This window comes from Aegilops tauschii, chromosome 6, assembly GCF_002575655.3.
Source record: "Aegilops tauschii subsp. strangulata cultivar AL8/78 chromosome 6, Aet v6.0, whole genome shotgun sequence".
In the NCBI taxonomy this organism is placed as follows: Eukaryota; Viridiplantae; Streptophyta; class Magnoliopsida; order Poales; family Poaceae; genus Aegilops; species Aegilops tauschii.
The window spans coordinates 97245714-97317802 of NC_053040.3; the positions used below are offsets into that span (position 1 = coordinate 97245714).

At 46.3% G+C, this 72089-nt stretch overlaps 1 protein-coding gene and 2 long non-coding RNA genes across 3 annotated transcripts; 2 read left to right on the forward strand and 1 right to left on the reverse strand.

Moving 5' to 3' along the window:
- The first annotated feature begins 14648 nt into the window (after positions 1 to 14648).
- On the forward strand, positions 14649 to 16131 carry LOC120966210 (uncharacterized). Its single transcript, XR_005759446.2, has 2 exons — positions 14649 to 15565; positions 15649 to 16131. It is a non-coding gene; the product is annotated as an uncharacterized lncRNA (long non-coding RNA).
- A 4615-nt stretch (positions 16132 to 20746) lies between these two features.
- On the forward strand, positions 20747 to 29499 carry LOC109743341 (DNA repair protein RAD5A). The gene is made up of 20 exons (XM_020302424.4): positions 20747 to 21422; positions 21515 to 21648; positions 21741 to 21876; positions 22271 to 22324; positions 22396 to 22542; positions 22630 to 22781; positions 22874 to 22958; positions 23069 to 23338; positions 23531 to 23677; positions 24301 to 24456; positions 24639 to 24706; positions 25647 to 25769; positions 25835 to 25934; positions 26066 to 26178; positions 26360 to 26635; positions 26741 to 26941; positions 27614 to 27707; positions 27827 to 27898; positions 28860 to 28958; positions 29068 to 29499. Exons 1-20 carry the CDS (start codon positions 20889 to 20891, stop codon positions 29188 to 29190), a joined length of 3084 nt encoding a protein of 1027 aa, XP_020158013.1. The 5' UTR covers positions 20747 to 20888; the 3' UTR covers positions 29191 to 29499.
- A 171-nt stretch (positions 29500 to 29670) lies between these two features.
- On the reverse strand, positions 29671 to 31473 carry LOC141025549 (uncharacterized). The gene is made up of 2 exons (XR_012187266.1): positions 31221 to 31473; positions 29671 to 31057 (listed from the first exon to the last, which is right to left on the reverse strand). It is a non-coding gene; the product is annotated as an uncharacterized lncRNA (long non-coding RNA).
- Between the last annotated feature and the right edge of the window lie 40616 nt (positions 31474 to 72089).

Below are 72089 nucleotides of genomic sequence, written 5' to 3' on the forward strand. Positions count from 1 at the left end.
GGTTGTCATGCTTGCAGCAACCTGGGACTTGTAATTGCCTTATGCTCAAAAAACTTCAACTAGTGTAGCCCCCAAGGGCGGTGTCATTATGCAATAATGAGCAGGGACTTTGTAGATATGATCATGTAGACTTGAACAGCAACGTGTATCCCCCAAGGGCCAGCTCAGCAATACAATACTGAGTTGGGACTTTATATATACTTCATTGAAAATAACATCATATGATGTAACCCCCACCATGGGGCTCGAACCCACATCCACAAGGTTAAGAGCCTTGTGCTCTACCAACTGAGCAGTGGACCCTTCAATATAATGGATTAAAGCTTGTGTACTTTGAATTGTTTGACAAGAGCAATTGGTAGCCCCCAAGGGCCGGCTCATTACGATGTGATGAGTTGGGTCTTCGATAACGCAAGTAAAAAATGACCTTGCATTAGCCCCCAAGTGCCATGGTGCATGCTGGCAGTGACATGGGACTTGGTAATATCAATCTGAATAATGTAGCCCCCAAGTGTCGGGTCGTAAGCTTGCAGCGACTCGGGACTATTACTTCAATTGTATAATAAATCATATCCGTTGACAAAATAATAGCCATTGCGCTGAAGCGACTTTGAAAACCTCAATCATAATACTGATTATTGATAACCATAATAAAAATCCAGCCATGTTGGCTATTAAAGATTGGAATAATATAATCCAACGGCTCTTGGCCAATAGCGACTTAATGCGCATCCATTGTCCTCCGGGATGCAACCCGGCGGCTTATAACCTTTGCAAAAAATCAGGAATTGATAACCCCATCCATGGCGGCTCATAGTCATGTCCAGTTTTTGAAAAGATCAATTTGGCGGCTCATAGCCTAAATAAATTCAATGTTGAACAATATAACCCGGAGCAGGATAACCCGGCAATACCTTCAGATGGCCAGATGATGGGTTTAAACGCAATGATTCATATGAGCAATAGCATTATTCTTATGTGTAAAGCTCTGCACGTTCTACACAAAGTTTAAACAACATATGCCATGTCGACTTAACGTCAAAAGCCAGGGCGGGCAACAACCCAAACATAATTAAGGCCATTCAAGCCTAAACATACTGGCGACTTAAAAGTCAAAAGCCAGGGCGGGTTATCAAACCTCGCATATTTATATAACCAGGAAAACATACCTGTAGAATTGGCTCATACTGCCGGCTTACATCGCCATATCCAATGAGGGCAATAATCCAATGATTTATAAGCTCATGATTCCAATGGCACAATCCAAAATATACTGGCGACTTAACATCTAAAGCCAGGGCAGGTTATCAAACCTCGCATATTCATCCAACAATTTTAAAAATATACCTGGAGAATTGGCTCAAATTGCCGGCTTACAGCGCCACATCCAGTGAGGGTAATAATCCAATGATTTATAAGCGCATAATCCCGATTACGCAATCCAAATGATACTGGCGACTTAAAGTCCATAGCGAGGGCCGGTTTAGAAAAACCTCATATAATCATAACAAAATAAATATCACACCTGTGATATTTGTTAACACCGCCGACTCATCATATGTCGTGCAGTAAGGGTTAGAACCCAAATATTGAGAGCACAACGCCCTATTCAATTTGTTTATACCGCCGGCTTACAAAGCCAAAGGTAGTAAGGGGTAACATCCCAAAGCTTAGAGCCAGAACTCCAAGCATATAATCATCATATTCTGGCGACTTAAAGTCCAAAGCCAGGCCAAGTTAATAAACTCCGGATAGATTCATATATGAACCATAAGGCAACATAGCCCTCATCGGTTTTCAAACATGTCACAAGAGATGAACCTCAAAAATATTCAAATCAAATATAAATCAAAAAACAAAACAAGGCTTTCACAGGCTGCCAAGCCTTCAAGTCAAGTGCTTTTCAAGGGCCGCACGGCCACTGAGTTAAACCTTCATTCAACCTTGTAAGTCGGGCCTCACATGACCAATCGCCGTTTTAACTTCGACAAGTTCAGGGTCTGTATAAGATTGACTGTCAAGAGTACGGTGAGTCATTCCAGGATTACCTGGGCGGAGTGGCAGACTTAAAAAAGGCAGGATAACCCGGATTGTTTGGTGAATACACCTGGCGTCCAAGCCTTATTACATGGGTCAACAAGGCTCTTGTTCATTAACAAAGAGCCCCAAGTAATGTTTCATTCCAAGCTTACAAGCCGGATCAACAAGGGTAGTCATAGCTATGCTCGATGAGCAGGAAGCCCCCAAGTATTTTGTAATCATGGCGTACAAGCCGGATCAAAAGGGTAGTCATAGCTATGCTCAATGAGCAGGAAGCCCCCAAGTGATCAATAATATGACAAGTCAATAAGGCAGGATACCCATGTTTGAACCGCGCATCATGGCAGCAAGCTCTCTTTCGCAGCCTTTAATTTTTCTGAGAACTCGAACTTGCGAGAGATTAATTCTTTTTGAGCCGTAATTTTTAAACCGGATATTGAGAGCTTCAAAGCTTTGTGTGAGACAGATTTCCCTTGAGCCGGATTTTAAACCGGATATTGAGATCTTCAATGCTTTGTGAGAGACAGATTTCTCTTGAACCGGATTTTAAACCGGAATCCTTCATTTTAAGCCGGTTATTTTTTGACGTCCTTTAAATTTTCACCAATAGGGAAGTAGCCTCCGGGGACGGGTTATTTTTCCCTCCAATGGCCCGGAGTTCTTGAATTCATTGAAACCGGCCAATTCTGCCGAGTCATGTCATTGTAGCCCCCGAGTCTCAAGATGACTCGAGGAGTTGACTTGAGATTCTTCATACTTGGCCGTGATATAAACCGGCATATAGTTGAACAACGGAACGCTGAAATTTATGTAAATCGGAGGTTTGAAGCGAATTGACAATCTTCGCAACACTCATTGCACACTTCCGGTATGAATTGTTCAATAAACCTCCGTGATATGACGGTCACTTTGCAGTAGACAATTTTGTCCTGCACCAAAAAACCTCACAAGGCAGAGTAATTGCTCTTTCAAAGAAAGCAATATGTAATATAAAAATATACCGGATGGATTTCACCTGATATGTCAGGCCAGTAATTATCTACCGCGGAGTTGATTATCACCACGGTGAAGCTGAAATCAATCACAGCCGAGTCGGCCGCAGGAGCAGACAGATGAGCCAGCCGCGGCATTGTAAGCCGACGCAGATAGGAGAGTTAATCACAAGCGCGGTAAGGCACGCGGACGGGCGAGTCAAGCACGTCATGTTGATGTAAACTGGGCCGTAAAGCGGCGGTTTGCACATATATTCATCGAGCATCATGGCACGGTCAGATGCTGGCGCATGATAATGGTAGCGCGAGCTATATATCCATGACACGGTCATCGCTCTCACAGTGAACAATTGCCGTGCATAAACAATATTGCAGACCAAGGCAAAGATAAACTGCTCCTTGAAAAAAAATGTGCTAACAAAACAAACTTGAATGGACATCACCTGATATGTTCAGATGACGGATGATCCGTTCAATGCGAAAAAGGCGGCTCAGGTAGACCGGCAACTTAATATAGCCCCCGGCGGCTCAATACGACAGAACGGCTCAATACGGCCCCGACGGCTCAACACGGAGGCGATGGCGACTTTGGGGTGAAGCCTTTTCAGAACTGTCTTCACTGCTTCAGATTTGTACTTGCAAAGCTAGCTAGCTTCTGAAGCTAACACTCAAGTAGCTTAATGGAGATGCCCCCTTTCCCCTCCCTCCCAAGCCGCTCGCGCGGGCGGCTCTGGAGGCGCCAACCCTAGCCCCGCGAGCGCCCCCTGTTGGGGAACGTAGCAGAAATTCAAAATTTTCCTACGTGTCACCAAGATCAATCTAGGAGATGCTAGCAACGAGAGGGGAGGAGTGCATCTACATACCCTTGTAGATCGCGAGCGGAAGCGTTCAAGAGAACGGGGTTGATGGAGTCGTACTCGTCGTGATCCAAATCACCGATGATCCTAGCGCCGAACGGACGGCACCTCCGCGTTCAACACACGTACGGAGCAGCGACGTCTCCTCCTTCTTGATCCAGCAAGGGGGGAGGAGAGGTTGATGGAGATCCAGCAGCACGACGGCATGGTGGTGGAAGTAGCGGGATCCCGGCAGGGCTTCGCCAAGCGCAAGCGGGGAGGAAGAGGTGTCACGGGAGGGAGGGAGGCGCCAGGGCTTGGGGTGCTGCTCCCATGCGCCTCCCCACTATATATAGGGGTGGAGGGGGCTGGTTTCTTTCCCTCCAAGTCCATTGGGGCGTTGGCAAAGGTGGGGGAAAGAAATCCCATCATTTCCCTTCCCCACCGATTGTTATCCCCCTTTTTTGGGGATCTTGATCTTATCCCTTCGGGATATGATCTTATTCCTTCTAAGGTGGGATCTTGGTGCGCCTTGACCAGGGGTGTGGGGCCTTGCCCCCACTACCCACGTTCATGTGGGTCCCCCCATGCAGGTGGGCCCCACTTCAGAACCTTCTAGAACCTTCCCGGTACAATACCGAAAAATCCCGAACATTTTCCGGTGGCCAAAATAGGACTTCCCATATATAAATCTTTACCTCCGGACCATTCCGGAACTCCTCGTGACGTCTGGGATCTCATCCGGGACTCCGAACAACTTTCGGTTAACCGCATACTAATATCTCTACAACCCTAGCGTCACCGAACCTTAAATGTGTAGACCCTACGGGTTCGGGAGACATGCAGACATGACCGAGACGACTCTCCGGTCAATAACCAACAGCGGGATCTGGATACCCATGTTGGCTCCCACATGTTCCACGATGATCTCATCGGATGAACCACGATGTCGAGGATTCAATCAATCCCGTATACAATTCCCTTTGTCAATCGGTACGTTACTTGCCCGAGATTCGATCGTCGGTATCCCAATACCTTGTTCAATCTCGTTACCGGCAAGTCACTTTACTCGTACCGTAATGCATGATCCCGTGACCAAACACTTGGTCACATTGAGCTCATTATGATGATGCATTACCGAGTGGGCCCAGAGATACCTCTCCGACATACGGAGTGACAAATCCCAGTCTTGATTCGTGCCAACCCAACAGACACTTTCGGAGATACCCGTAGTGCACCTTTATAGCCACCCAGTTACGTTGTGACGTTTGGCACACCCAAAGCACTCCTATGGTATCCGGGAGTTGCACAATCTCATGGTCTAAGGAAATGATACTTGACATTTGGAAAAGCTCTAGCAAACGAACTACACGATCTTCTGCTATGCTTAGGATTGGGTCTTGTCCATCACATCATTCTCCTAATGATGTGATCCCGTTATCAATGACATCCAATGTCCATGGTCAGGAAACCATAACCATCTATTGATCAACGAGCTAGTCAACTAGAGGCTTACTAGGGACATGTTGTGGTCTATGTATTCACACATGTATTACGGTTTCCAGTTAATACAATTATAGCATGAACAAGAGACAATTATCATGAACAAGGAAATACAATAATAACCATTTTTATTATTGCCTCTAGGGCATATTTCCAACAGTCTCCCACTTGCACTAGAGTCAATAATCTAGTTCACATCACCATGTGATTAACACTCAAAGTTCACATCGCCATGTGACTAATACCCAAGAGTTTACTAGAGTCAATAATCTAGTTCACATCACCATGTGATTAACACTCAATGAGTTATAGGGTTTGATCATGTTATGCTTACGAGAGAGGTTTTAGTCAACGGGTCTGCAACATTCAGATCCGTGTGTGCTTTACAAATCTCTATGTCATCTTGTAGATGCAGCTACCACGCGCTACTTGGAGCTATTCCAAATAACTGCTCTACTATACGAATCCGGTTCACTACTCAGAGTCATCCGGATTAGTGTCAAAGTTTGCATCGACGTAACCCTTTACGACGAACCCCCTTTCCACCTCCATAATCGAGAAAATTCCTTAGTCCACTAGATACTAAGGATAAGTTCAACCGCTGTCATGTGATCCCTTCCTGGATCACTGTTGTACCCCTTGACTAACTCATGGCAAGGCACACTTCAGGTGCGGTACACAGCATAGCATATTGTAGAGCCTACGTCTAAAGCATAGGGGACGACCTTCGTCCTTTCTCTTTCTTCTGCCGTGGTCAGGTCTTGAGTCTTACTCAATACTCACACCTTGTAACACAGCCAAGAACTCCTTCTTTGCTGATCTATTTTGAACTCCTTCAAAATCTTGTCACGGTATGTATTCATTTGAAAGTACTATTAAGCGTTTTTGATCTATCCTTATAGATCTTGATGCTCAATGTTCAAGTAGCTTAATCCAGGTTTTCCATTAAAAACACTTTTCAAATAACCCTGGATGCTTTCCAGAAATTCTACATCATTTCTGATCAACAATATGTTAACAACATATACTCATCAAAAATTCTATAGTGCTCCCACTCACTTCTTTGGAAATACAAGTTTCTCATGAACTTTGTATAAACCCAAAATATTTGATCATCTCATCAAAGCGTTCATTCCAACTCCGAGATGCTTACTCCAATCCTTAGAAGGATTGCTGGAGCTTTGCATACTTGTTAGCATCTTTCAGGATTGACAAAACCTTTTGGTTGTATCACATACAACCTTTCCTCAAGAAAATCGTCGAGGAAACAATGTTTTGACATCCTATCTGCAAGATTTCATAAATAATGCAGTAACTGCTAATATAATTCTAACAGACTCTTAGCATCGCTACGAGTGAGAAAGTCTCATCGCAGTCAACTCCCTGAACTTGCCAGAAAACATCTTAACGACAAGTCGAGCTTTCTTAATGGTGACACTTACCATCATTGTCTGTCTTCCCTTTAAAATCCATCTGTACCCAATAGCCTTACGACCATCAAGTAGTTCTTTCAAAGTCTATACTTTGTTTTCATACATGGATCCTCTCGCATTTTATGGCCTCGAGCCATTCGTCGGAATTCGGGCCCACCATCGCTTCTCCACAGCTCATAGGTTCATCGTTGTCCAACAACATGACTTCCAAGACAGAATTACGTACCACTCTGAAGTAGTACGCATCCTTGTCGTCCTATGAGGTTTGGTAGTGACTTGATCTGAAGTTTCATGATCACTATCATAAGCTTCCACTTCAATTGGTGTAGGTGCCACAGGAACAACTTCCTGTGCCCTGCTACACATTAGTTGAAGTGAAAGTTCAAGTCTCCACCATCCTCCCACTCAATTCTTTCGAGAGAAACTTTTCCTCGAGAAAGGACCCGTTTCTAGAAACAATCACTTTTGCTTCCAGATCTGAAATAGGAGGTATACCCAACTGTTTTGGGTATTCTATGAAGATGCATTTATCCGCTTTGGGTTCGAGCTTATCAGCCTGAAACTTTTTCACATAAGCATCGCAGCCCCAAACTTTTAAGAAACGACAGCTTAGGTTTCTCTAAACCATAGTTCATACGGTGTCGTCTCAACGGAATTGCGTGGTGCCCTATTTAAAGTGAATGCGGTTGTCTCTAATGCCTAACCCATAAACGATAGTGTAATTCGATAAGAGACATCATGGTATGCACCATATCCAATAGGGTGCAGTTATGATGTGCGGACACACCATCACACTATGGTGTTCCAGGCGGTATTAGTTGGGAAACAATTTCCACAATGTCTTAATTGTGTGCCAAACTCGTAACTCAGATATTCATCTCTATGATCATATCATAGACATTTTATCCTCTTGTCACGACGATCTTCAGCTTCACTCTGAAATTACTTGAACCTTTCAATAATTCAGACTTGTGTTTCATCAAGTAAATATTCTTAGCATCTACTCAAATCATCTGTGAAGCAAAAACATAACGATATCCACTGCATGCCTCAGCACTCATTGGACTGCACACATCAAAATGTATTGCTTCCAACAAGTTGCTTTCTTGTTCCATCTTACTGAAAACGAGGCCTTTCAGTCATCTTGCCCATGTGGTATGATTTGCATGTCTCAAGTGATTCAAAATCAAGTGAGTCCAAACGATCCATCTATATGGACTTTCTTCATGCATATATACTAATAGACATGGTTCGCATGTCTCAATCTTTTCAAAAACGAGTGAGTCCAAAGATCCATCAACATGGAGCTTCTTCATGCGTTTTATACCAATATGACTCAAGTGGCAGTGCCACAAGTATATGGTACTATCATTATTATCTTATATCTTTTGGCATGAACATGTGTATCACTATGATCGAGATTCAATAAACCATTCATTTTAGGTGCAAGACCATTGAAGGTATTATTCAAATAGACAGAGTAACCATTATTCTCCTTAAATGAATAGCCGTATTGCGATAAACATAATCCAATCATGTCTATGCTCAACGCAAACACCAAATAACAATTATTTAGGTTTAACACCAATCTCGATGGTAGAGGGAGCATGCGATGCTTGATCACATCAACCTTGGAAACACTTCCAACACATATCGTCATCTCACCTTTAGCTAGTCTCCGTTTATTCCGTAGCCTTTTATTTCGAGTTACCAACACTTAGCAACCGAACCGGTATCTAATACCCTGGTGCTACTAGGAGTACTAGTAAAGTACACATTAATATAATGTATATCCAATATACTTCTGTCGACCTTGCCTACCTTCTCATCTACCAAGTATCTAGGGTAGTTCTGCTTCAGTGACCGTTCCCTTCATTACAGAAGCACTTAGTTCGGGTTTGGGTTCAACCTTGGGTTTCTTCACTAGAGCAGCAACTGATTTGCCGTCTCATGAAGTATCCCTTCTTTCCCTTGCCCTTCTTGAAACTAGTGGTTTTACTAACCATCAACAATTGATGCTCCTACTTGATTTCTACTTTCGCGGTGTCAAACATCGCGAGTTGCTCAAGGATCATCATGTCTATCCCTGATATGTTATAGTTCATCACGAAGCTCTAATAGCTTGATGTCAGTGACTATGGAGAACCATCACTATCTCATCTGGAAGATTAACCCCCACTCGATTCAAGCGATTGTAGTACTCAGACAATCTGAGCACATGCTCAATGATTGAGCTTTTCTCCCTTAGTTTGCAGGCTTAAGAAACTTGTCAGAGGTCTCATACCTTTTGACGTGGGCACTAGTCTGAAATCCCAATTTCAGTCTTTGGAACATCTCATATGTTCTGCGACGTTTCAAAAACGTCTTTGGCGCCTCAATTCTAAACCGTTAGCATTACGTACTGAACTATCACGTAGTCATCAAAACGTGTATGTCAGATGTTCGCAACATCCACAGACGACGCTCGAGGTTCAGCACACAGAGCGGTGCATTAAGGACATAAGCCTTCTGCGCAGCAATGAGGATAATCCTCAGTTTACGGACCCAGTCCGCATAATTTCTACTATCAACTTTCAACTAAATTTTCTCTAGGAACATATCTTAAACAGTAGAACTAAAGCGTAAGCTACGACATAATTTGCAAAGACCTTTTGACTATGTTCATGATAATTAAGTTCATCTAATTATTTAATGAACTCCCACTTAGATAGACATCCCTTCATCTAAGTGATACATGATCCGAATCGACTAGGCCGTGTCCGATCATCACGTGAGACGGACTAGTCATCATCGGTGAACATCTCCATGTTGATCGTATCTACTATACGACTCATGTTCGACCTTTCGGTCTCTTGTGTTCCGAGGCCATGTCTGTACATGCTAGGCTCGTCAAGTCAACCTAAGTGTTTTGCTTGTGTTCCGAGGCCATGTCTGTACATGCTAGGCTCGTCAACACCCGTTGTATGCGAACGTTAGAATCTATCACACCCGATCATCACGTGGTGCTTCGAAACAATGAACCTTCGCAACGGTGCACAGTTAGGGGGAACACATCTCTTGAAATTTTAGTGAGGGATCATCTTATTTATGCTACCGTCGTTCTAAGCAAATAAGATGTAAACATGACAAACATCACATGCAAATCATAAAGTGACATGATATGGCCAATATCATCTTGCGCCTTTGATCTCCATCTTCGAGGCGCGGCATGATCACCTTCGTCACCGGCATGACACCATGATCTCCATCATCATGATCTCCATCATCGTGTCTTCATGAAGTTGTCTCGCCAACTATTACTTCTACTACTATGGCTAACGGTTAGCAATAAAGTAAAGTAATTACATGGCGTTTTCATTGACACGCAGGTCATACAATAAATTAAGACAACTCCTATGGCTCCTGCCGGTTGTCATACTCATCGACATGCAAGTCGTGATTCCTATTACAAGAACATGATCAATCTCATACATCACATATATAATTCATCACATCCTTTTGGCCATATCACATCACATAGCATACCCTGCAAAAACAAGTTAGACGTCTTCTAATTGTTGTTGCATGTTTTACGTGGCTGCTATGGGTTTCTAGCAAGAACGTTTCTTACCTACGCAAAAGCCACAACGGTGATATGCCAATTGCTATTTACCCTTCACAAGGACCCTTTTCATCGAATCTGATCCAACTAAAGTGGGAGAGACAGACACCCGCTAGCCACCTTATGCATCAAGTGCATGTCAGTCGGTGGAACCTGTCTCATGTAAGAGTACGTGTAATGTCGGTCCGGGCCGCTTCATCCCACAATGCCGCCGAATCAAGATAAGACTAGTAACGGCAAGCAAATTGAACAAATCATCGCCCACAACTACTTTGTGTTCTACTCGTGCATAGAATCTACGCATAGACCTGGCTCATGATGCCACTGTTGGGGAACGTAGAAGAAATTCAAAATTTTCCTACGTGTCACCAAGATCAATCTAGGAGATGCTAGCAACGAGAGGGGAGGAATGCATCTACATACCCTTGTAGATCGCGAGCGAAAGCGTTCAAGAGAACGGGGTTGATGGAGTCGTACTCGTCGTGATCCAAATCACCGATGATCCTAGCGCCGAACGGACGGCACCTCCGCGTTCAACACACGTACGGAGCAGCGACGTCTCCTCCTTCTTGATCCAGCAAGGGGGGAGGAAAAGTTGATGGAGATCCAGCAGCACGACGGCGTGGTGGTGGAAGTAGCGGGATCCCGGCAGGGCTTCGCCAAGCGCAAGCGGGGAGGAAGAGGTGTCACGAGAGGGAGGGAGGCGCCAGGGCTTGGGGTGCTGCTCCCATGCGCCTCCCCACTATATATAGGGGTGGAGGGGGCTGGTTTCTTGCCCTCCAAGTCCATTGGGGCGTTGGCAAAGGTGGGGGAAAGAAATCCCATCATTTCCCTTCCCCACCGATTGTTATCCCCCTTTTTTAGGGATCTTGATCTTATCCCTTCGGGATATGATCTTATTCCTTCTAAGGTGGGATCTTGGTGCGCCTTGACCAGGGGTGTGGGGCCTTGCCCCCACTACCCACGTTCATGTGGGTCCCCCCATGCAGGTGGGCCCCACTTCGGAACCTTCTAGAACCTTCCCGGTACAATACCGAAAAATCCCGAACATTTTCCGGTGGCCAAAATAGGACTTCCCATATATAAATCTTTACCTCCGGACCATTCCGGAACTCCTCGTGACGTCTGGGATCTCATCCGGGACTCCGAACAACTTTCGGTTAACCGCATACTAATATCTCTACAACCCTAGCGTCACCGAACCTTAAGTGTGTAGACCCTACGGGTTCGGGAGACATGCAGACATGACCGAGACGACTCTCCGGTCAATAACCAACAGCGGGATCTGGATACCCATGTTGGCTCCCACATGTTCCACGATGATCTCATCGGATGAACCACGATGTCGAGGATTCAATCAATCCCTTATACAATTCCCTTTGTCAATCGGTACGTTACTTGCCCGAGATTCGATCGTCGGTATCCCAATACCTTGTTCAATCTCGTTACCGGCAAGTCACTTTACTCGTACCGTAATGCATGATCCCGTGACCAAACACTTGGTCACATTGAGCTCATTATGATGATGCATTACCGAGTGGGCCCAGAGATACCTCTCCGACATACGGAGTGACAAATCCCAGTCTCGATTCGTGCCAACCCAACAGACACTTTCGGAGATACCCGTAGTGCACCTTTATAGCCACCCAGTTACGTTGTGACGTTTGGCACACCCAAAGCACTCCTATGGTATCCGGGAGTTGCACAATCTCATGGTCTAAGGAAATGATACTTGACATTTGGAAAAGCTCTAGCAAACGAACTACACGATCTTGTGCTATGCTTAGGATTGGGTCTTGTCCATCACATCATTCTCCTAATGATGTGATCCCGTTATCAATGACATCCAATGTCCATGGTCAGGAAACCATAACCATCTATTGATCAACGAGCTAGTCAACTAGAGGCTTACTAGGGACATATTGTGGTCTATGTATTCACAGATGTATTACGGTTTCCAGGTAATACAATTATAGCATGAACAACAGACAATTATCATGAACAAGGAAATACAATAATAACCATTTTTATTATTGCCTCTAGGGCATATTTCCAACACCCCCCCCCTCCTCATTCTCCTCGGGCCGCCACCGCCGCCAGCGGCGGGCGAAGTCTGCGAGCCCCGACGGGCCTCCCACGCGCGGGGGAGCGGCGTCATGCGGGCGGCGCGATGGGTTCTCTCCGGCGAGGTGGCGGGCGGCGAGGTGCGCGCGTCTTGCCCTTGCCGACGCCGGAGTGGTGCTGCAGGTGTTGCCGCGGGAGGGGGAGGAGACGGCACGGTTTGGTTCTGGGCTGGTGTGCCCAGGCCAGCAAGCAGCAGGGGAGGTCCGTGCGGTCCGTGGACGAAGCGTGGTTGTCCACCAGAGTGGCGTGACCAGCCACTGCTTGCGGCGCCGGCTGCTCCTGGCCATGGTGGAGCTGGATGGTGGTCTGGAGTTGTTCTTCCCCGGCCATGCGGGAGTTGGAAGATGGTGTGCATGCCCTCGGCCGTGCAGGGCTTCGGTGTTCTGCGATGTTACGTGCATGATGGCGAGGTGCTGCGGCGGCGGCGGTGTGATCCATTACAGCCAACTGGCCTCAATTCATCGTGATGGGTGGAGGTGGGCGATGTTACGGATGAAAATCTTGCCCGTCTTTGGTTGGTGCTGGCGACGACGGCGCATGCGGGTGTCGTTTCCCTCCTTGGAGGCGTCACTACGGTGTGTCGGCATCTCCCCCCTTCTCGTTTGGATTGTTGTCTCCGGGCGAAAGCCTAGGTCTTGGACCGGCGATGGCGGCGTTTCGGCACCGTTCCTCTGTTGGGAGCATCGCGCGTGGAGACTTGGCTTGAGGGCTTTGTGATGCGGTTCTCCGATGCGGGCCGCTGGTTCGAGTTGAGGTTCTTGGGCGCAATGTACATCAATGTCGATGAGTCCAAGACGGTGGCTTTCTCGGGACCAACCGAGTCCCGCCACCCTCTCGCCATCTCCTTTCGGCATTCAAGGGTGGATGGTGCGTCGACAAGGGATGTCCGGTTGAAGTTGTTGCTCTTCGAGGTGATCGGTGTTGGTCGAGACGCGGCTTTGATGCTCTGCTTAGGGCAGGCTCCTTTGCATTGTGTTTCTAATGTGTGCGGAGGCTTTTCTTCGGATTAGCTCGGGTGTGTTGTGTGTTCTACAACCGTTGTTCGCAGCGAGCTGTAGCTTCTTGTAATTGTCTTCTGCATTCTATAAAAATATGGTACGTCTTTGGCCTACTCTCGGAAAAAAATATGAACGTCGCATGTCTAGCCCACGTATATACGTACACGACTTTTTTGGTCGAGGGGCAGCCAACCTGTGCAGCACCTTGCCAGGGGACTCTTCAAAGAGATCAAAAATCTGCTCGGCTCGAAGTACGGCGGCGCGGGCGGCCGGCTTCAGGTGCGGCGCAACGACCGCAGCGGGTTACGGCAGCCGTGGCTCAGCACGGCTGCGTGTGAAGATAAGACGGGCCCCAGCGCGGTCAGAGTCGGCGACGCGGCGGGTTACAGCAGCAGCGGCTCAGCAAACAGAGGATTAGTCGAGCAAGCCAGTCCCGTAGCTGACAACAACGGGCGGGTCAAACCAGGCCAGGTAGAGCCGCTCACGCCAGGGCGGTTCAGCACAAACTCAGGCGACGACTCGAAGCGAAGGTGACCGCGGAGTCCGTGTCCTTCTCCGGGTCATCGTTGGCTTGACTTTTCCTCCTTGTCCTGATGGATCACTTTTTCTTTTCCTTGATAGGCACGAGCTGGACCCATGTATTATCTTTTCCTTCCATATTTCTTTGAATAAATCTCTTTATTTAAAATTTGAAAATTTGAAAATTCACTTCTTTATTTTATTAATTTAGGAAATTTCGAATTGATTTCTAATCTATTGTATTCTTTTTCAAGAATGCCAAATCTGCCGAATCGCTCATGTTATGATCTTCTACATCCTAGGTCTCCCCCCGGAACAAAAGGATCAAAACCTTCTGCACCCCACGCTGGATTTACAGCTTAACAAGAAAATCAGAAGAATCTTTCTCTCTATTCACTATCATTCCGCGTCTTAATTCTTCTTTATTCTTCTAATTGATTGCAATTAAACTCGGCTCAATCTTTTTTAGTCAAATTGGTAATTTTTCTTACATCTCCCCCCCCCAGAACTTCTAAAAGGTTCTCGAAAAAGGGGTAATTTTTTCTGGGCCTAATGAGTTATCTTGGAATTTAGAATCAAATAAAAAAGGTTGATTCCTTGTAGGCGAAGTATCAAGCGAAAACGCTGATTCAGTGAAAATCTGGAAACTCACCTCGTGAGTCATCAGATCAATAAAGAGCGGCATAGATCTTAGGTCGTATCCCACCAGCCACTTAAACACTAATTAGCAAATAACCCCTTCATTTACGCACCAGGTCCTTACGTTTCGACTACGATCGATTCGTCTTTCAATCTCGTCGGCGAGATGGAGACTTGCCCTACGCCGGCCACGACGGGCCGTCCGTCGACCGTGAACTACTCCCTCCGCCGGCCACGAAGAGCCCCACGCCAGCCACGATGCGTCCTCCGCCGGCCACGAGGGGCCCTCCGCTGGCCGTGAACTATCTCCCTCCGCCGGCCATGTTCCCTGTCGACGCATCGGTGCCGCCTCTCCAGGACCTCGCTCCTCCTCGTACTGTGCCATGCCTCAACCTCGTCTTAGCCCTGCACAGGTAAGCAACAGCTGCTTCGGTTACTGATTGTACTAATATGGCGTCGGTCTTATTGCCACAACATCGTCATATCCCTCCACCTGATGGTAGAACAAGCACTACCTGAATCATGTTAACCTGAATGTCATAGTTGTCTTTCTTCAGTTGTACTTTTGAAGTATCTGGTTTGGTCTTTCTTGTTTGCATCTTCGTCGGTGTACTGTAGCATGTACATCAGTTGCCGGCAGTAGAATATGTAAAACTGGACTTGTAAATCCTACTTGAGAGCAGTAGAGTAAATTACAAAAACAAAAAATATGGGATGAGTTCCCAAATTAAAAAGGGGATGGAGAAGGGAAGAGAAATAAGAATGGAGAGGGGAAGAAAAATGTGGGAGGACCCAAAAAGCCTCGCACCTGCAGGACATGTAACCAAGTTGGCTTCCATGACAGTCGTAGTTGCCCCCAAAAGAATCAACAATAATAAAGGTAGTTATCATACACACAAAATAGCTATATTATTTCATAATTTGTATGTTCATTCTGACTGTTTTTTTTATGTTTATCTGCAGGTTCCTTTATTTCGATTCGAGGCAACCGCATGTTTTTATTTTGGGCAGTACAAGATTGAAGTTGAAGCCTCAATATTTTCTTCTCTGAATTTTGTACTTCTGAGAATCATCTAGTTATGTAGCCTCAACCTTGTACTCCCTCCATTCCAAATTACTCGTCGTGGTTTTAGTTCAAATTTGGAACTAAAACCACGACGAGTAATTTGGAACGGAGGGAGTAGTTAATTAAGTCAATGCCGTACCTATCATATCGATTCTGGCCATACTTAGCATATCGATTCTGGATGTTACTATTGGTGATGAAACTTAAAATATTTAGTACTGATTGTACTACTATTATGTTGCCTCCAATTAATTGCTTCGGATACTCGACTAAGTTTGTTGTCTGCTGCATGATAGTAACTTGTTGTAGTCAGGTGGCATGATATCTTGCCGTCTCATTTGTTTTTGTCCTTTTGTTTAATTTCTGCCAATTGCATGAAAATTCATGCTTCTTGTCAAAAGTATTGGCAAGATGAACTTCTGTCCATAAGAGCTCTTGTCAAAAATTATTGGCAAAATGAACTGATTCACTCCATTAGTTAAGTATAAACAGTACCCAAAGTTCATATGGATAGTCAGTGATAACATTTGACAGCAACATCCATGGACAGATTACATAGACCGACTATATCAGTTCACATTCAATCAGATTACATCACAAAATTCTGTACATCAATATGGCATTCAGACAAATTCTGTATATCAGTTCACATTTTATCAGATTAGCTGCCGTGCTGTCCGCAACTAAGCTGCACACTGCTGTGACTCCTGCTCGCCCAACATACACCCTTGGACTGAATTATGTGTGAACTTTCATCCGACATACACTTGCTTGTATTCAGAAAAATTTGTCTTTACAAATTCTCAGATTACATCGTTGGAGCACCGTTCAGTCTAAATAAAGAGAATCAACAATGCTTTCACGTTGAGTGATAACACCTCACAAGATCAAAATTGCATTCAGAAATTTCATCTCTACATGACAAGCACGCACAACAAATCTGCTGTAAGGAGGCACTGTAGAATCAAGCTTCAAACGAGCAACATCACATTCCACCGCCTGCCCCGTCGGCAGCATGCCTTGCGGGAGCCTTCCTCGCACAGGAGAGCTTCGGCGAGGTGGACGCCTACATCAGCGCCGTTGGTAGCCCCGCCGGCTATCGCCGGATACCTCCGTAGCATCCGCCCGGCGGCGCCGCCATGGGGGACGGCTACGCAGTAGGTCGTCGCAGCGAGGGATGGATCCGTCGTCTGTCGTCGCGGTGGGGAACGGCTTGGTTCCGCTCTAGGTCGTCGCGGTAGGGGAGGCCCCGTCGTCGGCCGTCGCGGTGGTGGACGGCAGCAGCGCCATGGTCCTCGCGGTGGGGCGTGGGGAGGCGACAATGGATGAGGTGAGATCTGAGACTTCGTGTGTAGGACAGGGGGTTATATGAAAGATAGCCATAAGTGGCTGGTTACCAAACCCACCTCTCATCTGTGCCATCAATTAAAGATCCAACGGCTCGGGTCGCAAGTTTCCAGATTTTCACTGAATCAGCGTTTTCACTTGATACTTCGCCTTCCTTGTATGCATGTAGCAACCAGAATTGACAACAGGAAAACCGATTTGGCTTCACGTAATGGTCTCGGCGACTCTGTAATCTCGGCGAGTTTCTGTTGATCCCGCTGAAAACGCACAAGATGGCAATGTCAAGTCCCCGGGTCGTACGAAAATAACCTCTTCATGATCTTTAACTAAACACACGCGGACGCTGTTCCGCCGGCTCATGGCGTTCCTCGACGGAGATTCAGTCGGTTTCACCGACGTGCAACTTTGTGAAAAATCGATCTAGGTTTCGATTGGATTGTGTGCCGATCTTGTCAACTCAACAATTTTGCAGCGACGCACCCGACGTAACCTTAATCTCTTGAACTCTTCTTTGTCCAATTGATCACGAGCTTCTCGATCCCTGAGAGAGATCCCTCCAAGAACTCAACACCACCGTGCGCGAGCCCCATGGTGGGCGCCAACTGTCGTGAAATTGTCACGACAGATATCCTAGTGTGAGGACTTAGTCGTGAGGCCAACGTATCTATGTGGTAGCTTGAAAGGGATTGATCGGGATGAGAGACGCGAGGCGGATTAACACACAAGGGTTTAGACAGCTTCGGACCCCGGGCAACATCATCCGGTAATAGCCCTACATGCTGTTTGTGGCTAGGTCTCATTATGCTCATGAGGGAGTTGTTGTATAAGCCGACTCTCCTCTTTATTGTGTCTAGCCTTCAAGATTATCTCGCCTCTCCCTCTCGGGGTGCCCTGCCCCTTCTTATATAAGTTAGAGGGGCGGTTTACATGTGGAGTCCCAATAGGATTATGACTAGTCTATTTTCTATTACACGTCGGGTACCAGTCCGGGTCTTGATTCCTGGTAAGGGAAATATTCCTCATCCTTTCCTCTTAAACCGGCCCATCATAACATAAGCCGACTTTACCATAAGCCGCCTTCTAGGCCGTTGGGTCTTGTCGCTCTTGGGCCTTCTCCGTGAACCGCTTGTCCAGGCCTTTCTGATGAACCGGCCCGATCACGAACCATCAAGTCCAGGCGGGTTACTGATGAGGCGCCAAGTCCGGCCAGGTTATCAAATGAATCACCAAGTCCCGGTCGGGTCATACTTAAGCCGGGTCATACCACGGGGTATATCCCCGACAATAAGGAAGGGCACGAAGCATACCCTTTCTCCCCCGTGTGGAACGGGGGAGTTCTCCGCGAAAGCCTCGCCGTTCGCAGAAGTCAATCCGGGGCGGGTGGGTGCGAGATCTAATGCGTGTAAGTACCCTAGTGTCTCAAGGCTGCTCAACCTCATTCGGGAAATTGAGCAGCTCGCCCAGTCACCTGGAAGGGGGCCGCGAGAGCGCGAAGAGGAGCCTGGTGCGCTCGCCATCATTCGAGGTTTGTTGACTCTAGCTTTCCGATGATTTGGGAGCGAGGTGTGATAGTTTTCACGCCCTGTCCTGTTAAATAGGCATCTACCCCTGGCCCGTACGGGGCATTTTTGTAAAGGGTTTTTGAACCGATTGCCTCCCTCTGACGCATGGAAATCGAGGGGCGTCACTAATATTGAAGAAAGCGATGCGATGCGCCCCACAATACCCCGCTGACCGAAGTGTCGTGGGTGACTGAGCTACCATCAACCAAATATAGATGACGAAGGGAGCTCGCCCCTGAAGCCGAAGCCTCTGGAAGCATGGAACTGACAAAGATTACCGACCTCGGCATTAGGGGCTAGTTCGGGGGCTACTGAGGGTGTCCTGGATTAAGGGGTCCTCGGGCTGCCGGCCTATCTCTCATGGACCGGACTGATGGGGTGCTCTTGATTCATCGAAGGAAGGCCGAACTACATGCGACCCCGTGCTCCAGAAGGAACCCACCGAAGACTTGGCGTGTCCTCCAAGCCTTGGTAGCGTAGCCGACATGATTATCCCCCGATGGTAACCGATAACATGTAAGCCTGGGTATCCCTGGTGTCTATATAAACCAAAGGGTTAGTCCGTGAAGGGGAGGAACCATCATCATCATACCCACCTATGGTTTAGTTCATCTGATCTCGTGGTAGATCAACTTTGTAATTGTCATACTCACACATCAATACAATCAAATAGGACGTAGGGCTTTACCTCTTTGAGAGGGCCTGAACCTGGGTAAACATTGTCTCTACGTTCCCTGTTACCCATCGATCCAAATCCACAGCTCGGGATCCCCTACCTGAGATCTGTCGATTTTGACACCGACACCATCCACGACTGATACATCTCCCTTCCTTTTTCATCTGCGTGAGATGACGATGTGTCTACTGGTCTATGTTGATGACATTATTCTCATTAGCTCCTCCAATGCTGCTGCTGACCGTCTTTTGTCTGCCTTGAGTGGTGTTTTTGCGTGAAGGACTTGGGCACTTTGCATTACTTCCTTGGATTGGAAGTCTCTCGGTCCTCTGCTGGGTTGACCCTCACACAGCACAAGTACTCTCTGGACTTGTTGCGACGAGCAGGTATGCTTAAGTGCAAACATGCTATGACTCCTATGTCTGCCACTGATTGCTTGTCTGCTTTTGATGGGGATCCCCTCACTTTCGATGATGCCACTGAGTACCGCAATATTGTTGGTGGTCTGCAATACTTGACTATCACTCGCCTTGACATCTCCTATGCAGTCAATCGTGTCTGTTAGTATTTTCATGCTCCTCGGACTTCACATTGGTCAGCTGTGAAGCGTATTTTACGCTACATCTGTCTTACTGCCTCGTATGGTTTGCTTCTTCAGCCTGCACCATCTGGTGAGCTTTCGGCTTTCTCTGATGCAAATTGGGCCGGGAGTCCTGATGACAGGTGATCCACGGGGGGATATGCAGTCTTCTTTGGTCCCAATTTGATACCTAGAATGCTCGCAAACAAGCTACAGTGTCTCGCAGTAGTACTGAAGCTGAGTACAAGGCGGCTGCTAATGCCACAACTGAGGTCATACGGGCACAGTCCTTATTGAGAGGGTTGAGAGTCTCTCAAGCTCAGCCGCCGGTCCTTTGATGTGACAACATCGGTGTTACATACCTGTCGTCTAATTCAGTATTTCATGCCCGAACGAAGCACATAGAAGTTCTATCACTTTGTGAGGGAACGGGTTGCACATGAACTACTTCATACCAAGTTCATCTCCTCTAAAGATCAACTTGCTAACATTTTCACGAAGCTTCTACCACAGCCACAGTTTGTAGGTTGTAGGCGCAATATTAACTTGCTTTATATCTCAGGACACAATTAAAATCGAGGGAGGGTGTTAGACTATATAATACGTAGCTTCTGTACATGACTTGTATTCTGTATTGTACACCTTGGTGTACCTCCATGTATATGAGATAGCCACACACGGTTTAGGGGATCGAGCAGTTTTCCAACAACCACGTTTTACTACAAACGGATGTTATTGCGCTAATCATACGGTTCGGGGAGTGACCGATCTTTCACCAGGTCGGTCGACCGGGGCAGAGTAGCAACGTCGTGAAGCGCGGAGCCAAGGCCGTACTCAGCAGTGAGGGCAAAGGGGAAAAGGGTCGGCCAAGGCGGCAATTTGGCTCCCCCTTCCCGCTGAAGCTGTATAGGCGGCGCGAGGCGGGCCTCTTTCGCGGGAAAATTTCGCGAGCAAATCGGAGGTGCGAGGCTGATGGCGAAGAAGAGCGAGAGGGCGGAGCAGGTGGCGGCGGTGCGCGCGGTGCTCGGCGAGGAGACGCCGGAGATGGACATCATCCGCGCGCTCCACATGGCCGGCGACGACCCCACCAAGACCATCAACATCCTCCTCGACCTCCACTACAACCTGCCGCCGCCGCCGTCGCCGTCGCCGTCGCCCCCGCCCCAGCCCCCGCCGGTCCAACCCACCAAACCCCCCAACAAATCGATCCCGCCGCCCAAAACCCCTGCGCAGCCGAAGCCGGCGGCGGCGGCGGCCGGGAAACCTAGGCCTAAGTCCAACCCCGCGCCCGGCGGCGGCGGCGAGCACTGGTGGCTGGTGGGGAGCGCCGAGATGGCCGGCCTGTCCACCTGCAAGGGCAGGCGCATCGCCGCCGGGGAACCGGTCACCTTCTCGTTCCCCAACTCCGCGACCGCAGCCGCCTCGGGCAAGGGCCGCCCTGGTCGCTTTGCCCTCGCTTCCTGCACCTCGGAGATTATGCGCTTCTCAACCCCGACCCACGGGGAGGTACATTACTCCATCACTGCTGCTTTCCCCAATTCTCTGATGCTGAATCGCACCGCATCATGTATGGTGGTCTAACCATTTGTTGTTTCTAGGTCGGCCGCATCCCCAACGAGTGGGCGCGGTGTCTGCTACCCCTTCTCAAGGAGGGGAAGGTCAAAGTCGAGGCCCTGTGCAAATCCGCTCCTGAGGTTCTTAGCATCATGGACACCGTCCTCTTGTCTGCTAGGTATCTGGATTTTCGCCGATAAGAAACTCTCTACGGCACCCATTTATGCTGTTTCATGTACATTGCGTTTAGTGTGCTTGTGCATTTTGCAGTATATACATCAACAGCTCCATGTTCCGTGACCAAAAGCAGTCACTGCCCAAGGCAACGCGTGCTGCTATGGAGGACTCCACATTCCATCCACTCCCCGCACTTTTCAAAGTCATCGGGATTACCCCTTTTATGAAGGTGAGGGGTCTTCAGTTTGTTGCGCCCCTAAAGGATGTACTGATAAAAGATGAAAAAGTTATTCGCAAGATCATGATTACATTAAATGCTGTGCACGCTGGTATGATTGTTTGCAAGACAGTGTGATCTCTTGTTCATTCTAGCAAAAAAAGGATTGTAAAATGTCATCATTAGCACCTATGAGCTCTTGCTTTGATAAAAATATCATCAATGGATGATGAACAATAAAGTAGAACTGAGAAGTATGAAAGAGGTGTATTTTACTTCATAACCATGTAGTACATAATTGGAGAGATAAGGATGCAAATTGGGCAATTGTCTTACTTATGTGTTCTGCTCCAGAATCACATGCTCTAGTTCTGTTTTCATTTGCTTATATGTAAATAAACAACAGGCAGCATTTACTCCAGAAGATCTCTATTCCAGAAAGCGACCAATTGAAAGAAAGGTAAACTATTATTGGCTCATACTTTACACTACTGTTGTCATAATATATTGGGCTCACATCTGCCTGAACAGAGCAGTAACGGAGAGCCAGTTGCAAAGTTGACATCTGAGAAATTGAAATTATCTTCTAGCGGAAATGAAGATGATCATGCTGAAGGAACTGTTTCAGATTCAGATTTGGATGATATAATTGGAATCTCAGACAGTTCTGCATTGGAGGTAATTCAACAATCTTAGTTTTGTCATTTTCAGACATAAGTTGGTCTGTCCTGACTTCAGTAATGCTCCCTTTTATCCCTTATAAAGGAGAGGGATCCACCTGAGGCTCTGCAGTGTGATCTGCGCCCTTATCAGAAGCAGGCCCTTCATTGGATGCTGCAGCTTGAGAAAGGCAGTTGCTCCCAGGATGCAGCTACAACCCTTCACCCTTGTTGGGAGGCATATAAGCTTGATGACAAGTATGTCTGGCTTATATTTGCATCTGCTATTTCATTTTATTACGATTGTTCCAAATTTAATCAACATTTGTAATCCTACTCATTTATTTCAGGAGGGAATTTGTTCTGTACTTGAATGTATTTTCCGGGGATGCCACCACTGAATTTCCTAGTACATTACAGCTTTCTAGAGGAGGGGTAAGGGTTATATAAAATACTTTACTGATATATCCTTGCCATGCCTGTCGAAAATCCTAATTGTGCTTTTAATTTGTGATAATTTTATTCACTGATTTAGTATATTGCAGATTCTGGCAGATGCAATGGGACTAGGGAAGACTATCATGACGATAAGTCTTCTTCTTTCTGATTCTAGCAAAGGGCGCGTCACAACTCAGCATAGTACTCAGATCTCTGGAGAAGCTAGTGGGCTGGGTGAAACTCCTATTCAGTCCCTTGATTCCGTGAAGAATCTAGCTAGCCCTTTTTCTTTTAGCAAGATCAGGAAACTTAAGGCCCCACTGATTGGAGGTGGAAATCTAGTTATCTGCCCGATGACACTACTGAGTCAGTGGAAGGTATATTTGTAACAGTGGCACCACGTACTATTTTCTATGTTGTACTATCTGTTTCAATTATGCAGATTTTTTTTTTGTGAAAACTTGAAAGATAAGCAGTGTTAGCATATTGTATTTGTTTTGTTAGTTCATTTTTAGATGCAATGCTAGTACTAAGGTTTTTAATACTGTAAACTGATATCTGAATTACAGGCAGAGATTGAAGCTCATACAAAACCGAATTCTTTGAATATATATGTTCATTATGGCCAAAGCAGACCAAAGGAAGCAAGCTTTATTGGTCAGAATGATATTGTCCTGACCACCTATGGAGTCGTGGCATCAGAATTTTCAACCGAGGTGACTCTTATAACTTGTAGGATACTTGTGTCTTTCAGCGCATTACTACTGCTATTCGTTGTGAATTGCAAGATGGAGCCTGTCCATGTGGTAGACTGCTTGCTTGAATAATTGTCCCATTGTGGCTCCTTGCTGGAATTCGGCATCTATTGCTATTTAGTATTTATCACACATGTCCTGTTTTGTAAATAATACATGAACACTGACTAATATTGCCTTTCCTAAGTTCCTGCTGTGGACACTGACTGTAGGGTAAGTGGGTAACTGTACAGTTTTGGTTCTCATCTTGGTTTTGTTTTGTTTATTTTTTGTCTTTTGCCTTGGTTTCGAGCTGTAAGACTGGCATCACGTGGATCTTTCTCTAGTACAAAATGACGTGCACTTATGTGCTTGTTTGAGGAAACACATGACCGAGTGCATATGGTTTAGTCGTTATGGCTTTGCGTTGTTAATGTAATGTGGCTTGGTAGAAGAATTGGTTATGAATAATGTGCAAACCACACGGATTAAACTGACATGCAAATGAGAGATATTTACTGCCGCCAGCTCATCTCTATTGTTGTTTTATCTTTTGTCTCATTGTGCAATCTATTCTTGACTGAACTACGGATACCTGCTTCTAGAGTTCTACAGAAAATGGTGGCCTCTACTCTGTTCACTGGTTTAGAATTGTGCTTGATGAGGCGCACATGATAAAGTCATCTAAAAGCTTAATATCCCAAGCTGCTGCTGCTCTTACTGCTGATCGGCGCTGGTGTCTTACTGGTACACCAATTCAGGTGAGCTTAGCTGCTTAGGTGAAGATCTAATGGTACATTGTTATTACTCATTGAATCGAACATGCTGGCCCTGCTAAAAAAAGTATGTTTGGCGAGATAAATTTTAAGGTCTCCATCCCTAGTTTCCTGCATGGATTTATACAGTTATGCTTTTAGTTTTATGTGCTCTACTTTAACTGCAGAACAACTTGGAGGATCTATACAGCCTTTTTAGGTTTCTGAAGGTTGAACCATGGAGAAACTGGGCCCTGTAAGTTTTATTATCAATTTGCTTTCATTTGCCAGTCTTTGTTCTATTTGGTGTACTTGTGCAGATCTGGTAAAAATTACTACTCCCTCATTAAACAAATATAAGACGTTTTAGATCACTACTGATCTAAAACGTCTTATATTTGTTTACAGAGGGAGTACCATTTTAGAAACCATACAAAACTGGAAATCATGTGACCAAATAGAAGTTGATTGGACTGTTCTAGAATGGAAAAGTTGATTGGACTGTTGCAGAATGGAAATAAAGGCTTCTGTCATTTTTACAGTTCAGGTTCCCTGTTAATCACATCACATCAATTTATATGTTGTCTACATGATTAATTTGTTTCATAATGTCTTCATCCAAGTTTAGTTGTGAGAATGATATCTCTGCAAGATGCAACGCCACAGTATTTATATTTGTTACCGCCTCCACTCTCTTTTTTCTGTTGTTTCAATCGTTGATTCTGTCTTCTTTCTAAAAATAAAACAGGACACACTGCCAAATGTGTGTTTTATCCATTTCTTCCTCTCATAACATCTTATTTAAGAATAGTTAAGAATATTAAAAATATGTTGATACAGACACAATTAATCTTTTTTTTCCAGGAAGCTATGGAAGTACTTGTGATGAAAAAATAATGAGAATGTCATTCCCATGTTGACAGATCGAAATAATTTTGTGCATATTACCGGTCATAGCTTTGCAGTTTAACTGCATAAATATCAAAATTGACCTCTATTTAGGATGTAGGACTGGAGGTAGTAACATGGCTATGCACTTCACTATCGTTCCGCTCATCTGGCTCTCCTATATTTATGGAAATAAAATATGTGAAACCATGATGTATCAGAGTTTACTATATTACCTTGCGGTGCAACAAATTCAAAAGGTTATTGCTATCCTCTATGCTAACTTTTGTTTCCCCTATGTTATTTAGGTGGAATAAACTTGTACAAAAACCATTTGAAGAAGGTGACGAAAGAGGCTTAAAGCTAGTGCAGACCATTTTAAAGCCAGTAATGTTGAGGAGAACTAAACATAGCACAGACAAGGAGGGCAGGTACACTCAAATTTTGGTATGGAGCATTTTAAGGCGCATTAACTTACACCCTTATTTTCTTGCAGACCAATCCTTACTCTACCCCCGGCGAATATTGAAGTGAAATATTGTGATCTATCAGAGTCTGAGAAGGACTTCTATGAAGCTCTGTTTCGACGATCTAAGGTAGTGTGCTGTCAGTTTAATAAGGATCATGCACATGCAGTGAGGCAAATTCACAGCTTATGCTGGTAAAATTTGATCAAGAAACATGTTTGTGCAGACGGACAGACTGATAAAATGCGCTGTTTTTATAGGTGAAATTTGATCAGTTTGTGGAGCAAGGGAAGGTCCTGCACAATTATGCTTCAATTCTGGAGTTGCTTTTGCGCCTTAGGCAATGTTGTGACCATCCATTTCTTGTTATGAGGTTAGTTTTGAAACCATAACCCTGTTATTAATTTTTCTAGTTTGGCCTGACAAATTAGGACCCATCAGGTCCCACGTGCAGAGCAATAGTTTCATCTAACATTCAGCATATGCATTCTCATTTTATTTATTTATTTATTTACCATTGGTCCTTTTTCATGACGGAGCTTTATTTTTATCAGTCGTGGAGATACACAGGAGTTTGCAGACCTCAATAAGCTTGCAAAGCGTTTCCTGCATGGTGGTAATAGTAATGTTAATGGGGATTCTTCTTCCCTTCCCTCTAAGGCTTACATTGAAGAGGTTGTCCAAGAACTGCAGAAAGGTGAGGGGGAATGCCCTATTTGCCTGGAAGCCTTTGAGGATGCTGTGTTAACTCCCTGTGCTCATCGATTATGCCGAGAGTGTATTTTATCTAGTTGGCAGAGTCCATCAGCAGGTCTTTGTCCTGTTTGTAGGTACTCTATTGTTGACTCTTCATTTGTCTCTCCGACATGTTTAATTTTCCTGTACATACATGCTTCCTATTTGTCATTCTTATCAATTTGATTGTACTGTTACAGAAAGTCGATGACCAAGCAAGATCTTATTACTGCTCCAACTAACAGTCGCTTCCAAGTTGATGTTGAGAAGAACTGGGTTGAATCTTCGAAGATATCTTTTCTTCTACAGGAATTAGAATCTCTTCGCAGTTCAGGCGCCAAGAGTATCGTGTTTAGTCAGTGGACTGCATTTCTAGATCTCCTGGAAATTCCACTTTCCAGGTAAGTTTTTTTTCTCAATTTTTCTTGTACTTGAACTTTTCATATTTTGAACACAAAAAGATACACATACCTTTTGCATGTTAAAAAAAGGAAATATTCAGTCATAACTCGTAAGGAATTGGCTTGGTGTTATTTTACTTGGAGATTATGAAGTTTGTGCAGGCCAACAGCACGGCGTTTGTCTGCTGATGTATATTATTTAAAGATCTTATTTCAATTATCTATCTGGGCTTGACAACCTAGTTTCGCTGTAGTTATGCACATTGCACTTTCCTGCTTTAAAGACTCATCTTAGTATGAACTATAACCATTTTTTGTACAAAATACTCTGCTTCTGTGCTGTTAGTGCACAATGTGCAGAGCTATGGAATTTGGCCCTTCGATGTTGTAATTTGGATTACAAATTGTTGGGTTGGTGAGCGGTTTCAACCAAGTACAGGAAAGGGTCAGAGATTTTCCTGAACTAACCAATCATAGGCAGCAGTTGTATGGCATGTTTTTAAATTTTCCTTCCTGGTCTGCATTACAGTACTGCATGCAGTTGCAGAGTACTTAGCTATAGTCCTTTGGAAGAATTCATTGGTTAATGTGTTCAAGATTTTGGCAGTTTATTAATTTCCTTTTTCTTTGTAGGATTTATTCCTTAATTATCTTTGAGCTTTTTCATGGCAGGCATGGCATCTCATTTACCAGACTGGATGGGACCTTAAATCTTCAGCAGAGAGAGAGAGTAATCCGTGAGTTTTCTGAGGACAAACGAATTCTGGTATGTTTTTTTTTCTGTTTCTTTATCTCACTCCTTTTTATTTAAGTTTATCTCCATGAATTGAAATGCCTGTTATATCAATAGAAAATGTTAAGGCATTGTGCATTTGATTTATGCAGGTTTTACTTATGTCTCTGAAGGCTGGTGGTGTTGGAATAAACCTCACCGCTGCCTCTAACGCGTTTGTCATGGTATATTTCATCAAAATTTTGTCTTAAGTTTATAGATGAAAATATTTCACTAGATGGCTTTGTTCAGTAGTTTTCTATGGCATCCTTCAGACCTTCACTGGGAGGTTAAATTTTTGGATTTCCTTCAGGCTCTAATCGTCTCTATTTTTTGGACACCTATCCTCACTGTTGATATTTGTTAAGTGTTCTCCTTTGGAATGCCTTTTTTTTGTAGAAGTTGATGAATCTTGAATGAAAGGCTGCCATTTATGATTAGTGAGTATGGGAATATTTTGTGGAGCAATCACACTAATATGGAGCGTTAATTCTGTGTGATCCATTTTCTAGTACTGTTGCCTCTTAGTGGGTCATAGGCTATCAGTGACTTACGAGGTTAATGCGGAATGTGCACTTCAAACAAATAAGGAAGCAAATAATAATACCATTGAAGCTTGCCAATCAATTCCTTTTTCTGTTTTCCACCTTAGCCACTGCTCTGGAAAAATGGTGTCACTTTTTTCTTGAGACTCGGTACAGATTCGTAGATGTTATGATACACAGTCACTAATGTCAAGGAGTATTAATATAGGTCTAGGTCTCTTTATGTAGTTCAGTAGTTGTATTAGTCTAGATTTCCTTAACTGCATTCGAAACCTTCATGTATAAGAGAGATGAATGACTTTGTAAGTGCTGATATGACCAAGCTTACCCTCTCGATCAATGGATGGTCATGACTGAACACTCCTGGTGGTTGGGATAGTGTACTTACATTGAACTACTTTTTACTTAGTTAGCATAGGTAGAAATATGTCGATTATACTTCTCAGCAGTCAGGTGGTGAATCTCCTTAATTATATGGATTTGCACATAGCCTGGGTGGGACCCTAATTACTGTTATTTTTATGCTGCAGTGACTTGCTGATCTAGGCATTTTTGCCCTATTTCCTTTTGTGCCATCTGAATATGTCCTTTTTTCCTTTAGGACCCTTGGTGGAATCCTGCTGTTGAAGAACAAGCTGTCATGCGCATCCATCGAATTGGTCAAACGAAGAGTGTTTCCATCAAAAGGTTCATTGTCAAGGTAATTCTCAATGGGGCTTGTTGGGAATACAAAGCCAGCTGGCAGCATAGCGTGAAATAATTGATCATCACACATTCAAACTGTTACTGAACTTTCTGTCATGGCACAGGGTACTGTTGAGGAACGAATGGAAGCTGTGCAGGCCCGTAAGCAGCGGATGATTTCCGGAGCGTTGACGGACCAAGAATTCCGCACAGCACGTCTAGAAGAACTGAAGATGCTCTTCTCTTGAGAAACACGGTAGTTGCTCATGAGCATTCGATACTCACAGGCCTCGGCTTTTGCATCCGTAGCTAACAAACAACTCTCATACGGAGACAACTCGCCATTCTTTTTGCCCAGAAGCGAAAAGAGTATGCTCAGAACGACGGGTAAGAAATCCCTATATTGCCGCACATGTCGCTTCTTTCTTTGGGGTTTAATTGTTGTTGTAGACATATTTTTTGAGGGCTTTTTGTAGACATAATTTTGTATATATTTGAACATGGACATCAGAAGCTTGAGAGTTGGCAGAAAGAAAATTCTACTACATCCTTGTTTATAGCAACTGTGTAAAAGACCATAGCCTTTTCGATTTGCTCTCCTTTCGTGAAAATAATGTTTCCAATGACCCTGGTGTGCTTCAACTGTTAACCCGTGTTTTTAAAACTAGACGATTCCCCGCGCGTTGCTGCGGGACATATTGCATAAATTTAGTGTTTTACTCAGTAAATTAATTCTTGTAAAAGAATTAGAAAAACAATGAACAAATGTCTTTTATTTGACAAAAATAATATATAGGCTACCAGCTCCGCTTCTTTTGCAAGGGAAGAAAACTTCGAAGCTGCAGCTAAAAGATCACCACAAAGCTATAGCGCACCGGCCTCACCTCGTGTAGATACTCATGCACCGTCAACTTTGTCATGTTCCTCACCGCCGCCGGGGAAGGTTTCTTCTTGGGTACTGGTGTTGGCGGTTAACATGGTAGACGCTCTTGTTGCATGTATAGCAGTGGCGATCAACAGGGCCGAGCTGGAGAAAATCAACTCTGGTACATAATTTTAACAATAGTGCAAACATATTTAGTTCAATCCCTCTGACGGTAAGGTACTTCAAAATTCTTTGCATGTAAGATTCAGAAAAACAAACGACACATCACCATATGACAACAAATGAGGGACGATCAAGTTCTTCCTGAGTTAATACACTCACAATTATTGATGCCACTTGTAAGGGAAAGTTGACGGTAGTAGAATAATTCATCCTACCTCTAATCCTGCATAGCACATGCAAAGTAACCAGATGTGACATCAAATTATGAAGTGAAAATAATAAATGTAACCTGGGATTAAACCTTCTGCTATTTTCTTCTCGATGGTTACGGAAATTCAAAAGTGCGAGGTTGGACTTCTTGTGATGTTGCTTTTCGTTTGGGAAGATATGTGTCCATTTGTGATCAACGATGTACCTGTAGTTGGCAGAGGGATTCTCCACTTCACGAAAAGTTTGTGAAAGGAATTAGGAAAAAATGTATGAATATAAACACCTTCAGAAAAACAACTTTTTAACTAATCATAATATGATTAGGGTGTGTTCTTTGTGATGTCTTTTGACAATGATTGTGGGTGGAGCTGACCAGGTCGGCGCTGCACGGATGCTTGACCGCTCTAGGATTGAGTGCAGGCTGCAGCGTCCGTGCTTTGGCCATGTGCTCTTACTGTCACCTAGGTTATAGAGAGCTGAAGCATCCACGCAAACATGTGCCACTTTGTGAGAAATCAGACGAATTTTGTGGTTACGAACGTGCTAATCTTGTACTACCAATTATAGCCTGACAAGCATCCAGTTCTGCCACCGAGACCCTCATTCTCAAATTAGCCTAGCAAGCCTTCAGTCCCATAGAGTCGAGACCTGCCTTGCCCATCAGCGATCAGACCTGCTGTCCACTATCACAGCCTACGAGGTTGTGTTTTTCTTTCACAATTTTACACCTGATGCACTGTCATTGGTACTACCTGCTGCTCACACTATAGAGATGGTAATCCGTACAAAGATTTTCTTCCGACCCTGATGCCTGTGCATCCCGGTAACTTCAGGTAGCTCCGCCTCCGGCGACCAATCTGTTGTTGGTTGATTTGTACCAAGCGAATCAGCAAAGATGTCAATCGCTAAACTCACTAATAGAAATAGGACAATTCAAAAAATACTAACAGAAATAGGGTAGAAGGTGAGCTTAATTTTGAATCCACGAGAGCAAAAGGAAAGGCCAAATTGGCCTCCTACCAATTTCCACACAGGCGATGCAAGAAGAGGGCACCACGGATGACATAGCATGGCTGCTCTCCCATGATCTGCAACTTCTCCGCGATCGTAGGTCGATGGCGCGGCGCGGTGCGCCGGTAGTTCGTGGTGACCTAACCTAGCGGCAATGCGCAGGCGGGCGGCAGAAGGAGGTGGGGGCAGAGGCGCAGTGCACCGTGATGCAGTCGAGGGCTTGAGCAGAGAAAGATGGGAGAGAGATATGGATGGATGGATCGGGAGAGGAGAGGAGAGGAGACAGGGAATTAAGGGGTGAACCCAATGGCCACATGCGGCCCCTTGTGCGATTTTATGACTGGGATTAAACCGCGCCCATGGAAGAAGGAAACTGTTTAGACTGGCTCATCCCTCGGTTATGGAAACGGAAGAGAATCACACAGAGAAATCTGTTGATTTTTTTCCTTGGTGTGGAGACGTGAATTTCTGTCCCTGGGAGCCGGATCCGAGGAAAGTGGAGCAAACGCTATTCGGCTACCCCAGTACCCCGTGACTAATCAGAAACGACCACATGATTTTAATTATGGTAGCCTGGAGGATTATGAGTGCAGAATAAAAATAGCATGCATGCAAAATCAAAAGGATTAGCAAATGGAGGGTCAGTGCTGATGTGTCCATAGAAGCATGGTTGCTGATGTGGATAGGCTGCATGCTTAGTTAAATAGGTTAGTGGGGATGAACTATTATAGTATTATAGATAATACATAATCATTGTAAAGTACTTGTGTAAAAAATTCACTCCATAGAGATTGCCCACTTTCATGCATGAAGTATTCGAAAGTGATCATGATAAATTGATAAGGGGAAAATATAAGAAGATTGGTGTTGTGAGTGAAAATAGTAATGCTGTGCGAGTACTGGTTGTTTACAAGGCAGTTTAATTGTATTAGACCTTCTACATTTGCACTACCTTTGTTTTAACAATATATGAATATAGCATTTGATGCTCTTTTTAACCCGGTTACCACAAACATACGTTCAAGTTATCACAAGAATAAATACATAACAATTACATGGTTGTTTGACCATGTAAAATGCACATTGGCAAAGAATAGTGGATGATAAATCGTCAGAAATTGCTCTTGGCCAAGTAAATCACATTAACATTCAAGCCTTTTGCACTGGCATTTTTTTCTCTCCCATCTTATCTAGATGCAGTACCTGCAAGGCCGGCTGCAACCACATCAGCTTGCTCCTTGAGCCGGCCTGACAAGGGTGTTCTTAACTCTGGAATATGTTCACCTGCCATGCATGAGCATAGCATCTGCATCTGCATGGATGTCCATGATCTTTTCCCTCCTGTACTTCTTGCTCTTAGCTCTGTGGTTTCTTCCTGCGTCCTCTTTATTTTCTGCCTCTTTCCTTTCTCTCTGGTTCATTGTTCAGACTAGTTTGCTGATCCGGGTTTGCATGGCTCAGGCTAAGCCAAATGCCCTTTCGAGGACCGATGGCTGGTAGCATGTTACAAGTCTGGAATGTGTTGTTTTACCACGAATGGATTGGCACCGCATGCATCTGCATCTTCATCTTGATTAGTCTGAACAATGAGCAGGCAAAGCAGATGGACGGCAGATATCTGCGCCTTTGACCTATGTCTATGTAAGATATTGCTACATGGACCGGAGGACGACATAAATCATATATATGCTCTAATAGGCATTTTATGTAGGAAAACATAGAATGTAGCAGATGTTGCCAACTCCAATCACATGCACTCTGGAACAGGGACAGGCCCTACAAAACAGATATTCTGATATTTCCACAGTGCAAAAAGATCTCACACCATAAAACAACAATGAGAACACCTGCTAGGCTGCTAGCTGCTAAGCACCCCCCAAAAAAATCAAATCGCTGTGAAGCGACAAATTGGCTGCATCAGAGAAAGAGAAGTAACTGGCTAAGCAGAGCCCAGCCCTGAAATGATGAATCTTCGAGCGTTCTTCTTCATCAACAACACCTCTGGTTCGGGCACCGACACGGTCTCCCCTCTCCAGACATATATCCATAATACCACTTTTCTTCTACATATATTGTGAGTTGTCAGCATCGCGCGCATCCTACGGGAACGAGTGAAGAGGGAAAATATACGGCAAGAGGCAGTGAAACCGAGAGGTACACTCACTTGCACTTTGCACGGCCCTTTGTCTCCACCCATCGTGTGCGGCGTGCATTATCCTGGAGCAAATGGTGGATGGTCGATGAGCCCAAGCGTCCCCATTCCTCACCATCCATCTAGAGAGAGATTGTGTATGTGTGTGTGAGGGAGATAGAGACAGAGTGAGAGAGGGACTGCACAAGGTGACAGAATTGGGAGATCGGGAGAGATGATAAGATGGCTGCAGGGGAAGGCCATGGGCTTGCCGATGACGGTGACGGAGGAAACATTTCGACTGTTCAATATATCTACTCTGGTGTCTCAACGTTTCGCACTGCTGCTTTTGCTTGTTTGGTTGATGTGGTTTGCAGGATACCACCACATCAGTAGATCTCCTGTAGGGTTTTTTGGGTGCTTCTTTGACAGCAATTTGAATATATTGTTCTACACGGGTCCATCAAGAGATATGTTGGGCTATCTAGGGATGGCAACCGGAGGGCTATTTTCAGTGTGGGCTCTTGTTTGCTCCCGTCCGGAAATGAATATTTCTTGTTTAAGTCTTGGTATTTTGTTCAGCTATCAAGAAACATTCTGTCACACAACTCTTTCTCGGTCGGAAGTCTTCGCCATACAGGGCTCCAAAGAGAGCGGGTTTTCACCACAACGATCCCAGTGGGGGCCTAACGAGTGTCTAAATGTTAGTGGTGCCGAGTTTATCTCGTAGGTTGATGCTACGAGATCGGTCCACTGCCTACTTCGACATAAGCGTAGTATCGGTCCTATATTACTTCACTGCTGTCGATATGTTTTTTTTATTTTTTTATTTTGTCAGACTGTTGGTTTTTGGCCTTGTGCATCTTAGCCATGCAGAGGTCGGGTGTTGCTCATCATGCTTTGTATCGCTTGATGCTATATTTTGAGTTAATAAAAGTGTCCTTTATCAGAAAAAAAAATCCCGTAGGTTGACGCAGTACTGTCAAAACAAGTACTCCCTCGTACAAAGTTGCACTAAATCAACGACACTTATTTTAGAATAGAGGAAGTACACTCGTTGCCCCAAAAAAAGAAAAAGAAAACTTGTTGTGATCCAGGCTGGAAAGGGAGGCTGATGCCCATCGCGGGCAGGTGCGTGCTAGTTCGATGTGTACTCTCAGCCATGCCCACTTTTGCCATCACAGTACTGCGGGCACCGAAGAAGTTCTGTAAGGAAGTTGACAAGGCCAAGAGGCGGTTCCTTTTGGCGCAAGACAAGGAGGTCACCGGTGGAAAGTGCAAGGTTGGCTGGCAGGCGGTCACCGCGCCGGAGCGCGCCGGGGGTCTGGGCATCCATGACCTGCCAAAGTTCGCTCGAGCCCTGCCGCTCCGATGGCTCTGGCTTGCCTGGACGGAGCCAACCCGCCCTTGGGTCGGCACAAGCACCCCTTGCGACGCTACCGATCGTGCCCTGTTCGCTGCTTGCACGGCGGTCACCATCGGCGACGGCACAACGGCGTCCTTCTGGTCCTCCTCGTGGCTTGGCGGTAGGCAGGTATGTCTGGCATACCCGACGGTGTTCGCCCAATCCATCCGCAAAAACATATCAGTCCGGGAGGCTCTGCACCAGGACAGATGGATCCTGGATCTCCGTCATGGTGACCATGAAAACATCATGCACCTGGTGCTGCAACTTGTTAGGGAGATGAGAAGCGCCGGAATCATTCTTGAAGAGGGGAGGGCAGACAAAATCAGATGGACCCTGTGCAGCTCTGGCAAGTACACCGCGCGCTTTGCCTACAAAGCTCAGTTTGAAGACTGCCCGACGCTCAATTTCAAAACATCCATCTGGAAGGTCTGGGCTCCGGGCAAGATGAAAATGCTTCTATGGCTGCTGCATTTGGATAGGCTTTGGTGTAATGACAGACTCCAGAGATGCGGCTAGGACAACAACTACTTCTGTCAGTTGTGTGTACGGAACCTTGAGACCTCGTCACACCTCTTCTGGGAGTGCACATTCGCCATTCAGGTTTGGAACAAAGTGGCAACCTGGGTTGGCTGCAACGCACTGGCACACATCAACTGGAGCACAGGCTAAACAACGACCGAGCGCGTCCACATGATCATCGATGGAGCAGCCCCAGGTTCAAGGAAGGGAATCCGATCGATACTCTCCTTGGTTGTCTGGCACATTTGGCTAGAGCGCGACGCGAGCACCTTCAGGGGGAAGATCCCAAGCGTGAACAACATCATTGAAGCCTGCCGCCGGGACATTGAGCAATGGAGGATTGTCGGAGCCAAATGCATCCAGCACCCCTTCGGGGACGTGCCATGAAATATCGCGATAATGTTGATTCGCTAGCTTAGGAGCCCGCTAAGCTGGCAGTGTATTTTTCTCTTACAATCCATTGATCGCTTGATCAGCCACTGTTTTTCCGCTCTCTCCTGGTTATGAAATGAAAGCCAGAAAATGGCCACTTAAAAAAACAAAAAACAAAAACATGGTCCTGAGATTCAGGTAAAACCCATGTGAAGTGTAACACAAGGAGATATAGCCGAGTAGAGGTTTTAGTACATTGCATATTGTGTGCAGCGCGTGTAGCACAGGGGTCTAGGTTGCAGGTACACAACCTCTCGGTAGCCGGGCTACAGTTTTTTTTTCGAAACGGAGGCAAAAGATTTGCCTCATTCATTAAATAAGAGAGAAGTGTTTTAGAGTGTTACAAATGATCCGTATGCCCGGCATGGCAACTACTCGCGCACAAGAATACACCCCAGTTTTTTTGCTCCCGCGAGAACCCAAAGCTTGACGTCGTTGATGATAGCATGGAGAAGGACCGGAGGCGGTGCGCTCTTGTGTCGGAAGACCCGAGCATTACGCTCGTTCCAGATCGTCCAAGAGACTAGCATTGTAAGTGAGGCCAAGGCTCGTCGGTTTGGGTTTTGCAAGCAGGTTCGCTTTTCCCACCATTCCAAAACGGATCCATCCAAATGCCAAGAGGAGGTGTCCATGTGCGCTAGACCAAATTCAAGGATGACCGAGTTCCATAGCCTTATGGTGTAGCGGCATTTGTAGAAGAGGTGTGCACCCGTCTCGCCAACACGTTTGCAAAGCGGGCAAAGTCCACAGTTTTGCCAACCGCGCCGCTCCAATCTGTCGGCTGTCCAAATCCGGTCTTGGATAGCCAACCAAGCAAAAAACTTGATCTTAGGAGGGGCCCAAGCCTTCCAGATCATAAAGTCCATGGGCGAAAGTGTCAGTCCAAGAAACTGAGCCTTGTAGGCGGTGGCCGCGGAGTAGGACCCGTCGTTGGCGTGTTTCCAAATAATGTCATCGTCAGTTTGTTGATCCAAGTGTAGGTCATGCACAAGCATCCATAACGTGAAGAATTGGAGGATGTGGGCACCGGAGACGATGGTGTTGCGACCGATCTTAAGAATCCAAGCATCTCCATGGAGGGCCTCACGCACCTTCCAGTTCTTGCGTGTGGAGGCCTCATAAATCAAAGGGGCAATGTCCTTCGGTTTCCGCCCAAGAAGCCATGGGGAATCCCAAAAAGGTGTTTTGGCACCGTTGCCCAAAATGATGGTCGTTGAGGCATAGAAGAAGTCCATGTCCTCCTCCGTGCAAGGGTTCCCAAGCCCCACCCAAAGCTTGTTTGGCTCTTTCCATTCATACCATGGCCACCTAAGACGTAAGGCCCGAGCAAACTTGTCAGTGTCTAGAACCCCAAGGCCTCCATACTCCTTGGGGCGGCAAACCACCTTCCAATTCACTTTACATTTGGCACCGGTCGTCTTATCTGATCCAGACCAAAGGAAAGCCCTCTCCAATTTGTTGATGTTGTGAAGAGAGCGTGGTGGCACGATGAGAGGTGTGATGGCATACACTGCTTGGGAGGCAATAACCGATCTGACAAGTGTCGTGCGCCCGATGGTGGTGATGTTTTGGCCGTCCCAGGTGGCAAGCTTGCCGGCCGCCTTGTCTTCAAGGTATTGGAAATCCACAGTCTTGAGCTGCGAGACCGAGAGTGGGAGTCCCAGATATTTCATCGGGAAGGTGGCTCTAGACACGGGAACGACACTGAGGACAGGATCCAAGTCAACATTGGCACATCTGATTGGCACAACCGAACTCTTGTGGAAGTTGGTGCATAGACCCGTGACATCACCGAAACCCTTCAAGATGGTGGCGAGGTTGTCGACGTCGCTTTTGATTGGGGCCATGAAAATAGCTGCGTCATCCGCATATAAGGAGGTTCTCATCATAGCGCCTCGTCCCCGAATCTTATGCAGGAGGCCCTTCCTAGTTGCCAACTCAAGAATTTGGTGAAGCGGGTCAATTGCGAGGACGAATAGCAGAGGCGAGATCGGGTCCCCTTGACGAAATCCACGACCATGATAGATGGGAGGTCCGGGCAGCCCATTGAGCAGGAAACGCGAGGATGAGGAGCAAAGCAGTGCGGCAATCCAGTCACGGAATTTGCTAGGGAAACCCCTACGTTGCAGGAGGTCCAGGATGAATTCCCATTTGACAGAGTCGAAGGCTTTTCTTATGTCAAGCTTGAACAGAAGGGCAAGGGTCTTGCGCTTGTGGAGGCGTCGAGCAAAGTTCCGCACATACATGAAGTTGTCATGGATACTTCTCTTTTTTATGAAGGCGCTTTGGGCGTTGGAGATGAGGGCATCCATATGCGGGGCAAGCCGCAAGGAGAGCACCTTAGCAATGATTTTGGCAATGGCATGGATGAGGCTTATAGGCCTATAATCGGAGATGCCCTCCGCGCCATCCTTCTTGGGCAAGAGCACCACATTGGCGGAGTTCAACCATTGAAGATTGGACGTGTGAAGGGAGTCAAACCGGTGGATGACTCGCATGATATCAGGTTTGACGATGGCCCAACATTTCTTGAAAAAGATACCCGTGAAGCCGTCCGGGTCGGGAGCCTTGCCGCTTGGCATTTCTTTAATGGCGTTCCAAACCTCCTCCTTAGTGATAGTGTCATCCAGGGTGTGAAGGTCGACCGGCTGCACGTTGAGCTCCTCCCAATTGAAGTCAAGGTTGCTCGTGTGCCCCTTCCCCATGACCTCAGAGAAGTGGTCATGGATGATCTTTTCTTTTTCGCCATTGTCAGTAACCCAACCGCTTGCGAGCTTGATGCGGTGGATGTGATTCTTTCTTCTTCGGGCATTGACGCGGCGGTGGAAGAACTTTGTGTTTGCATCACCCTCCTTGAGGTTAGAGATTCGGGCGCATTGGCTCTTTCTGGCCCTCTGCAGAACTGCCAAATTGATCACCCTGCGTTTTAGTCTAGCACGTAGGTCAAGCTCCTCCGGCGATAGGGGGCGCGATTCCTGCGCAATGTCCAACCTTAGGATCACGAGTAGTGCCGCGTGGAAGTGAATGTTCGCTGCTGAGAAGAGTCTTCTACTCCACTCCTTGAGACGTAGCGCGGTCTTCTTGAGCTTGTGATGCAATATGAGATAAGGCTCCGTGTGTGACACGCCCTCGGCCCATACCTTTTGGACAATGTCATGGAATCCTGGAAGGGCGGTCCAGAAATTTTCAAACTTGAAAGACCGAGGTCTTTTGGGTCCTTTGTCATCAGCAAGCAAGAGAGGGCAGTGGTCGGAGAGGGATGACGACAAGGCATGCAACACATGGGTGTTGAAGGTGGTGTCCCACTCGGCGTTGCAGAAGAAGGAGTCAAGTTTGCAAAGGGTGGGATTTGTCCTCTCATTGCTCCAGGTGAAACGCCTGTTCTGTAGATGGATCTCCTTGAGCTCGCAAGATTGCAAAGCGGCACGAAAGCGATTGATTCTGCTACGGTTAACATTCCGTTTGTTTTTATCCCTGGCACGGTAGATTTGGTTGAAGTCTCCAGTGGCAAGCCATGCCACTCCCGGAGGTGGCTTCTGGCTAAGCAGCTCCGCAAAGAATGCATCTTTGGAGGCGCTGTCGGTGGGGCCATAGACGGACGTGATTTTGAAGGATGAGTCGGAAGCGCGAATCCGCACCATAGCAGAGAGACAAAAAGTCGAGGTGGTGATGTCGGAGACATGAAGGAGGCTGTCATCCCATAGCATAAGGATTCCGCCCCTGGTTCTGGTGGCCGGGCGGTGCGCGAAACTCTGAAGCTTGTTTCCACCGAGAGAAGCAGCAATGTATCTGTCAACGGTGCTCAACTTAGTCTCCTGGAGACAGACCAAATGACAAGTGGTGTCAGATATGGTAGCCTTGACAGTTGCTCTACGGTCCGGGCAATTAAGCCCTCTCACATTCTAGCTGAGTGTATTGATAGGCTGTTCTGTCATGGGTGCACAGCAGATGCCCTTTGACTAACATATGAAATAACAATAATACAACCAGGAGGGGATCCAAGTCCCAGGTACATGGCCCATGGCCGAACCTGACTAAACACCAACACACACACAATGGGAACACGGTCCCATCTACAAGACCCAAAGTAACTAGTGCCTATGCACGAACTGGATACGTGCAAACTAGTAGCAAGTGCAATCCCCTGGAAAGCATCAGGATGGCGTACTAACATAACAAACATGAAGGCCCTAACCCAAAGACTACCTACTCAGGCGATCGCCGGCTGCGATCCCTGGCCATCTTGTTCCAGCCCCATAGAGTCCATAGCCGCTGCACCACCGTGGTCTATCAGCGCGTCCTCGACAGCAGCAATAGCACTATCGTCAAGCTTGAAGAAATCCCGCATGGCCACAATCACTTCAGGGGGGAGCTGCTCCTTGAATCTCTCCGTGAACGCATTCAGGGTCGAAGCGGTGACATCTTCACCATCTTTGGTTATGCCCAGGCTGCGACAGACAAGGCGCTTAGCCACCTTTGCAACCGGGGCAGCCGGCGTGCGGTTGGAAGGGCGCCTGATCCGTTGCAGAGAGATCCCGCCTTCCTTGGAGATCCTCATGCCTGCCAAAGTCTTCCGACGGGCTGCTGGAGGGCTTGGCCTCGGTGATGCCATGGGTGCTTCAGAAGGTTGCACAGATGTGAGCGGCAGGAGTGCTGGCTGTTTTGAGCAGAAGAGTGTTGCTGGAAGCTCGAGACAGGGCACAACGAGCTCCGCCAAGCCAGCGGGCAGGTCGTGTCCAGCATCAACAAGGCGAGCACGGGTTGGCGAAGGGGTTCGCTGCAGGTTGCCGTTGCACTGGAGAGGCGGAGTGGGCGAGGCTTCAAAGCCTGGGGGCCGCATCGGGGACATGTCCAGAAGAGGTCGCTGCATCATGGTCGGCGAACAAAGCTCGATGAGCGCCGGACTCAGGTTTTGGGAGGCCGCCGCAGCAGCATGAGCTTCGTCATGCTTGGAGGCCGGCGGGGTTCGGAGCACCGTTGTAGGAGAAAGGGGTGGTGAAGCCGATATGCGCCTGGCAGAGGCCGGCCGCTGCTGCCTGACCGGGCTACGGCCCCGAGCGCCGACAGCATCCGAAGCAGGCTCAAGCTCCCCAACACGCCTGGGAGGAGCGCACAGGGAGCCAGAGCCGAGAGGCACCGGAACAGCGCCCTGGACAGCGGGCAGCCCAGAGTTGCCGCGGCGGCGACCATCGCGGCTCCCCTGACGCCCATCCCGGCGTTCTCTGCCGGTGTCGCGCTGCGCATCACGCGGAGCACGGGAGAGGCTCCAGCGGATGCGGTCGCCCCAGCGTTGCCCGCCTCTGGACGTGCCCCGGCCGTCGCGCCCCCGGCCACGGTCCCCTTCGTCGTCCCGGTCCCTGCGGTCTTGGCGGTCCCGCAGAATAGGACGAGAGATGCGCTCGCGCCTGTCACGCGGCATCGTCTCCCCATCCACGATGTTTGATTTCCAGGGGTTAGGCCTGGACATCACTTTGCCGGAGGATGGATCTTCATGGATGTCGAGGTGGACCAGGACACGATGCTCCAGCCCCTTGCGCCCGTACACCGGGGCGCCACCGTTGCGGGCGAGGAAAGTGACCCAGCTCACCCTTGGCACCCTGCTTGGGCATGGCGTCCACGCCCACAAAGCGAGCACATCGGTCACCGACTTGATCTTGGATGCCGGCTCGATGTAGTCCAGCGAGCAGCCGGAGCCGACGGCCTTGGCAACCGCCTCCTCGTCCCAAGCGTACAGCGGCAACCCCTCGAGGCAGAGGCGCACGTGGTGGTGGAGGTCGACATGCTCAGCATGGGCTTCCAGGCGCCAGGCTCGCATCTGAAGCTTGGTGTCGCCGAACGGGAGCTCCGAGCGGGATGTGGCGATGTCAGCGTGATGCTTGTGGATGAAACGCACCAGGAACCGCTCAGGGAAGTGGGAGACGACGATGACATCCGGCACCAAGGCGCCAACCTCGTCCGCAATGACCGCAGCAACCTCGTTGGTGGAGGCACGGCGGTCGCGGTCGAACCAGGCCACCACCCCGTTGGATTCCAGGAGCGCCGCCTCCATGTGCATGGCCGGGGTGTTGTGGATGAAGGCGAACACCTCCGGGCGGGCGTTGTGGTCACCAGCCCAGGCCGAAGATGCAGCGGAGGGGGAAGCCATGGCAGCTTGGGGAGGCACGGGCGTGGGCGCCGGCAGGCGGACACGAGCAGGCGCGGGAGGAGGAGCTCGACACAGAGCGGGCGAGGGAGCACTGGGGCGCAGGTGCGGGCGTGGAGCGTGGGTGCAGCCACGCGCTATGTGGCCGGAGCGGAAGCACCGTCTGCAGGTGACAGGGTCGCGGCAATCCACGGCGCGATGTCGAGGCTTGAGACAGTGGAAGCAGAGGCCTTTTATCCAGGCGGGAGGAGGGGCGCGGGGAGTGAAGGCAGCAACAGGGGCTGGCGCAGGGCGCGGCCGCCCATGCCTGACCTCGATCCATGGCGTCGTCACATCATCCTCGAGCCCCGCAGTCGCCGCATCGCGCGGGAGTGATTGCTCAGCCGCGGCCTGTGCAGGGGCGGGCCGAAAGCACGCAAACCATCCCGAACGGTCTCCGCCAATAACACCATCAATGCACGACGGGTTGGCAGAACGGCCTGAAGCAGGAGCATTGGAGACGGTGGTTGGGAGCGCGCGGGGAAGGAGCTCGGGCGGGGTCTCCAGGACGCAGTCCACCTCAGAGTCCACGCCGGAAGGGCGACCAGGAGGCGGAGGCAGAGGAGTGCCCCAATCTGGATCAGGATCAGATTCCCGCGGAGCCGGCCGCGGAGAGCGCTGCGGGTCAGGGAAACCCCAAGGAAGCGGCTGGGACGGACGGGCAAGGCAGGCCAGGTAGGAGAGCGGCTGGGGCTGTGCGGTGGCCGGCGGCGCCGGAGTGAATGCCGCCGGTATGGGCCAGTGGGCGATGGGTTGGGGCGGGTCGGGAGCGGACATGATGCTACTACGTCACAACTTTAGCAACTGATCCAAATTTGCATGTTTCATGCAGTGCTGGGCTACAGTTAGGGTGTGCAGAACTAGCGCATGAACAACAACAGCGGTGGCGCACCGTTAGGTGAGTGCAGAGACGAGCTGTCGATATATCGGCAGCGGTGCTGTGCCACCGACTGATACCACTATTCACGGTCTGATCACTGCGACATACGATACGAACCGAGATTGCAGAGTGCATGCGCAGCAGGAGGAACATCTTCGTGTCCGAAGTTGTTGGCCAGAAAAAAAGGATACGTACAGTAGCCCAGCCCTGCACTGGCGCCCCTGCCGTTTCCTGAATTCAGACTTACAGGAATGCGTTCTTCTTCTTGTGCAGCCTGCAGGGAAGGAATGCGTCCAGCTCTTGCTCCAGCGTGCTGCGTCTCGCGCGGTGATCACCAAGGAGATCATAATGAACTTGGATTGCCCCATGAATTTGTCCCCTCTGAGGCTCTGACCGGCGAGATGGTGACAGTGTTCTGAAAGAGAGACGCACCGTACTTACTCTCTCTGTTTGTTTTTAGTCTGCATATAAGATTTGGTCAAAATCAAATTTTGTAAAGTTTGACCAACTTTGTTGAAAAAAATATTAACATCTGCAATATTAAAGCTATATGGTATGAAAATTAATTTCATAATGCATCTAATAATATTGATTTCATATTGTGAATTTTGATATTTTTTTCTATAAACTTAGTCAAAGTTGACAAAGTTTGATTTTGATCAAATCTTATATGCAAACTAAAAAAACGGAGGAAGTACCTGCGGCAAATTTACATACATCTTTACACATTCACCGCTCGAACAGGGCCATCTCGCGTGAAACGTCGTCCGTGTTCCAAACACGTACGCCGTCCTTTTTCCAGCTTCCAAGCTTTGCGTGGCAAGCCGTTCAGTCCTGTTGCTGCATGCGCCGGCCTGCCACAGCGAGCCGTCACGTACGTACGTAGTACGTGTGGACTGTGGACCGACCGTGCTGGTGCTGATGCCGCCGTGCGGGCGCGCGCGCGACGGCAGATCCGTTGCTGCTTTCTGCTCTGCCGTTTCTCGATCGGCTCAGAAATGGGACCTTCTGTTCGGAGGCGGGCGGGCGAGTCGATCGGCGTGACGCGCGCAATGCTGGCCTGCACGTACACCCCAGTTACGTACTGTACGTGGTGGAAGTTGTACTTGAGTTACCCGTGTGCCGTGCATGTGCACTTCTGCACTCTCTCAGCTTTAGATCCAGCGTCGACGTGGAGCTTGAGATGTAGTTCAGGAGCGGATGCAGATTGTGGTCTGCATCGACGACATCTGAAAGACGAAACGTGTGCTGAGGTCGTAGTTCGTGGATGGCAGATATGATTTCCTCCTTCGGCGTCTTAGTCGTGGTGGAAGTAGTACTGCCTGTACTTGAGTTACCCGTGTGCTGTGCATCTTCTGCACTCTCTCGCTCAAGAGTTAGGTCTAAGGGCATCCCCAACGCTCACCCTTAAACTATCCAACACAGATCTGTATTGGTTCGCCAAGCGGTTCGAACATACTTTCCGGCAAACACGAGACAAACATGAGGGCTTTGGGGAAGTCCGGCAACAGCCACGTAGGCCTCCGACACCCCGGCCCACCCATAACTTTTCCCAGACCCTGCACCTCCATCCTCCCCATTTTCTCTTCTTCTTTCTCTCTTGCCTTCGCCGCCGCTCCATCATCCCGGTCGGCACGCCACACCCCTGCCGGAACTCTACGTCTTCGTCACCTCTAGCGTTTCAGTCGGGCCCCACCCCGCTTCTCCTCCGTCGCCATTCAACCCCTCTCCTCCGACCGCCTCGCCAGGTACCATCCGCTACTGCTATACTCACCATACCCGACAACTATTCGATGAATTGCCGGGGCTAAAAAAGTTGTCCCTTCTTCTTTCAAGCAATGGATTCCGATTTGGAGCACATATACGAGCACTATGTTGAGTCGTCCGACGGCTTGTCCGACGAGGAGGACTACATGGATGAGACAGAGATGATGCAGGCGGTCCTTGAAGACGCGGAGCGTGCGGAGGAGCATGTTCTCAATTTCAAGGGATCGGTGAAGGGCCATCGAGTGCTCAACCGCAGCATAGCACGCGGCCATTTGATACTGATGGACGACTACTTTTACCCCGATGCACTCTTCGCTGACCATTTTTGTGAAGGAAATATGCCCTAGAGGCAATAATAAAGTTATTATTTATTTCCTTATTTCATGATAAATATTTATTATTCATGCTAGAATTGTATTAACCGAAAACTTAGTACATGTGTGAATACATAGACAAACAGATATCACTAGTATGCCTCTACTTGACTAGCTCCTTGAATCAAAGATGGTTAAGTTTCCTGGCCATGGACATGAGTTGTCATTTGATTAACGGGATCACATCATTAGAGAATGATGTGATTGACTTGACCCATTCCGTTAGCTTAGCACTTGATCATTTAGTATGTTGCTATTTCTTTCTTCATGACTTGTACATGTTCCTGTGACTATGAGATTATGCAACTCCCGAATACCGGAGGAACACCTTGTGTGCTATCAAACGTCACAACATAACTGGGTGAATATAAAGATGCTCTACAGGTGTCTCCGAAAGTGTTTGTTGGGTTGGCATAGATCGAGATTAGGATTTGTCACTCCGAATGTCGGAGAGGTATCTCTGGGCCCTCTCGGTAATACACATCACTATAAGCCTTGCAAGCAATGTGACTAATGAGTTAGTTGCGGGATGATGCATTACGAAACGAGTAAAGAGACTTGCCGGTAACGAGATTGAACTAGGTATTGAGATACCGACGATCGAATCTCGGGCAAGTAACATACTGATGATAAAGGGAACAACGTATGTTGTTATGCGATTTGACCGATAAAGATCTTCGTAGAATATGTAGGAGCCAATATGAGCATCCAGGTTTCGCTATTGGTTATTGACCGGAGACGTGTCTCGGTCATGTCTACATAGTTCTCGAACCCGTAGGGTCCGCACGCTTAACGTTCGGTGACAATCGGTAATATGAGTTTATGTGTTTTGATGTACGGAAGGTAGTTCGGAGTCCCAGATATGATCATGGACATGACGAGGAGTCTTGAAATGGTCGAGACGTAAAGATCGATATATTGGATGACTATGTTCCGACACCGGAAGTGTTTCGGGAGGTTTCGGGCAAATACCGGAGTACCGGGGGTTACCGGAACCCCCCGGGGAGTATATTGGGCCTAATGGGCCTTAGTGGAGAAGAGGAGGGGCCGCCAGGGCAGGCCGGGTGCCCCCTCCCCCTCTAGTCCGAATTGGACAAGGAGGGGGGGGGGCGGCGCCCCCTTTCCTTCCCCTCTCTCTCCTCCTTCCCCCTTCTCCTACTCCCACTAGGAAAGGAGGAGTCCTACTCCCGACTCCCCCCTTGGCGTGCCCTCCTCCTTGGCCGGCCGCCTCCCCCCTAGCTCCTTTATATACGGGGGCAAGGGGCACCCTAGAACACACAAGTTGATCATTGATCTCTCCCATCCGTGTGCGGTGCCCCCCTCCACCATAATCCACCTCAGTTATATCGTAGCGGTGCTTAGGCGAAGCCCTGCGACGGTAGCTTCATGAACATCGTCACCACGCTATCGTGCTGACAAAACTCTCCCTCGAGCTCTACTGGATCGTGAGTTCGCGGGACGTCACCGAGCTGAACGTGTGCTGAACGCGGAGGTGCCGTACGTTCGGTACTGAGGATCGGTCGATCGTGAAGACGTACGACTACATCAACCGTGTTGTCATAACGTTTCCGCTTAACGGTCTACGAGGGTACGTGGACGACACTCTCCCCTCTCGTTGTTATGCATCACCATGATCTTGCGTGTGCGTAGGATTTTTTTGAAATTACTACGTTCCTCAACAGTGACATCCGAGCCAGGTTTATGCGTAGATGTTATATGCACGAGTAGAACACAAGTGAGTTGTGGGCGATACTAGTCGTACTACTTACCAGCATGTCATAGTTTGATTCGGCGGTATTGTTGGATGAAGCGGCCCGGACCGACATTACGCGTACGCTTACGCGAGACTGGTTCTACCAATATGCTTCGCACACAGGTGGCTGGCGGGTGTCAGTTTCTCCAACTTTAGTTGAACCGAGTGTGGCTACGCCCGGTCCTTGAGAAGGTTAAAACAGCACTAACTTGACGAACTATCGTTGTGGTTTTGATGCGTAGGTAAGAACGGTTCTTGGTCAGCCCGTAGCAGCCACGTAAAACTTGCAACAACAAAGTAGAGGACGTCTAACTTGTTTTTGCAGGGCATGTTGTGATGTGATATGGTCAAGACATGATGCTAAATTTTATTGTATGAGATGATCATGTTTTGTAACAAAGTTATCGGCAACTGGCAGGAGCCATATGGTTGTCGCTTTATTGTATGCAATGCAATTGCCCTGTAATTGCTTTACCTTATCACTAAGCCGTAGCGATAGTCGTAGAAGCAATAGTTGGCGAGACGACAACGATGCTATGATGGAGATCAAGGTGTCGCGCCGGTGACGATGGTGATCATGACGGTGCTTTGGAGATGGAGATCACAGGCACAAGATGATGATGGCCATATCATATCACTTATATTGATTGCATGTGATGTTTATCTTTTATGCATCTTATTTTGGTTAGATCGACGGTAGCATTATAAGATGATCTCTCACTAAATTTCAAGGTATAAGTGTTCTCCCTGAGTATGCACCGTTGTGAAAGTTCTTCGTGCCGAGACACCACGTGATGATCGGGTGTGATGAGCTCTATGTTCACATACAACGGGTGTAAGCCAGTTTTACACACGCAGAATACTCGGGTTAAACTTGACGAGCCTAGCATATGCAGATATGGCCTCGGAACACCGAGACCGAAAGGTCGAGCGTGAATCATATAGTAGATATGATTGAAGGAAATATGCCTAGAGGCAATAATAAAGTTATTATTTATTTCCTTATATCATGATAAATGTTTATTATTCATGCTAGAATTGTATTAACCGGAAACATAATACATGTGTGAATACATAGACAAACAGAGTGTCACTAGTATGCCTCTACTTGACTAGCTCGTTGATCAAAGATGGTTAAGTTTCCTAGCCATTGACATGGGTTGTCATTTGATTAACGGGATCACATCATTAGGTGAATGATGTGATTGACTTGATCCATTCCGTTAGCTTAGCACTCAATCGTTTAGTATGTTGCTATTGCTTTCTTCATGACTTATACATGTTCCTATGACTATGGGATTATGCAACTCCCGTTTACCGGAGGAACACTTTGTGTGCTACCTAACGTCACAACGTAACTGGGTGATTATAAAGGTGCTCTACAGGTGTCTCCGAAGGTACTTGTTGGGTTGGCGTATTTCGAGATTATGATTTGTCACTCCGATTGTCGGAGAGGTATCTTTAGGCCCACTCGGTAATGCACATCACTTAAGCCTTGCAAGCATTGCAACTAATGAGTTAGTTGCGGGATGATGTATTACGGAACGAGTAAAGAGACTTGCCGGTAACGAGATTGAACTAGGTATTGAGATACCGACGATCGAATCTCGGGCAAGTAACATACCGATGACAAAGGGAACAACGTATGTTGTTATGCGGTCTGACCGATAAAGATCTTCATAGAATATGTGGGAGCCAATATGAGCATCCAGGTTTCGCTATTGGTTATTGACCGGAGACGTGTCTCGGTCATGTCTACATAGTTCTCGAACCCGTAGGGTCCGCACGCTTAACGTTTCGATGACGGTAATATTATGAGTTTTTGTGTTTTGATGTACCGAAGGTAGTTCGGAGTCCCGGATGAGATCGGGGACATGACGAGGAGTCTCGAAATGGTCGAGACGTAAAGATCGATATATTGGACGACTATATTCGGACATCGGAAAGGTTCCGAGTGATTCGGGTATTTTTCGGAGTACCGGAGAGTTACGGGAATACGGGAAAGAAGTATTGGGCCTTAATGGGCCTTAGTGGGAAGTAGAGGCAGCAACCAGGAGGTGGCGCGCGCCCCTCCCAAGCCCAGTCCGAATTGGACAAGGGGTTTGGGGCGCGACCCCCCTCTCCCTTCCTTCTCCTCTTCCCCCCTTTCCCCCCTTCTCCTAGTTGGACTAGGAAAGGAGGAAACATACTCCCACTAGGAGTAGGAATCCTACCCCCTTGGTACGCCCTCCTCCTAGGCCGGCCGCCTGCCCCCGTGCTCCTTTATATACGGGGGCAGGGGGGGGACCCCAAAGACACAACAATTGATTGTTTGATCTTTTAGCCGTGTGCGGTGCCCCCCCTCCACCATAGTCCACCTCGATAATACTGTAGCGGTGCTTAGGCGAAGCCCCGCGTCAGTAGAACATCATCATCGTCACCACGCCGTCGTGCTGACGAAACTCTCCCTCAACACTTGGCTGGATCGGAGTTCGAGGGACGTCATCGGGCTGAACGTGTGCTGAACTCGGAGGTGCCGTGCGTTCGGTACTTGATCGGTCGGATCGTGAAGACGTACGACTACATCAACCGCGTTGTGCTAACGCTTCCGCTTTCGGTCTACGAGGGTACGTGGACAACACTCTCCCCTCTCGTTGCTATGCATCACCATGATCTTGCGTGTGCGTAATTTTTTTTTGAAATTACTACGTTCCCTAACAATGATCAACATAGTGATGTTCACCATTGAAAACTAATCCATCTCACGTGATGATCGGACATGGTTTTGTTGATATGGATCACGTGATCACTTAGATGATTAGAGGGATGTCTATCTAAGTGGGAGTTCTTAAGTAATATGATTAATTGAACTTTAATTTATCATGAACTTAGTCCTGGTAGTATTAGCATATCTATGTTGTAGATCAATAGCTCGCGTTTAGCTCCCCTGTTTTATTTTTGATATGTTCCTAGAGAAAACTAAGTTGAAAGATGTTAGTAGCAATGATGCGGATTGGATCCGTGATCTGAGGATTATCCTCATTGCTGCACAGAAGAATTATGTTCTTGATGCACCGCTAGGTGACCGACCGATTGCAGGAGCAGATGCAGACGTTATGAACGTTTGGCAAGCTCGATATGATGACTACTTGATAGTTTAGTGCACCATGCTTTACGGCTTAGAATCGGGGCTTCAAAGACGTTTTGAACGCCACGGAGCATATGAGATGTTCCAAGAGTTGAAATTAGTATTTCAGACTCATGCCCATGTCAAAAGTTATGAGACCTTTGACAAATACTTTGCCTACAAGATGGAGGAGAATAGCTTAGCTAGTGAGCATATGCTCAGATGTCTGAGTACTACAATCACTTAAATCAAGTGGGAGTTAATCTTCCAGATAAGATAGTGATTGACAGAGTTCTCTAGTCACTATCACCAAGTTACTAGAACTTCGTGATGAACTATAATATGCAAGGGATAACGGAAACGATTCCCAAGCTCTTCATGATGCTGAAATCAACGAAGGTAGAAATCAAGAAAAGCATCAAGTGTTGATGGTTGACAAGACCACTAGTTTCAAGAAAAGGGCAAAGGGAAGAAGGGGAACTTCAAAAAGAACGGCAAGCAAGTTGCTGCTCTTGTGAAGAAGCCCAAAGCTAGACCCAAGCCTGAAACTGAGTGCTTCTACTTCAAAAGAAATGGTCACTGGAAGTGGAACTGACCTAGATACTTGGCGGATAAGACGGATGGCAAAGTGAACAAAGTTATATTTGATATACAGACTATTGATGTGTATTTTACTAGTGTTCATAGCAACCCCTCGGTATTTGATACTGGTTCAGTTGCTAAGAGTAGTAACTCGAAACGGGAGTTGCAGAATGAACAGAGACTAGTTAAGGGCGAGGTGACGATGTGTGTTGGAAGTAGTTCCAAGATTGATATGATCATCATCGCACACTCCCTATACTTTCGGGATTAGTGTTGAACCTAAATAAGGTTATTTGGTGTTTGCGTTGAGCATGAATATGATTCGATCATGTTTATTGCAATACGGTTGTTCATTTAAGTTAGAGAACAATTGTTGTTCTGTTTACATGAATAAAACCTTCTATGGTCATACACCCAATGAAGATGGTTTGTTGGATCTCGATCGTAGTAATACACATATTCATAATATTGAAGCCAAAAGATGCAAAGTTAATAATGATAGTGCAACTTATTTGTGGCACTACTGTTTAGGTCATATTGGTGTAAAGCGCATGAAGAAACTCCATGCTGATTGGATTTTGGAATCACTTGATTATGAATCACTTGATGCTTGCGAACCATGCCTTATGGGCAAGATGGCTAAAACTCCGTTCACCGGAACATTGGAGCGAGCAACTGACTTATTGGAAATAATACATACTGATGTATGCGATCCGATGAGTGTTGAGGCTCGCGGCGGGTATCGTTATTTTCTGACCTTCACAGATGATTTGAGCAGATATGGGTATATCTACTTGATGAAACATAAGTCTGGAACATTTGAAAAGTTCATATAATTTCAAAGTGAAGAGGAAAACCATCGTAACAAGAAAATAAAATTTCTACGATCTGATCGTGGAGGAGAATATTTGAGTTACGAGTTTGGTCTTCATTTGAAACAATGCGGAATAGTTTCGCAACTCACGCCACCTGGAACACCATAGCGTAATGGTGTGTCCGAACATCGTAATCGTACTTTATTAAGTATAGTGCAATCTATGATGTCTCTTACCGATTTACCACTATCGTTTTGGGGTTATGCAATAGAGACAGCTGCATTCACGTTAAATAGGGCACCATCTAAATCCGTTGAGACGACACCATATGAACCGTGGTTTGGCAAGATACCAAAGTTGTCGTTTCTTAAAGTTTGGGGTTGCGATGCTTATGTGAAAAAGTTTCATCCTGATAAGCTCAAACCCAAATCGGAGAAATGTGTCTTCATAGGATACCCAAAGGAGACAGTTGGGTACACCTTCTATCACAAATCCGAAGGCAAGACATTCGTTGCTAAGAATGGATCCTTTCTAGATAAGGAGTTTCTCTCGAAAGAAGTGAGTGGGAGGAAAGTAGAAGTTGATGAGGTAACTGTACCTGCTCCCTTATTGGAAAGTAGTTCATCACAGAAATCTGTTCCCGTGACTCCTACACCAATTAGTAAGGAAGCTAATGATGATGATCATGTAACTTCAGATCAAGTTACTACCGAACCTCGTAGGTCAACCAGAGTGAGATCCGCACCAGAGTGGTACGGTAATCCTGTTCTGGAGGTCATGTTACTTGACCATGACGAACCTACGAACTATGAGGAAGCGATGACGAGCCCAGATTTTGCGAAATGGCTTGAGGCCATGAAATCTGAGATGGGATCCATGTATGAAAACAAAGTGTGGACTTTGGTTGACTTGTCCGATGATCGGCAAGCCATAGAAAATAAATGGATCTTCAAGAGGAAGACAGACGCTGATCGTAGTGTTACTATCTACAAAGCTAGACTTGTCGAAAAAGGTTTTGACAAAGTTCAAGGTGTTGACTACGATGCGATTTTCTCACTCGTAGCGATGCTTAAGTCTGTCCGAATCATGTTAGCAAATTGCCACATTTTATGAAATCAGGCAAATGGATGTCGAAACTACATTCCTTAATGGATATCTTAAAGAAGAGTTGTATATGATGCAACCAGAAGGTTTTGTCGATCCTAAAGGTGCTAACAAAATGTGCAAGCTCCAGCGATCCATCTATGGACTGGTGCAAGCATTTCGGAGTTGGAATATACACTTTGATGAGTTGATCAAAGCATATAGTTTTATACAGACTTGTGGTGAAGCTTGTATTTACAAGAAAGTGAGTGGGAGCACTACAACATTTCTGATAAATATATGTGAATGACATATTGTTGATCGGAAATAATGTAGAATTTTCTGGAAAGCATAAAGGAGTATTTGAAAGGAGTTTTTCAAAGAAAGACCTCGGTGAAGCTGCTTACATATTGAGCATCAAGATCTATAGACATAGATCAAGACGTTTGATAAGTTTTTTCAATGAGTACATACCTTGACAAGATTTTGAAGTAGTTCAAAATGGAATAGTCAAAGAAAGAGTTCTTGCCTGTGTTACAAGGTGTGAAATTGAGTAAGACTCAAAACCCGACCACGGCAAAAGATAGAAAGAGAATGAAAGTCATTCCCTATGCCTCAGCCATAGGTTCTATAAAGTATGCCATGCTGTGTACCAGATCTATTGTATACCCTACATTGAGTTTGGCAAGGGAGTACAATAGTGATCTAGGAGTAGATCACTAAACAGCGGTCAAAATTATCCTTAGTGGAATAAGGAAATATTTCTCAGTTATGGAGGTGATAAAGAGTTCGCCGTAAAGAGTTACGTCAATGCAAGCTTTGACACCGATCTGGATGACTCTAAGTCACAATCCAGATACATATTGAAAGTGGGAGCAATTAGCTAAAGTAGCTTCGCGGAGAGCATTGTAGACATAGAAATTTGCAAAATACATACGGATCTGAATTTTGCAGACCCGTAGACTAAAATTTCTCTCACAGGCAAAACATGATCATACCTTATTACTCTTTGGGTGTTAATCATATTGCAATGTGAACTAGATTATTGCCTAGAGTAAACCCTTTGAGTGTTTGGTCACATGGTGATGTGAACTATGGGTGTTAATCACATGATGACATGGACTATTGGTGTTAAATCACATGGCGATGTGAAGTAGATTATTGACTCTAGTGCAAGTGGGAGACTGAAGGAAATATGCCCTAGAGGCAATAATAAAGTTATTATTTATTTCCTTATTTCATGATAAATGTTTATTTTTCATGCTAGAATTGTATTAACCGGAAACTTAGTACATGTGTGAATACATAGACAAACAGAGTGTCACTAGTATGCCTCTACTTGACTAGCTCGTTGAATCAAAGATGGTTAAGTTTCCCGGCCATAGACATGAGTTGTCATTTGATTAACGGGATCACATCATTAGAGAATGATGTGATTGACTTGACCCATTCCGTTAGTTTAGCACTTGATCATTTAGTATGTTGCTATTGCTTTCTTCATGACTTATACATGTTCCTATGACTATGAGATTATGCAACTCCCGAATACCGGAGGAACACCTTGTGTGCTATCAAACGTCACAACGTAACTGGGTGATTATAAAGTTGCTCTACAGGTGTCTCCGAAGGTGTTTGTTGGGTTGGCATAGATCGAGATTAGGATTTGTCACTCCGATTGTCCGAGAGGTATCTCTCGGCCCTCTCGGTAATGCACATCACTATAAGCCTTGCAAGCAATGTAACTAATGAGTTAGTTGTGGGATTATGCATTACGGAACGAGTAAAGAGACTTGCCGGTAACGAGATTGAACTAGGTATTGAGATACCGACGATCGAATCTCGGGAAACTAACATACCGATGACAAAGGGGACAACGTATGTTGTTATGCGATTTGACCGATAAAGATCTTCGTAGAATATGTAGGAGCCAATATGAGCATCCAGGTTCCGCTATTGGTTATTGACCGGAGACATGTCTCGGTCATGTCTACATAGTTCTCGAACCCGTAGGGTCCGCACGCTTAACGTTTGGTGACGATCGGTATTATGAGTTTATGTGATTTGATGTACCGAAGGTTGTTCGGAGTCCCGGATGAGATCGGGGACATAACGAGGAGTCTCGAAATGGTCGAGACGTAAAGATCGATATATTGGATGACTATGTTCAGACACCGGAAGTGTTTCGGGAGGTTTCGGGCAAATACCGGAGTACCGGGGGTTACCGGAACCCCCCGGGGAGTATATTGGGCCTAATGGGCCTTAGTGGAGAAGAGGAGGGGCCGCCAGGGCAGGCCGGGTGCCCCATCCCCCTCTAGTCCGAATTGGACAAGGAGGGGGGGGGGGGGGCGGCGCCCCCTTTCCTTCCCCTCTCTCTCCTCCTTCCCCCTTCTCCTACTCCCACTAGGAAAGGAGGAGTCCTACTCCCGACTCCCCCCTTGGCGCGCCCTCCTCCTTGGCCGGCCGCCTCCCCCCTAGCTCCTTTATATACGGGGGCAGGGGGCACCCTAGAACACACAAGTTGATCATTGATCTCTCCCAGCCGTGTGCGGTGCCCCCCTCCACCATAATCCACCTCGGTTATATCGTAGCGGTGCTTAGGCGAAGCCCTGCGACGGTAGCTTCATCAACATCGTCACCACGCCGTCATGCTGACAAAACTCTCCCTCGAGCTCTACTGGATCGTGAGTTCGCGGGACGTCACCGAGCTAAATGTGTGCTGAACGCGGAGGTGCCGTACGTTCGGTACTGAGGATCGGTCGATCGTGAAGACGTACGAACACATCAACCGCGTTGTCATAACGCTTCCGCTTAACGGTCTACGAGGGTACGTGGACGACACTCTCCCCTCTCGTTGCTATGCATCACCATGATCTTGCGTGTGCGTAGGAATTTTTTTGAAATTACTACGTTCCTCAACATTTTGCTTTTGGATTTGCATGACTCTTTGATTGTTTGTATCATGGCGTCCGGTCCTATGATGACTACTGTCATCTTGAAGAAGGACGTCATGCGAACGATTGGATTTTGTGGTTACCAAAAGGGCACAACCGCACTCCGGATGCTTGCATATGGCACGGCCGCTGATTCGTGGGACGAGTACCTACGAATGTCTGAGAGCACATGCGGAGTTGCCATGGTTAGGTTTGCAACAGCCATGGCCGAGGTGTTTGGACCTCAGTACCTAAGAGAACCAACCGTGCCAGACACCGAGATGCTCTTGGCAATCTCAGAAGCAAGAGAGAGGCCAGGTTTGCTTGGAAATGAAGAACTGCCCGAAGGCTTTACATGGGCAATATCAGGGTCATGTTAAGAATCCCACCATTATTCTTGAAGCAGTCGCATCACATGATCTTTGGATTTGGCACGCTTTCTTTGGCATGTCTTGGTCTCACAATGACATCAATGTGCTGCAGCGATCGTCATTGTTTTGAAGGAAATATGCCCTAGAGGCAATAATAAAGTTATTATTTATTTCCTTATATCATGATAAATGTTTATTATTCATGCTAGAATTGTATTAACCGGAAACATGATACATGTGTGAATACATAGACAAACAGAGTGTCACTAGTATGCCTCTACTTGACTAGCTCGTTGATCAAAGATGGTTATGTTTCCTAACCATAGACATGAGTTGTCATTTGATAAATGGGATCACATCATTAGGAGAATGATGTGATTGACTTGACCCATTCCGTTAGCTTAGCACTTGATCGTTTAGTATGTTGCTATTGCTTTCTTCATGACTTATACATGTTCCTATGACTATGAGATTATGCAACTCCCGAATACCGGAGGAACACTTTGTGTGCTACCAAACGTCACAACGTAACTGGGTGATTATAAAGGTGCTCTACAGGTGTCTCCAAAGGTACTTGCTGAGTTGGCATATATCGAGATTAGGATTTGTCACTCCGATTGTCGGAGAGGTATCTCTGGGCCCACTCGGTAATGCACATCACTATAAGCCTTGCAAGCATTGTAACTAATGAGTTAGTTGCGGGATGATGTATTACGGAACGAGTAAAGAGACTTGCCGGTAACGAGATTGAACTAGGTATTGAGATACCGACGATTGAATCTCGGGCAAGTAACATACCGATGACAAAGGGAACAACGTGTGGTGTTATGCGGTTTGACCGATAAAGATCTTCGTAGAATATGTGGGAGCCAATATGAGCATCCAGGTTCCTCTATTGGTTATTGACCGGAGACGTGTCTCGGTCATGTCTACATAGTTCTCGAACCCGTAGGGTCTGCACGCTTAAAGCTCGGTGATGATCGGTATTATGAGTTTTTGTGTTTTGATGTACCGAAGGTAGTTCGGAGTCCCGGATATGATCATGGACATGACGAGGAGTCTTGAAATGGTCAAGACGTAAAGATCGATATATTGGACGACTATATTCGGACACCGGAAGTGTTCCGGAGAAAACCGGAGTGCCGGAGGGTTACCGAACCCCCCCCGGGAGAAATAGTGGGCCTTATGGGCCTTAGTGGAGAAAGAGAGGGCTGGCCTAGGGTAGGCCGCGCACCCCTCCCCCTCTGGTCCGAATTGGACTAGGAGAGGGGGGGGGGGGGCGCCCCCCTTTCCTTCTCCCTGTCCCCCTTCCTTTCCCCCTCCTAGTAGGAGTAGGAAAGAGGGGAGTCCTACTCCTACTAGGAGGAGGACTCCTCCTCCTGGCGCGCCCCATAGGGACGGCCGGCCTCCCCCTTGCTCCTTTATATATGGGGGCAGGGGGGCACCTCTAGACACACAAGTTGATCTGTTGATCTCTCCTAGCCGTGTGCGGTGCCCCCCTCCACCATAATCCACCTCAATCATATCGTAGCGGTGCTTAGGCGAAGCCTTGCGTCGGTAGCATCATCATCACCGTCATCATGCCGTCGTGCTGACGAAACTCTCCTGCGAAGCTTTGCTGGATCGGAGCTTGCGGGACGTCATCGAGTTGAACGTGTGCTGAACTCGGAGGTGCCGTGCGTTCGGTACTTGGATCGGTCGAACCGTGAAGACGTACGACTACATCAACCGCGTTGTGCTAACGCTTCCGCTTTCGGTCTACGAGGGTACGTGGACACACTCTCCCCTCTCGTTGCTATGCATCACCATGATCCTGTGTGTGCATAGGAAATTTTTTGAAATTACTAAATTCCCCAACATGTTTGCCATACTGGCTGAAGGAAAAACTCCTCCTTGCCACTATATTTTCATTGGACATAAGTACAACATGGACCACCATCTAGTTGACAGTATCTATCCTCCGTGGGCTACCTTTGTCAACACCATCTCTAACTCAGTTGGCCAGAAAAAGTCTCACTTTGCCCAAAGGCAAGAAGCAGCTAGAAAGGATTTCGAGAGGGCATTTGAAGTTATGCAGGCCCGTTTTGCAGTTGTTTGTGGACCTACTAAACAATGGGATCCGGAGACCTTGTGGGAGGTGATGACATATTGTGTAATCATGCACAACACTTTTAGTCCGTGCCTGGCAGTTTCAGCCGTGGTCCAGTCCAGCAGCCTCTTTTCGGATGAGGGTGAGGATGCTGCCGCAACTCTAGAATTTGAGAACATGGGTGATCCTATCGAACTTCCAGAGCAGAATCCGACCACGTTTGAAGAGTTTATTCAAATGCATCAACAAATTCGGCACTGAGCAACTCACAAGCAGCCGAAGGAAGATCCGATTAAGCATCTGTGGACGGTTAAAGGGGATAACAATGTTGGGATGTAATATTTCAACTACTACTGCATGCAGCTATTTGAACGTCTGTACTCTATGCATGCGGCTATTTGAACATGCAGAATTTCATAAAAAAATAGGGAGGGCGACGTATGTGGGTAGCGTTGGATGAATGCCTCATGTATCCGTGTCTGCGGATTGATCCTCCCTTTCCGCGAGCGGATGCGGGAGGAAATTTGCCGGTTGGCGTTGGAGATGCCTTAACATAGGTAACCTACATCGTATCTTTTCTTTCTTTCAGGGGAAGAATGAAAGCAATCTTGCCACCGCCGCTAGGAGTGCTTCCTTCCGGTGCCGTCCTCCGGCGGAGGAGCCGATGACCTCAGTCGTCAGTGGTGAGGGGGGTCGCCGGATTCACGCGTGTGGATCATTTTAGCCATTAGTAGCTTAGGTTTTGGGCTGTTCATCGTTTTGCCTTCCGCTGAATAAATATTCTTCAGATCCTACCCCGACGAGGCGATCAGTCCTATGGTTGGGGATGGATTTGGAAGCCAGTCTGTTCAAGTAAGGATGGTGCAGCGATGGCATCCTTGTGGTGGACCTGTGTCCCCGGGCTCCGTCGTTGCGATGCCATCTGCTCCAGCGCCGACGCGAAGCTTGGGAGGTAGTCCTGGAGTAGATGCAGATTGTGGTCTGCATCAGCGGCATTTGGAAGATGGTGGATTGTGTCCCGAGTTCTTTGTTCGTGGATGGGAGGTATGGTTTCCTCCTCCGACGTCTTAGTCATGTTGGGGTGCCAGATCTGGAGTTCGATGGCGTGTCCGGGGTGTTGTCCCGGTGTGATTCATTCAACGGTAATGATTTCGCCTTTGGTGAGCCACCTTGCAGGTCCGCAAAGCTGCATATCAGCGGTAGAGCCGTGTCGAGCTCGGGTGTGAAGGTGATCCTTCATTTTTCTCTTTGATGGTTGTTGTGGTGGTGGTGTCAAGCTTAGAGGATTCTTCGGTCTTATTTATAATTGGCTGGTGTTTCTTTGTGCAAAGGCTAGCGCTCTGCTATCTTTTTGATTTTATCATGTTAATATGTACGTGACTTGTACTATGATTTTTATGATATAAATGAGACACTTACTACCATGAAAAAAACTCTCTCGCTCTAGATCTCTCTACTACTAGCACACCTCCGTGTAAAAAGAACGATCTCTCTCTATCACCATTTCACCCGCTCCCGTTCAAACTATCTCTCCACTCTGCTATTTCGGTTAGCTCTCCGGCGATATCTCTCCCTCGCCTGTAAAAGTGCTCTCTCTGTCTGTCTGCCTCTCCTCTCGTGTCCCTCTGACTAAGCTACCCCTCTCTCTCTCTCTCTCTCTCTCTCTCTACAAAGTCACATGCATCGATGGCAGCGTAATTTGGTTTCATTAGGGCAGCACAGACGCCCTTGGATCCATGCATGCATGCATGCACACACCCAACACAAAGACGAAGATGAGTCCAACAGTGCAACCTCCAAATTTCATCCAAGCGCCCCAGTAGATAGATAGATAAAGCTGTTGCAGCGCGCGTGCATGACGGTGTGTTTGTATGATCCGTCGATCGTGTCACCATGATGCCCGGCCTGCCGTACGTACGCCCGCCCGCCCTCGGATCTTTCTGGTAAATGGAAAAGAGGATCCGGCCGGGCAGGCATCGTCGTGCCGTAATTTCTCATTTTTGTCCGGGGTCATTCTTAATTGGTTACTGCGCGCGTTACCCTCTCTCTCTACTCTGCGTTCGTACGCTCGTGATCGCACTCCGCTTGCGTCGGCAAAAGCTGCACACCGCGACACATCGTGAGGGAGAGAGGCGCATGTGTACATGTGCAACTGTGCGTCCATAGGCGCCACTCCTAGTCCTACAGGCACAAGGGTTGACATGGGTGGCCTTTGCACAGGAAGAATTACCTGCGTGCGGCGAGCCAACAGACCTACAGTGGCAAGAAGAAGAAAAAAAAACCCAGCACCAGAATAGCCACCGGTGATGCGGCACGACGGAGCTAGAGGTTGACAATCCTTGCTGAGGTGGCGGCGACAACAAGAGTGGCGCACGGGAAGTTGCAGTGATTTAGTACCTCCAGGAGACCATGGCATGTCTACCATAATGCACCACAACCTGCAAAACGTTAAACTTTTATTAGGCCAAGAACTGCAGGACAATAGTTCTATTCCTACAATGTTTATGTTAATAATAGAAAAATATGTACATACAAGTGGAAAAAAGAGAGAGAGAAAAAAAGAGATTATCCAATGCCCGGTCTACGTAAGATTGTGATCATCATCAAAGATTAAGGACCAGAACTAGGACACCGGCATTAAGGAGGGCTGTCAATCCACATCTGTAAGCATTCTCCACTCTTGCTTTCTATTATGTTCCAAAGGAGAATAAGATCATGTTCGAGGACAAATTTTCATGTGCTCATTGTTGGAACTTCATTTTTGAAAATCTTTCCATTTCTTTCGCTCCAAATATTCTAGCATACCAGAATAATGATGTGCAAAGTAATCATTTTTTGGAGGTCTTGAGAAGCCAGAAAAATTACCTCCAAATTTATTTTATCGGCAGTAGAGATGCCCCTTAGCTTGTATGGAAGAATGGAAAGCCAACAATTCCGAGCAAAGTTACAGTCCTAGAAGAGAGGTAGTGCTATCTCCTCAGAGCTTTTCATTATAGAAAATACAGTTATAACATTATAAGTGCATGGATTTCCTTTTTCAGAAGATTTCTTTTGCTTATTCTGTCATGGAGAAGAAGCCAGAAGAAAACTTTATGTCTTAACTGTTGGGAAACGTAGCATGCAATTTCAAAAAAATTCCTACGCTCACGGAAGATCTATCTAGGAGATGCATAACAACGAGAGGGGGAGAGTGTGTCCACGTACCCTCGTAGACCGAAAGCGGAAGCGTTTGTTAATGCGGTTGATGTAGTCGAACTTCTTCTCGTTCCGACCGATCAAGCACCGATATACGGCACCTCCGAATTCTGCACACGTTCAGCTCGATGACGTCCCTCGAACTCTTGGTCCAGCAAAGTGTCGAGGGAGAGTTCCGTCAGCATGACGGCGTGGTGATGGTGATGATGAAGTGATCCGCGCAGGGCTTCGCCTAAGCACTACGTGAATATGACCGGAGATGTAAACTGTGGAGGGGGGCGCCGCACACAGCTAACAATGTTTGATGTGTGTTCTAGGCGCCCCCTCCCCACATATATAAAGGAGGGAGGGGGAGGGAGCCAGCTCTAGGCGCACCCAAGTAGGAGGAATCCTACTTGGGCTCCTAGTTGGATTCGCCCCCCTTTCCTTTTACCGGAGGGGAAAAGATGGGAAGAGAGAGAGGGGGAGAAGGAAAGAGGGGGGCGCCGCCCCCTCCCCTAATCCAATTTGGCCTTCTTCCTTGGGGGGGCACCCCTATGTGGGCTGGTGTGCTCCCCCCTAAGGCCCATATGGCCCATATCTTCCTCCGGGGGGTTCCTGTAAGCCCCCCGGTACTCCGATATGTACCCGATAAATTCCGGAACACTTTCGGTGTCCGAATACTATCATCCAATATATCAATCCTTACCTCTCGACCATTTCAAGACTCCTCGTCATGTCCGTGATCTCATCCGGGACTCCGAACAATATTCGGTCACCAAATCACATAACTCATGTAATACAAATCGTCATCGAACGTTAAGCGTGCGGACCCTATGGGTTCGAGAACTATGTAGACATGACCGAGACTCCTCTCGGGTCAATAACCAATAGCGGAACCTGGATGCTCATATTGGCTCTCATATATTCTACGAAGATCTTTATCGGTCAAACCGTTATGACAACATACATTATTCCCTTTGTCATCGGTATGTTACTTGCCCGAGATTTGATTGTCGGTATCTTCATACCTAGTTCAATCTCGTTACCGGCAAGTCTCTTTACTCGTTCTGTAATACATCATCCCGCAACTAACTCATTAGTCACATTTCTTGCAAGGCTTATTATGATGTGCATTACCGAGAGGGCCCAGAGATACCTCTCCGATACTCGGAGTGACAAATCCTAATCTCGATCAATGCCAAACCAACAAAACACCTTCGGAGATACCTGTACTTTATAATCACCTAGTTACATTGTGACGTTTCATAGCACACAAGACATTCCTCCGGTATCCGGGAGTTGCATAATCTCATAGTCAAAGGATTATGTATAAGTCATGAAGAAAGCAATACCAATAAAACTCAACGATCATTATGATAAGCTAACGGATGGGTCTTGTCCATCACATCATTCTCCTAATGATGTGATCCCGTTCATCAAATGACAACACATGTCTATGGTTAGGAAACTTAACCATCTTTGATTAACGAGCTAGTCTAGTAGAGGCTTACTAGGGACACTGTGTTTTGTCTATGTATCCATACATGTATCAAGTTTCCAGTTAATACAATTCTAGCATGAATAATAAACATTTATCATGATATAAGGAAATATAAATAACAACTTTATTATTGCCTCTAGGGCATATTTCCTTCAGTCTCCCACTTGCACTAGAGTCAATCATCTAGATTACATTGTAAAGATTCTAACACCCATGGAGTCTTGGTGTTGATCACGTTTTGCTCGTGGAAAAGGCTTAGTCAACGGATCTGCCACATTCAGATGCGTATGTATTTGCAAATCTCTATGTCTCCCTCCTTGACTTGGTCACGGATGGAGTTGAAGCGTCTCTTGATGTGTTTGGTTCTTTTGTGAAATCTGGAATCCTTCGCCAAGGCTATAGCTCCAGTATTGTCACAAAAGATTTTCATTGGACCCGATGCACTAGGTATTACACCTAGATCGGATATGAACTCCTTCATCTAGACTCCTTCATTCGCTGCTTCCGAAGCAACTATGTACTTCGCTTCACACGTAGATCCCGCCACGATGCTTTGCTTGGAACTGCACCAACAGGCAGCTCCAGCATTCAATATAAATACATACCCGGTTTGTGACTTAGAGTCATCCGGATCAGTGTCAAAGCTAGCATCGACGTAACCATCTACGACAAGCTCTTTGTCACCTCCATAAAAGAGAAACATATCCTTAGTCCTTTTCGAGTACTTCAGGATGTTCTTGACCGCTGTCCAGTGATCCACTCCTGGATTACTTTGGTACCTCCCTGCTAGACTTATCGCAAGGCACACATCAGGTCTGGTACACAGCATTGCATACATGTTAGAACCTATGGCTGAGGTATAGGGAATGACTTTCATTTTCTCTCTATCTTCTTCAGTGGTCGGGCATTGAGTCTGACTCAACTTCACACCTTGTAACACAGGCAAGAACCCTTTCTTTGACTGATCCATTTTGAACTTCTTCAAAGCTTTATCAAGGTATGTGCTTTGTGAAAGTCCAATTAAGCGTCTTGATCTATCTCTATAGATCTTGATGCCCAATATATATGCAGCTTCACCGAGGTCTTTCATTAAAAAACTCTTATTCAAGTATCCTTTTTTGCTATCCAGAAATTCTATATCATTTCCAATCAATAATATGTCATCCACATATAATATTAGAAATGCTACAGAGCTCCCACTCACTTTCTTGTAAATACAGGTTTCCCCAAAAGTCTGTATAAAATCGTATGCTTTGATCACCTCATCAAAGCGTATATTCCAACTCTGAGATGCTTGCACCAGTCCATAAATGGATCGCTGGAGCTTGCACACTTTGTTAGCACCTTTAGGATCGACAAAACCTTCTTGTTGCATCATATACAACTCTTCTTTAAGAAATCCATTAAGGAATACAGTTTTGACGTCCATTTGCCAGATTTCATAATCATAAAATGCGGCAATTGCTAACATGATTCAGACAGACTTAAGCATCGCCACGGGTGAGAAGGTCTCATCATAGTCAACTCCTTGAACTTGTCTAAAACCTTTCGCAACAAGTCGAGCTTTGTAGACAGTAACATTACCATCAGCCTCAGTCTTCTTCTTGAAAATCCATTTATTCTCTATGGCTTGCCGATCATCGGGCAAGTCAACCAAAGTCCATACTTTGTTCTCATACATGGATCCCATCTCAGATTTCATGGCCTCAAGCCATTTCGCGGAATCTGGGCTCATCATGCCTTCCTCATAGTTCGTAGGTTCGTCATGGTCTAGTAACATGACTTACAGAACAGGATTACCGTACTACTCTGGTGCAGAACGTGCTCTGGTTGACCTACGAGGTTCGGTAGTACCTGATCCGAAGTTTCATGATCATTATCATTAGCTTCCTCACTAGTTGGTGTAGGCACCACCGGAATGGTTTTATGTGATTAGCTACTTTCCAATTCAAGAGAAGGTACAACTACCTCATCAAGTTCTACTTTCCTCCCACTCACTTCTTTCGGGAGAAACTCCTTCTCTAGAAATGATCCATTCTTAGCAACAAAGATCTTGCCTTTGGATCTGTGATAGAAGGTGTACCCAACAGTTTCTTTTGGGTATCCTATGAAGACGCACTTCTCCGATTTGGGTTCGAGCTTATTAGGCTAAAGCTTTTTCACATAAGCGTCGTGATAACCCACAAGTATAGGGGATCAATTGTAGCCTCTTTCGATAAGTAAGAGTGTCGAACCCAACGAGGAGCTAAAGGTAGAACAAATATTCCCTCAAGTTCTATCGACCACCGATACAACTCTATGCACGCTTAACGTTCGCTTTACCTAGAACAAGTATGAAACTAGAAGTACTTTGTAGGTGTTGTTGGATAGGTTTGCAAGAATATAAAGAGCACGTAAATAAAAACTAGGGGCTGTTTAGTTAAAGAAACAATAAATTTAGTATAGCGAGTGTGGAAAAGTGGTGGTAGGAGTTGCGAAATTGTCTCTAAGCAATTGACTACTTTACTAGACCGATAGCAAGTTTTATGTGGGAGAGGCCACTGCTAGCATGTCATCCCTGACTTGGAATTCTATGCACTTATGATTGGAACTATTAGCAAGCATCCGCAACTACTAACGTTCATTAAGGTAAAACCCAACCATAGCATTAAGATATATTGGTCCCCCTGCAATCCTGAATGCATCAATTTCTATGCTAGGCTGAAGCTTCTGTCACTCTTGTCCTCCAACACATAGTCCTATCAACATACAACTAACCCTATGGTGTGATCCACACGCGCTCTCATATGATGGGCACCAAAGGACAGCAACATAACCACAAGCAAATTAAACCAATCATAGCAATTCACCAATTACCGATAGGACAACGAAAATCTACTCAGACATCATAGGATGGCAACACATCACTGGATAATAATATGAAGCATAAAGCACCATGTTCAAGTAGAGGGTACAGCGGGTTGCGGGAGAGTGGACCGCTGTAGATAGATGGGGAAAGGTGATGGAGATGTTGGTGAAGATGACGGAGGTGTTGGTGTAGATCGCGGTGATGATGATGGCCCCGGCGGCGTTCCGACTCCACCGGGAGAGAGGGGGAGAGAGCCCCCCTTCTTATTCTTCTTCCTTGACCTTCTCCCTGGATGGGAGAAGGGTTTCCCCTCTGGTCCGTGGCTTCCATGGTATGGGAGGGGTGAGAGCCCCTCCGAGATTGGATCTGTCTCTCTGTCTCTCTCTGTTTCTGCGCTTCAGATTCTGGCCTTTCACCGTTTCTTATATTCCCAGAGATCCGTAACTCCGATTGGGCTTAAATTTGAACATGATTTCTATCCGGATATTGGCTTTCTTGAGGCGAAAGAAGGGCACCAACCGCCTTACGGGGTGGCCACGAGGGTCAGGGGCGTGCCCCCTGCCTCGTGGCCCCCTCGGGCATCGTCTCGCGTTGATTCTTCTTCCCAAAAATCACATATATTCCAAAAAAAATCTCCATCAGTTTTTATCCCGTTTGGACTCCGTTTGATATGGATTTTCTGCGAAACAAAAAACATGCAACAAACAGGAACTGGCACTGGGCACTCAATATGTTAGTCCCAAAAATAGTATAAAAATTTGCCAAAAGTATATGAAAGTTGTAGAATATTGGCATGGAACAATAAAAAATTATAGATACGACGGAGACGTATCAACATCCCCAAGCTTAATTCCTGCTCGTCCTCGAGCAGGTAAATGATAAAAAAGATAATTTTTGATGTGGAATGCTACCTAGCATAATCTTGATCACATAATATAATAATGGCATGAATATTAAGACACGAGTGATTCAAAGCAATAGTCTATCATTTGACATTAAGACAATAATACTTCAAGCATACTAACCAAGCAATTATGTCTTATCAAAATAACATAGCCAAAGAAAGCTCATCCCTACAAAATCATATAGTTTGGCCATGCTTCATTTTCGTCACACAAAATGCCCCCATCATGCACAACCCCAATGACAAGCCAAGCAATTGGTTCATTCTTTTTAACGCGCTTCAGCTTTTTAAACCCTCACGCAATACATGAGCGCAAGCCATGGATACAGCACTATAGGTGGGATAGCATATGATGATGGGGGTTATGTGAGAAGACAAAAAAGGAGAAAGTCTCACATCGACGCGGCTAATCAACGGGCTATGGAGATGCCCATCAATTGATGTCAATGCAAGGAGTAGGGATTGCCATGCAACGGATGCACTAGAGCTATAAGTGTATGAAAGCTCATCAAAAGAAACTAAGTGGGTGTGCATCCAACTTGCTTGCTCTCGAAGACCTAGGGCATTTTGAGGAAGCCCATCATTGGAATATACAAGCCAAGTTCAATAATGAAAAATTCCCACTAGTATATGAAAGTGACAAAATAAGAAACTCTCTATCATGAATATCATGGTGCTATTTTGAAGCACAAGTGTGGAAAAAGGATAGTAACATTGTCCCTTCTCTCTTTTTCTCTCATTCTTTTTTCTCTTTTTTTTGGTGGGCTTCTTTGGCCTCTTTTTTTATTTGGGCTTCTTTGGCCTCTTTTATTTTTAGAACCTCACATGGGACAATGTTCTAATAATGATGATCATCACATTTTTATTTACTTACAACTCAATATTACAACTCGATGTCTAGAACAAAGTATGACTCTATATGAATGCCTCCGGCGGTGTACCGGGATGTGCAATGATCTAGCGTAGCAATGACATAAAAAATGGACAAGCCATGAAAACATCATGCTAGCTATCTTACGATCATGCAAAGCAATATGGCAATAAATTCTCAAGTCATGTATATGATGATGATGGAAGTTGCATGGCAATATATCTCGGAACGACTATGGAAATGCCATGATAGGTAGGTACGGTGGCTGTTTTGAGGAAAATATAAGGTGGCTTATGTGTGATAGAGCGTATCGTATCACGGGGCCTAGATGCACTGACGAAGTTTGCACCAACTCTCGAGGTGAGAAAGGGCAATGCACGGTACCATAGAGGGTAGCAAATTGCGAAAAGGTAAGAGTGCGTATAATCCATGGACTCACATTAGTCATAAAGAACTCATATACTTATTGCAAACGTTTATTAGCCCTTGAAGCAAAGTACTACTACGCATGCCCCTAGGGGGATAGATTGGTAGGGAAAAGACCATCGCTCGTCCCCGACCGCCACTCATAAGGAAAGTAATCAAAGAACACCTCATGCTTCAAATTTGTCACACAAAGTTTACCATACGTGCATGCTACGTGACTTGCAAAACTCAACACAAGTATTTCTAAATTTCACAATTACTCAACTAGCACGACTCTAATATCACCACCTTTATATCGCAAAACTATTGCAAGGAATCAAACATATCATATTCAGTGATCTACAAGTTTTATGTAGGATTTTATGACTAACCATGTGAATGACCAATTCATGTCATCTCTCTAAATAGATATAAGTGAAGCAATAGAGTTTAATTCTTTCTACAAAAGATATGCCCACGCTCTAACAAATATAAGTGAAGCAAAAGAGCATTCTACAAATGGTGGTTCTCTATGTGAAGAGAAACAGGCAATCCAAACTTCAAATGATATAAGTGAAGCACATGAAGCATTCTATAAAGCCATACTCAAAAGATTTAAGTGAAGTGCAAAGAGCATTCTATAAGTCAACCAAGCACTATCTCATACCAGCATGGTGCATAAAAGAAAAATGAAAACTAAATGCAAAAGACGCTCCAAGATTTGCACATATCACATGAATGAAACGAATCCGAAAACATACCGATACTTGTTGAAGAAAGAGGGGATGCCTTCCGGGGCATCCCCAAGCTTAGATGCTTGAGTCTCCTTTAATATTTACTTGGGGTGCCTCGGGCATCCCCAAGCTTGAGCTCTTTCCTCTCTTCCTTCTTCTCACATCAAGACCTTCTCGATCATCGAACACTTCATCCACACAAAACTTCAACAGAAAACTCGGTAAGATCCGTTAGTATAATAAAGCAAATCACTACTCTAAGTACTGTTGCAAACCAATTCATATTTTGTTTTGGCATTGTAGCTACTGTAATATAATTTTTTCATGGCTTAATCCACTGATATAAATTGATAGTTTCATCAAAACAAGCAAACTATGCATCAAAAACAGAATCTGTCTAAAACAGAACAGTCTGTAATAATCTGAACATTCACCATACTTCTGATACTTCAAAAATTCTGCCATAATTAGGAAACATAACCAATTTGTATAGAAAGACAGTGCAAAAGTTTCAGATCCGTTTGACGTTCTAGTAAAAAATGTAAACTCCAAGATTTGCACATATCGCATGAACGAAACGAATCCGAAAACATACCGATACTTGTTGAAGAAAGATGGGATGCCTTCCGGGGCATCCCCAAGCTTAGACGCTTGAGTCTCCTTAAATATTTACTTGGGGTGCCTTGGGCATCCCCAAGCTTGAGCTCTTGCCTCTCCTCCTTATCCTTATATCGAGACATCCTCGATCTTCGAACACTTCATCCACACAAAACTCAACAGAAAGTTCGGTAAGATCCGTTAGTATAATAAATCAAATCACTACTCTAGATACTGTTGCAAACCAATTCATATTTTGTTTTTGCATTGTAGCTACTGTAATATAACTTTTCCATGGCTTAATCCACTGATAGAAATCGATAGTTTCATCAAAACAAGCAAACTATGCATCAAAAACAGAATCCGTCTTAAACAGGACAGTCTGTAGTAATCTGAACATTCACCATACTTCTGGTACTCCAAAAATTCTGAAACAATTAGGAAAAATAAACAATTTGTATAGAAAGACAGTGCAAAAGTTTCAGATCCGTTTGACGTTCTAGTAAAAAATGTAAAATCGCGCACTACAGCCAAAGTTTCTGTCTTGCACCGCACAAACTAACAAGCAATCTAAACATCCTAAAGGCAAACCTTGGCACATTATTTTTATAATACAATGGAATTGTACAAGGGGATAATTATTTTTGTTGAAAACTTTCTGTAATTAAGATTCACAAAGTTTTCGTGAGCATGAACATGAAGGAAATATGCCCTAGAGGCAATAATAAAGTTATTATTTATTTCCTTATTTCATGATAATTGTTTATTATTCATGCTAGAATTGTATTAACCGGAAACTTAGTACATGTGTGGATACATAGACAAACAGAGTGTCACTAGTATGCCTCTACTTGACTAGCTCTTTGAATCAAAGATGGTTAAGTTTCCTAGCCATAGACATGAGTTGTCATTTGATTAACGGGATCACATCATTAGATAATGATGTGATTGACTTGACCCATTCCGTTAGCTTAGCACTTGATCGTTTAGTATATTGCTATTGCTTTCTTCATGACTTATACATGTTCCTATGACTATGAGATTATGCAACTCCCGAATACCGGAGGAACACTTTGTGTGCTACCAAACGTCACAACGTAACTGGGTGATTATAAAGGTGCTCTACAGGTGTCTCTGATGGTACTTGTTGAGTTGGCATAGATCGAGATTAGGATTTGTCACTCCGATTGTCGGAGAGGTATCTCTGGGCCCTCTCGGTAATGCACATCACTATAAGCCTTGCAAGCAATGTGACTAATGAGTTAGTTGCGGGATGATGCATTATGGAACGAGTAAATAGACTTGCCGGTAACAAGATTGAACTAGGTATTGAGATACCGACGATCGAATCTCGGGCAAGTAACATACCGATGACAAAGGGAACAACGTATGTTGGTATGCGGCTTGACCGACAAATATCTTCGTAGAATATGTAGGCGCCAATATGAGCATCCAGGTTCCGCTATTGGTTATTGACCGGAGATGTGTCTCGGTCATGTCTACATAGTTCTCGAACCCGTAGGGTCCGCACACTTAACGTTCGGTAATATGAGTTTACGTGTTTTGATGTACCAAAGGTAGTTCGGAGTCCCGGATATTATCACAGACATGAAGAGGAGTCTCGAAATGGTCGAGACATAAAGATCGATATATTGGATGACTATGTTTGGACTTCGGAAGGGTTCTGAGTGAGTTTGGACAAATACCGGAGTACCGGGGGATTACCGGAAACCCCCGGAGTGTAATGGGCCTCATGGGCCTTGGTGGAGAGAGGAATGGGCGGACAGGGCAGGCCGCGCGCCCCTCCCCCTCTAGTCCGAATTGGACAAGGAAGGGGGGCGCCCCCCTTTTTCCTTTCCCCTCTCTCCTCCTTCCTTCCCTCCTACTCCTACTCATGGAAGGGGTGGAATCCTACTCCCAGGGCGCGCCTAGGAGGCCGCCCCCCTCCCCCTCCTCCACTCCTTTATATGTGGGGGAGGGGGCACCCCATAGACACACAAGTTAATCATTGTTCTCTTAGCCGTGTGCGGTGCCCCCCTCCACCATGATCCACCTCGGTCATATCGTAGCAGTGCTTAGGCGAAGCCCTGCGTCGGTAGCTTCATCATCACCGTCATCACGTCATCGTGCTGACGAAACTCTCCCTCGAAGCTCTACTGGATCGTGAGTTCGTGGGATGTCACCGAGCTGAACGTGTGCAGATCGCGGAGGTGCCGTACGTTCGGTACTAGGATCGGTCGATCGTGAAGACATACGACTACATCAACCGCGTTGTCATAACGCTTCCGCTTATGGTCTATGAGGGTACGTAGACGACACTCTCCCCTCTCGTTTCTATGCATCACCATGATCTTGCGTGTGCGTAGGAATTTTTTTGAAATTACTATGTTCCCCAATAGTGGCATCCGAGCCAGGTCTATGCATAGATGTTATATGCACGAGTCGAACACAAGTGAGTTGTGGGCGATAATAGTCATACTGCTTACCAGCATGTCATACTTTGATTCGGCGGTATTGTTGGATGAAGCGGCCCGGACCGACATTACGCGTACGCTTACGCGAGACTGGTTCTACCGACGTGCTTCGCACACAGGTGGCTGGCGGGTGTCAGTTTCTCCAACTTTAGTTGAATCGAGTGTGGCTACAGCCGGTCCTTGTTGAATGTTAAAACAGCACATACTTGATGAAAAATCGTTGTGGTTTTGATGCGTAGGTAAGAACGGTTCTTGCTCAGCCCATAGCAGCCACGTAAAACTTGCAACAACAAAGTAGAGGACGTCTAACTTGTTTTTGCAGGGCATGTTGTGATATGATATGGTCAAGACATGATGACATATAAATTGTTGTATGAGATGATTATGTTTTTGAAATTATCGGCAACTGGCAGGAGCCTTATGGTTGTCTCTTTATTGCATAAGATGCAAGTGCCATGTAATTGCTTTACTTTATCGCTATGCGATAGCAATAGTTGCAAAAGCAATAGTTGGCGAGACGACCATATGACGACACATTGATAGAGACCATGGTGTCATGCCGGTGATGATAGAAATCATGACGGTACTTTAGAGATGGAGATCAAAGGCAGAAGATGATGATGGCCATATCATGTCACATATTTTGATTGCATGTGATGTTTATCTTTTATACATCTTATTTTGCTTGGTTCGGCGGTAGCTTTATAAGACGATCCCTTACTAAAATTTCAAGGTATAAGTGTTCTCCCTGAGTATGCACCGTTGCAATAGTTCTTCGTGCTGAGACACCACGTGATGATCAGGTGTGATAAGCTCTATGTTCACATACAATGGGTGCAAGCTAGTTTTGCACATGCAGAATACTCGGGTTAAACTTGACGAGCCTAGCATATGCAGATATGGCCTCGGAACACTGGAGACCGAAAGGTCGAACGTGAATCATATA

Coding starts and splice junctions, on each gene's coding strand:
- LOC109743341 (XM_020302424.4), top strand. CDS start 20,889: ATGGCGAAGAAGAGCGAGAGGGCGGAGCAGGTGGCGGCGGTGCGCGCG. Junction 22,782..22,873: donor GCATATAAGCTTGATGACAA/GTATGTCTGGCT, acceptor CATTTATTTCAG/GAGGGAATTTGTTCTGTACT. Junction 28,959..29,067: donor TCAAAAGGTTCATTGTCAAG/GTAATTCTCAAT, acceptor GTCATGGCACAG/GGTACTGTTGAGGAACGAAT.